General features: G+C 33.3%; 5 protein-coding genes across 5 annotated transcripts; 2 read left to right on the forward strand and 3 right to left on the reverse strand.

The window, feature by feature from the left end:
* The first annotated feature begins 13,043 nt into the window (after positions 1 to 13,043).
* Positions 13,044 to 23,712, forward strand: LOC139855996 (exocyst complex component SEC5B-like). The gene is made up of 21 exons (XM_071845238.1): positions 13,044 to 13,571; positions 16,084 to 16,232; positions 17,252 to 17,337; positions 17,633 to 17,827; positions 17,980 to 18,107; positions 18,206 to 18,364; positions 18,519 to 18,623; positions 18,750 to 18,824; positions 19,011 to 19,148; positions 19,265 to 19,447; positions 19,536 to 19,619; positions 19,774 to 19,900; positions 20,175 to 20,385; positions 20,575 to 20,690; positions 20,775 to 21,012; positions 21,258 to 21,351; positions 21,465 to 21,542; positions 21,632 to 21,688; positions 22,041 to 22,190; positions 22,624 to 22,833; positions 23,335 to 23,712. Exons 1-21 carry the CDS (start codon positions 13,182 to 13,184, stop codon positions 23,557 to 23,559), a joined length of 3,198 nt encoding a protein of 1,065 aa, XP_071701339.1. The 5' UTR covers positions 13,044 to 13,181; the 3' UTR covers positions 23,560 to 23,712.
* A 144-nt stretch (positions 23,713 to 23,856) lies between these two features.
* On the reverse strand, positions 23,857 to 25,915 carry LOC139855667 (sm-like protein LSM3B). The gene is made up of 3 exons (XM_071844912.1): positions 25,730 to 25,915; positions 24,859 to 24,954; positions 23,857 to 24,206 (listed from the first exon to the last, which is right to left on the reverse strand). Exons 1-3 carry the CDS (start codon positions 25,844 to 25,846, stop codon positions 24,126 to 24,128), a joined length of 294 nt encoding a protein of 97 aa, XP_071701013.1. The 5' UTR covers positions 25,847 to 25,915; the 3' UTR covers positions 23,857 to 24,125.
* A 4,411-nt stretch (positions 25,916 to 30,326) lies between these two features.
* Positions 30,327 to 33,523, forward strand: LOC139851639 (26S proteasome regulatory subunit 6A homolog A-like). Its single transcript, XM_071840733.1, has 10 exons — positions 30,327 to 30,527; positions 30,633 to 30,749; positions 31,065 to 31,172; positions 31,351 to 31,542; positions 31,626 to 31,817; positions 31,920 to 32,038; positions 32,153 to 32,240; positions 32,665 to 32,784; positions 32,878 to 33,018; positions 33,277 to 33,523. The coding sequence occupies exons 1-10, from the start codon at positions 30,411 to 30,413 to the stop codon at positions 33,352 to 33,354; spliced, it is 1,272 nt and encodes a 423-aa protein (XP_071696834.1). The 5' UTR covers positions 30,327 to 30,410; the 3' UTR covers positions 33,355 to 33,523.
* Positions 33,524 to 34,056: 533 nt separating this feature from the next.
* LOC139853542 (nicotianamine synthase-like) lies at positions 34,057 to 35,031 on the reverse strand. Its single transcript, XM_071842930.1, has one exon. It carries the CDS (start codon positions 35,029 to 35,031, stop codon positions 34,057 to 34,059), a length of 975 nt encoding a protein of 324 aa, XP_071699031.1.
* Positions 35,032 to 37,298: 2,267 nt separating this feature from the next.
* Positions 37,299 to 44,099, reverse strand: LOC139852650 (E3 ubiquitin-protein ligase RFI2). The gene is made up of 6 exons (XM_071841963.1): positions 43,786 to 44,099; positions 42,568 to 42,737; positions 41,928 to 41,977; positions 41,295 to 41,320; positions 40,824 to 41,184; positions 37,299 to 38,041 (listed from the first exon to the last, which is right to left on the reverse strand). The coding sequence occupies exons 1-6, from the start codon at positions 43,925 to 43,927 to the stop codon at positions 37,579 to 37,581; spliced, it is 1,212 nt and encodes a 403-aa protein (XP_071698064.1). The 5' UTR covers positions 43,928 to 44,099; the 3' UTR covers positions 37,299 to 37,578.
* Between the last annotated feature and the right edge of the window lie 27,990 nt (positions 44,100 to 72,089).

Below are 72,089 nucleotides of genomic sequence, written 5' to 3' on the forward strand. Positions count from 1 at the left end.
ATGGAAAACCAAATCACACAACTCTCCTATGAGTGTGTTAAAGCAGGTCTCTGAGAATTTTTTTTCTCACAGGTAAGTATGTACAGTTTTTATTTTTTTTATTTATTATTTTTAACATTTTGATAATAAACGCTGAATCGTTCGCTATAAAGTATTAAATTGGTATTCAATAAAATTAGGTATGCGAAATCGAAATTATTGATATCATACAAAAATTTATTACATCACTGCGAAATTTACCGTTTATTCTTAAGGTATAAATATCTTTAATCAATCAATCCAAAATATTTCAGAAATTCATCAGGAGTAAAACTAGGTAATATAGGCGAAATTACTTTACCCAAAAGATGGGCGTATATTTTTGATAATATTTGATTGATTAAAGTGGGATAAAAGACCAAAAAGATTTTTAATTTTATTTTTACCTTATTTTTAATTAATATATAAATATTAATTTATTAATGTAAATTTTTAAAATTAATATATTTAAGTTTTTAAATATTTTAAAAATTAATATTTTCAATATAAATTTGTAAAATTAATGTATAAAAATATTAATGATATTTATATGAATTTTTAAATTTTATGCATTTTAAATTTAAGTTTGGTGTGAATATAAAAACAAAAATGTACTTTATTTCATTAAGTTAAAAATTTGATACCTAAAATTAGTTGTGAGTTGAAGACTAGGTCGTTGAACCGAAATTGCTTTACCCAAGGGAGGGACGAGAAATTTTGTTATCATCTTATTGATCTAAAGTATGCCAAAAACATTAAAAAAAACCCAAAAATCTTTGCTTTTAAAATGAAGCTTAAAAAGTGACAAATTTTAAAATTTTGTCGAGAGACAGACTAGGACAGCGATCCGAAATGCCCTCATTCTTAAAAGAAACAAATTTTTAAAATTTATTAATTTATGTTTTATTAGTCAAAGGTTTTAAAAAAAAAAAAATTATACCCCATGCGATCGCATGGGGTTTGGCCTTCAAAACCATGCGGTCGCATGGCCTTGAAAATCTGGTCAGAAACAAAAAAAGCAGCGAGCTGCTGTTGCTCCTCACAATTCACACACATATACACGAGCATACACACATATAATCACCAAAAATCACCAATTTTCAACCAAATTCAACGAAATTACTTGCAATAATCCGCTACAATCATGTCTTTTCTCAGATGGGGAAGAAAAAAGGTAAAGATTTCACTCCTAAACTCATAAAATTCCTAATTTTTGTGATAATTACAAATATTTGTCCTAATTTGATTTTGTTAATTTCTAGTGTAATTAGAGTTAAATTGTTAGTATATTATGCATGTATAACCTAGATTGATGCTATTTAACATGATTTGAAGCCAAAAACTTCAAAATTTTTAGAAATCTAGGGTTTGTGTTCTTGAGCAATTAGGGGCTTTTTGATATAAATAGGTTATGGCCGATTTTTGTCATGAATTATTGCTAAATTAAGTAGTGTAACTTGTTTAGGTAGCTAAATGATCCAAATTTTGATCCTAAACATGATTTTTGAGAATTAAAGTGGACTTTTTAGGCCTAAAATTCATGAACTTGATTAAATTGATGTAAATGCCATTTGAAACTTGTTTAATTGCTAGAAATTGTTATTTTAACACGTTATTTGAGTTGAATGCTTATGAACTTTGTAAACATTTTCATATATGCTTATTTGAAAAAGTGTAGAATTGATAAAAATATGAAAATGAGTATGAGTTTAATATGGATTAAACATGTTATTGTAATTGTTTCAAGTTGTTATTTTGCTAACACTAATGCATATTTGGATGCACAAATTTTGTGTTTAATGTGTTTTGCAGAAATATACCGAATCTGGCGGTGCATCATCATCATCCAGACAACCTGAAAACGAACCACAGCCAGAAATGCAATATGAGCCACAATATGAACCAGGACCTGAACAGGAACAACAACAAGAACAACAATATCATAATGATCAACACATACCATATTATGATCCACAACAAGAATATGTTAATGCCCACGTATAATTTCTGATTCATCTAATAATAGAACACCCAACGATTCATGAAGAGGTTTTGCATCCCAATTTGAGATTTGATCGAAGTTGGAGAGATTACCCGACGTACTAAAGTAACAAATTTAAACTGGTAACGAAAAATGTAGAAGTACCGAGGGTAATCGATTGGGAGCCTTTGGAAAGGGTCCAACTAGCTAACTCAGTTAGGCAGCATCTGATCCAAAGGTATGGGAACTCTTCTTTTCCCGATTGGGAACGTTTATTTACCACTCGTAGGCCTGTATATAAAGAGTGGTGTGTTGAGCTTATGAGTACTATATCACTTGATACGGATGTAGTTAGGTTAGACGATAGGAATTTCCTTAGATTTTTACTTGGCCGTAGGATGTATAGGATGTCCATGCTGGACATGGCCAGAGCTTTACAGATTTATACTCCTGGTGAATTACTACTACCTGATTGTACAAGTTTGATTTATCATGGTGAAAGGGTAGATAAGAATTTTGACGCTGACCCCATCTGGAGGCGTATGTCAAATTATAATGTTTTTACGCGGGGAGGAAGACACTCCTATTTAGATATTAACAAAGTAGAGCTTCGTATTATACATAGATTTTTAGCTAATTCGATTTCACAAAGAGGTAACAACAAGGAGAAAATGACCTTACACGATTTATTTTACCTTAAGTGTATTCGAAACACTAGAAGCTTTGTTAATATCCCATACTGTGTTGGTTTTTATCTGTCCAAAATGGTGGAAGGAATACAGGAAGGGGGAATAATAGGAGGGGGTATTTTTGTTACTCTCATTGGAGAGTATTTAGGTGTAGATAGGGATCAAGGGGGTCCACTAATGGTGTGTAGGGAACAGGTTGAGACTTTAGGATTGCGGGTCTATCAAGGTGCAAAGGTATTAAAGAGCAGACACAATTAGGCAGTACCATATGAGGGTCGTCATCCACAGGTAGAGAGAGTTTTAGATGAGGAAATGGAGGAAGTGGATGACATTAAGGAGGATGTTACTGACGTTTACCAGCGTATAGATGAGGTAGAAATGACAAACGAGGCTAGACATAGTCAGTACGAGTAGTGGCACGTCGAGAATGTGTACGAGCATTCCAGGCAACGACAGCATGATAGATGGCACTATCATCAGCATCAGATCATGAGCCAGTTATCACCTTAGGTACCAAATAACTACGTACCGACCCGACCTGCTTACTATCCGCCACACCAGCCCGATATGCGACCACCATTTACTCTCTACGACCCTAACCAGGCCTATCAGTATACCTATAACCAACTGTGGAACCCGACCGACGACATGAACTGAAACCCCTATCCAGATTGATATAGTTCCGTTGGTGATTTCTATGATTTTTATCTTTTTATTATTGTTTAAACATATAATATTGTGATACTTTTATGTAAGTTTTAACATTTTTATTATGTTGTACTAATATTTCATATTTGATTTGAAAGTGGGATGTTAAGTGTAACATCCCGCCTTTTTCCGTTTACTTTCCGTTTAACTATTTAAATTCCGTTATATGATTATGACATCCCTCGTTAATTCGCGTTTTAAAAATATCTCGTTTAGGTAATTCACGCACCCGCAACCGAACTCGAGGGACTAGTTTCGCCAAAGAGCCAAAGAGGTGACTAACTTGTGACTAGTCACCCCACCACCTATCTTTTTCATTTTCATTTTCCTTTTCTTCTTCTACTTCCACATTTTCTTTCAATTCTCCATTTTGAAGAATCATCATCTAAATCCAAGCTAGCGGGTGTCTTGCAAAACAAATTACATATTTGGAATCCTTGCAACTTCTTCTTCGATTTCATACCGACTTCATTACATTTGGGTAACTTTCTAAAATCACTAGATTTAGTGTTCTTGATGTTTTTAACTTATAAAGTTGTTAATTAGTGTCTATGGCTCAAGTCTAACATGAATATATGATTTGTATGTTCAATTTTGTTATTTGAAGTAACTAGCATGAACATAAACTTTGGTGTGTTTGATTTGGTGATTTGGTTGATTGAATGATGTTAAACGCCATAAATGCATGTATTAAATGTGTTCCTAACATCACTAGCTTCAATTTCATGTGTAGGTTGCTTGAGAAAACTCCATAAACTTGATTAGTGATTTTGGTGAATTTGGGTTAGGGTTTGATAAGCTTGAAATGAATATTTGATGCATTGAATGCCATGAATTATTGTTAGTAAGTAATTAGTTGTATTGTATGCTCGATTACCTACAAAACGGCATGTTGTATGTATGCATTAAATGCCCGAATCATAAATGTGCACTTATCAAATTTGAGTATTAAATGTGTGCATTAATTGATCATTTACTTTGGAAAGCCGATTGTTACAAATAATGTTTTTGGTTGGTGAAATGTATTTAGTTGTGTTCTTTGTCAAATTACCTTTCTAACGATATAAGATACGAGTTCTAAGTATTAGCGGTTTGCGAGTTATGCTTGAAAGTGTTTTGAATTGAGACTTGGACATTTGAGACTGACCAGGTACCAGCTCCCGTGTATTGTCGCGGCGCGGCAATCCTGGGTCGCGGCGCGGCCTAAGCCGTGTTCAGGTTCTGACCAACATGTCAATTATATGAAAAATGTTTGGCACCCTATGGACCTCCGATTCACATGAGACTTGTTCTAACATGTTTATATATGAATAAAAACCTCAGAAAAATAGTTCGGGACCCGACCCGAACGTGTTGACTTTTTCGTTGACTTTGACCGACCAAAGTTTGACTTTTGTTCAAACTTAACCAAATGATTATGTAACCTTCCTAACTTGTTTCTATACTTGTATCTTGCATGAAACTTGACAATTTGATTCACATGCTACATAATCGAGTCGTAACGAGCCATAGGACTAATTGAACATCTTTGACCTATCGGGTTTACCGTTATTGATACGACCTATTTTTTTAGGTCAAGACTAGCACTATCCTTCGCACACGTTACTTTGTGAAGTACTTTTCATACGTGCACTCAAGGTGAGATCATAGTCCCATCTTTCGAACAACTTTTATGCTTTAAACTATGGGATGAGAAACATATACGTATCATACTTTTACACTTTGAACACAAGTACGAAAACGAACATTCCACGTACGAGTTTGAACGAAAATCCTCAATTCAATTATTATTAGTTACACTTGCAGGGTGTAAACGTGAACTTATATTATGTGATCACATGGGCTTGACGAGCCTCATTCGGACGGTTCGCTACCGTTAGCGGATGAAATATATTTTCAGGTCTAGTGTATGTTCTAACACTACGCAAAGGGTGCAAAACAGTTAAGTTTGATAATTGGATGCCCGCGAAACAAATAACAACTTTGGAATGCAAATGATTTAGATAATCATATTATATAATCTTGTGGTTCAAATGCAACGTTTACTAAAACACCTATGATTTCACCAACGTTTTCGTTGACAGTTTTCTATATGTTTTCTCAGGTCCTTGAAAGCTACTTGATACATGCTTCGGCACTCTTTTTGATACTTGCTTGGATGTCGAGTATACATGCATAGTTGGAGCGTCTTTTGACTACTTTAAATTGTGTCGCATAGGTTTCATTCGTACGTTAAACATTGTAATGTAACTAGTCTTTTGAACTACATTTGTAAACTTGAAACATCCTTTTTCTTATGAAATGAATGCGACATATTTTGGTCAAACGTCATGATAAAGACTTATGACCACGCAACGGGACCTAAGTAGTCGGCGCCGTCAACATGATTTGGTCGGGTCGCTACATTAAGTCCCATTTCAAATTATCATGCATGTTATTATTTGTATGTATGTATATTGTCAATTGTACACAACAGGGTAAAACAGCGAACTTTCAAAGACTGGCATTAAGTTCATCAAAAGCTACTATTTTTGACGACAAAATGAAAAACAAATATGATGTAACAACAAGACGGAATGAACAAATGATGTGCACCATTTATCATTCAACAAACAAACGCCAATATGTTTGGAAACTTTGGTAAAATTTAATCATTTTTCTACGCTAATCACCCTCAATAATTTAAATTGTACTGATTTCTTGTAAATGAGGGCATTGCAAGATCTTAAGTGTGGGAAGGGGTTAAATTCTTTCGAATTTTTAAAATTTTAAATTTAAACACTTGGTTACCATTAAAAATACTAGTAACGCAATAGTTGTATTAGAATCTAGTGCTCTCTGATAATAAAGAACAGCCCTAGTCTTATATACTGACTACCCAATTCTAGTAAAAATTTTCAAAATTTTCAACTAAATGAATTCAAAATCATGTTTATACATATTTATGAACGATAAAACTAGGTGTTAACACCGAAATTATTGTTACCTCAAAAAGCACATAAATTGAGAAACAACCCAAAATGTTAGAATTCATTTAAAATGGAATAGAGGAAAATAAAAAGGCAAAGAAAGAAAAATTAAAGCCAAGTGTGAAAAAAAAATTACCAAGTTATTTAGAACATATGTCACATATTTTTGTACAAATAATTGAAGATACTTTTGTTTTGGACGATATTAATCAGTTTTACCCAGTTTATTGTAATATAAATGAAATTTAAAAGGACCTAAAGTCTTCCGAGAGAAAAATACACGCGCTTCTTGATATAGGTCAGGAAGTTGTCGTCCAGACCAGTTGTAGAGTCTACGAAAACCTTGAAAAGTTTTCTCGAAAATCAGCTGGAAATTCACGGACCTCAGCATTAAACAGGGTCGCCAAGTGGTCAGACTTATCCTAACCATGAGAGGATCTGTCTCGTACAATGGGGGGCACCGTGCAAATTAGCTTATAAGACTAATGAATCAGATCCCCAGAAAAGGATAATCTCCTTAAAAGATCAAAAATCAACTTTTAAACCTGATATTACTCAATCCTTGAGATTGACCTTAAAGATTGAGAATTACAAACTCATGGAATTCGATGATATCTAAACTCGAGCTTGAACGAGAAAATATTTTGATCAAATTACAAACTGATTTGTTTTCTGAAAACCCATTTTTAATGCGTTCATTACCATTGAACGTAAAATCCTAGGAATTCACCTGGAATTCATTAGGTCACATGAACCAAATCGGGTGTCAACCGTAAGAACGGTGGTTGCATAGCATGGTCAAAGACAGGACCTTGTGCCAGACTGAAAAACTATAGGGCGATCTTTACTATTGCTCCTACAAAGGATAGTAATTGCATCTGACACGATATAGACCATAATCAAAAGCATGTCACGGGACATTGCCTTAACAGTTGCTTGTTCAACGCTTTCCTTTACAACCGGACAGTAGTTTACCGAAAGGTAATATACGGAGCAAGTAAACTGGACGTGTTGCTTTCCCAATACAAGGTTAACAAGTGGGTGACACAAAACCATAAGTTTTAAGCTAAAATTTTCAAATCTGAAATCCACAAAACCCACAAACATTTTGCAAACACCGGTGAAGGGTTATTCCGGAAAACTTATCTAGGGTAAAAGCTAGATTGAATTTTCAAAAGATCAAATGTTTACATAAAGATCCAATTTCCTAAAGGATCTAAATTTTTATAGTCATGTGGGACTGTAAACCACAACGTTACTATCATTGTTCATACCGCCAAATTGAAATCACTGATGTACAAAGTGTGAAGAATAAAGAAGTGATTCTAGTATTTTTATTTTAAGACTATATTGCTTGAGGACAAGCAACGCTCAAGTGTGGGAATATTTGATAATGCTAAAAACGAACATATATTTCGTAGCATTATCCTTCAAGAAAGACAAGCTTTTGGTTGCAATTGTTCTATTTACAAGTGATATTCGTTTAAATATTAAAAGGTGAAGACAAAAGACAGATTCGACGATTTGAAGACGCAAACGACCAAAAAGCTAAAAAGTACAAAGTACAATCAAAGTGGTTCAATTTATTGATGAGAAACGTCTAAAAATTACAAGAGTACGAGCCGCAAAACGCAAAGTACAAGATATTAAATTGAACGAAAGGACGTTCAAAAATCCGAAACCGGGACATGAACCAACTTTCAACGTGCGACGCAACGGAGCAAAAATTACAAGTCAACTATGCACATAAATATAATATAATATATAAATAATTCTTAAAATTATATATATATTAAATATATTTAATAAAACCGTCGGCAACAAGAAAACAAAGTTATGTGAGCTGGACAGAGGGGCCATGCGATTGCATGGCTTCTGTGCTATATCCCCATGCGATCGCATGGTGAGCAGTAATTCGAATTTAGCCTATAAAAAGTCGGGTTCTGATCGAGCAAAAACACATCTTTTTCTAATCTCTCTCTCACGATATATATATATATATATATATATATATATATATATATATATATATATATATATATATAATTTTAATTTAAGATTAATAATAATAAGGTTATGTTAGCGAATGTTATAAGGGTGTAAGTCGAAATTCTGTCCGTGTAACGCTACGCTATTAATACTCATTGTAAGTTATGTTCAACCTTTTTAAATTAATGTTTCGTAGCTAAGTTATTATTATGCTTATTTAAATTAAAGTAATCATGATGTTGGACTAAATATTAAAGACGGGGTTATTGGGCTTTGTACCATAATTGGGGGTTTGGACAAAAGACCGACATTTGTGGAAATTGGACTATGGACTATTAATGGGCTTTATATTTGTTTAATTGAATGATAGTTCGTTAATTTAATATAGAGATTTACAATTGGATGTACCTATAAATAACCATATACACTCGATCGGACACGATGGGCGGGATATTTATAAGTACTAATAATCGTTCGTTTAACCGGACACGGGAATGGATTAATAGTTAATGGACTCATTAAAAGGGGGGTGGATTACATACAAGGACACTTGGTGTAATTGATAATAAAGTATTAAAACCTTGGATTGCACACAGTCGATAACCTGGTGTAATCATTAACAATGTATTAAACCTTATTACAGTTTAAGTCCCCAATTAGTTGGAATATTTGACTTCGGATATAAGGATAATTTGACGAGGACACTCGCACTTTATATTTATGACTGATGGACTGTTATGGACAAAAACCAGATGGACATATCGAATAATCCAGGACAAAGGACAATTAACCCATGACAATAAACTAAAATCAACACGTCAAACATCATGATTACAGAAGTTTAAATAAGCATAATTCCTTTATTTCATATTTCATCGCACTTTTATTTACTGTCATTTTATTTATTGCATTTTTATTTATCGCATTTTTTTAATTATCGTACTTTTTAATTATCGCAATTTTATTTACCGTCATTTTATTTATCACACTCTAATTTATCGCATTTTAATTATCGTCATTTACTTTACGCTTTAAATTAAGTTATATTTATTTTTAATATTTTACATTAGGTTTTAATTGTGACTAAAGACATAAAATCGACAAACCGGTCATTAAACGGTAAAAACCCCCCTTTATAATAATAATAATAATAATAATAATAATAATACTTTTATATATATATTTATACAAATTTAATTTAAAAATATAGCGTTAAACTTGGCTAGCTCCCTGTGGAACGAACCGGACTTACTAAAAACTACACAATTGTACGATTAGGTACACTGCCTATAAGTGTTGTAGCAAGGTTTAGGTATATTCCATTCAATAAATAAATAAATAACTTGTGTAAAATTGTATCGTATTTAATAGTATTTTGCAATAAAAATAAAGCTATTTCGTACCCCTCTGCTTTAACATCAATATAAAAAAAGTGTCGATGGTCGTTCGAGTGTGGAATCCGTGAATGAAGACAGAAATACCATTCATCCATGTTCAATAAGGAGTTGTGGTTCTCCTAATAATATGACGAGGAGTGAGAGATCGTTTGCGAAGGTCGTTTCAGGGGGCATGGATAGTCCGGCTAACCATACAAAACAAGTTCGGTTTTGGAATCATAATCATGTTTCTGCCAATCAAACTAAGATAAAATAGGAGGTAAGATTCGTGTGTTTAATTTACCCGAATCGGTGAGCAATCACAATTTCGTGTTTTCGTGATTCTAAAATGAGTGTCAAAATTTCAGGGGAGGTTCTAAATTAAGAGTCGTTCGGAGGAGATAACAACGATCACTGTTCCGTTTCGACAGGTGAATCTCCTGAAGTCGCATATTACGTCGGCACGAAGGATGGGGAAACTCAAGAGTCCGGCGACATGGATGCAAGTTCTAATTTCGTGAACTCCAAAGGCGACGATGTTGTGGCTGGCAGGCATGAAAATGCTCATGAGTTTCAAGAAACCTCGTTGGATGCAAATGTACAAAAGTCATTGATATGGCCGAAACGGACGGTTTTATTTGTGCGGTGTCGTTAAGTCGCAACACGTCAGAATCAGCTACCAAGAGGGGGTACTGTTTTAAATATATATTTAGCGGGGCCTAAATCGTAGTACTCCTTATTATGAGTAAGGGAAGTATGACCTAGAGTCGTATTTTTAAGATATCAGTAGAATCGAACCTATATTTAAAGATTAAGATAGTTATGAAGGAGTAGCGGTTACCTAATTTTTGGGTTTTTCTAGTTTATAAGACAGATAAAGTAAATGCAATAAAATTCATAATTCATACAAGGTTAAAAAAAAGTGCATACAATGATTTCATCAGTTATTCTGCCGAGATTATGGAATGCTGGCTCATGAATAGGTAGAGGCCTTGTATTCATTACACTGGTCCTAAACACCCATGTCGTAAGACATGTCACTGGGTAATGCGATAGGCTTGAAGATTCTGAATAGACAGCAACGTCCCTTACCTCCGACGCCCGTGCAGTCTAACTACAGGCATACACGTTCAGACGGCTCATCCAATTGAGCGACTCGGTTGGGTGATGTATTAACATTCCACAAAGGTATAATCTTTCTTAAGCATAATAGAGTACAGGGTTTACCATATCCGAGGGACGTGATGTGTTTCAATGCTTTCGTTAATGATTGGTTTTAAAAGATAGTTAGGCCCTTAAAAAGAGTTCAACCATAAAGAACACCATGGCCAAGTCAGGTTGACTTCCATGAACACGTTCGGTTATCTTAATGGTCCAATCCTTTGTGTTTAAACAAACAGTTCCTTAATTAACCAAGAATCCCTCAAGCGGGGTGCAATGCTTGAGACCGCGTTATGGTGCAGTGTACTAATCAACACTGACCGTGTTCCATGGCCTTACTTAGCAGAGGTACAGCATACAACTACCGTTGTGCTTCAGCATGCACGTACGAAGTTTATATGCTTGGTGACTACACTAGCATGGTCTGGGACCGAAAATGTACTAAGGATCTAGTCAGATGTTTCACTACGAAAGAGTCCTCAGTCGGAATCCAAAGCTTGATAGACTTACTACAACTGGTGTGCCTCAGTCGATCTTACGTTGTATCCGATAGACTTCTCTTACCAAGGGGTGACACAGATAGTGTACTCTGAATCGGGGCTTGCGACTTCCCATAAACAGAGCCAATAACTACGTTCTATTAGTTGGAAAAGTGATTGAGTTTAAAGCATAATCGAAAAGCATTTTAACAACATACACAAACCATAGCATTATTTCGGCATTATAATTGGTTATATCATAGCATACTAAAGATAACTACTCGCTAATCATGGCAACAACATCACAGAACATAATGATAGAAGACATTAAATAAAGATAAAGGATAGAAGTACCAGTAGATTAAACGAGTTCCGAATACAAAAGTGACAACTTCAAACTCCAGACCGCTCCTAATACAATCTTCGGCATTCTTCTCCGGGCACTAGGTTTCCCGAACGGAGTCGAAGACCTTGAAAGTATGACTAATATTGTACAAGAGAGAGAAAGAAGTGAATTGAAGTGTGTGTTGGAATGAATGACAAAGACCCTTTAAATAAGCTTGAATTTTTGCCTGCAAACGGCTGGCAGGCCGTTTGCAGGGGCTGTTTGCCAGGCCAGTCCGTTTGCAGGGGTCGTTTAACTTGGGCGTATGGCAGGCCGTTTGCAAGCCAGACAAGCCGTTTGGCAGGCCGTTTGGCTTGCTGATTCGCTGGATCGTAACTTGATTTCTTGTCTTTCACCGTTTTCGCTCTAGAATCTTCGTTTTAGCTCCGATTCTCTTGATTCTTTTTGCACCGTCTTTGTAATTACTTGCTCTTCAATTCTAACTGACGAAGTGGGTATTTTTTCGATAAAGTTCGAATCTTTCTTGTTTTTGGGCCTTAATACCGGGGTGAAAACGTGACTTTTTAGCCGATATCAGTCATTTAATGAGCCAGAAAACTCTTCGAGTTATAATGCAAAAGATGGGCCTGACTTTACATTCTGAAAAATCTCCTGGTAGGCCATTCAATCATGTTAGGCTAAACTTGAATCCCGAGTTTTGTGATGTTAACTCAAATGGGCGTGACTCCAAGAAATCAATTTATGTTGGATTTATTTTTAGCTCAGTTTCTTGTTTTCGAAACAAAAGGAGGAAAATCCGTCCCTTTATCAAACATCATTTTACTTATTACATCTTAGAGAGAACACATTTAAAACGTAGAAGATGTCTGATGAACGAAGATGGTATGAACATGCTTATCTCGTTGATTTGATGAAAGAATTGGAGGAGAGCGAGGATGAAACTGACAATGAATATTCATCTTCGAATACGAACTCGGGTACGTAGAAGTTTGTGTTTGGATCTTGGTGGGTGTTCATGAGTATTTGTATTTGTTTGTGTCGCTTTCGTGTTTCATGGTTGTGTGTTGTCTTTTAAAGTGTAGCTTCATTTTAAAATCCGTGACAGTGGGATGTGTTGAGTTTGTTTTGTAGGTTGTATTTTTTCGTGGCCGCGTTTCTTTTTAGCTTCTTGTTAAATGTATCCCGTTATTCTATATATAAATTTGATTGCCTTTAAAAAAAAAGATTAATTATGTTTTTTTGTCAAAAAAATATAAATACAAGAAAAAATTTAAAGTATATATAAAAAAAACATACATCTTTGACTTGAAACAAAGTCAAACCTCTGTCAAATTCCACCTCTTACCAAAAAGTGAGATCCATATCTTCTTTCTTTCTTTCTCCATTATTTCTCACTTCATTTAATTCAATCATCATCAAGATCATCATCTTTATCATCTTCAGCTCAATTCAAAAACCCTAAATAATGAGTGACAGCGATGATGATGAACTGTTACAAATGGCATTAAAAGAACAATCACAACGAGATTTGAATTACACTCGACCTTCTCAATCTCGATCCGCTAAAACTGTAGTCAATTTCGTTCAACCACCGTCAAATCACCGCTCTGCTAAAAACCCTAATTCTGTGCATACTTCAAAACCTCAACATCGTCGGAATGCTACTGAAGACGATGATGATTCTGAAGTGGAGATGTTGAGTATATCGTCTGGAGATGAAGATTCGGTCAGTGATCAGAGAATCGGGTCCAGAAATCGAGTCAAAACGTCGGGTAAAGGCGGCGATCGGAAGAATGATGACAAAGTGTGGGATGGGGATGAACCTGATTCTTGGAAACGAGTTGATGAAGCTGAGGTATTAATGATTTAATATATATATATATATATATATATATATATATATATATATGTTGGTGATTTACTTGAAAGCAAGAGTGAGCTAGTTATACTTAACAACGGGTTCGGATATTGTGGAATGCACGTCCGTAAGAGTTGGTTAGACATTGTCGCGAATATAGCGGGGTCAAGGGGTTGCACCCCGTTGCGGGGTCCAAGGGGCAGCGCCCCTGGCCTTGTGAGCGGGCAGGGGTCGAGGGGTCAATGCCCCGAAACCTCAACCGAAAAGGCACTATACTTTATATTGAAAAGTTGTCATACAACCGGTTTTCCCGCCAAAAGACGTGACTGTTAGTTAACAGTTTTTCCCGCCAAATTGAAGGGTCGCATCCCTTCATTTCAATTGCTAAATTAATATATCCGTTTTTGGTATATTTGCTTCCATCACAAATTAACAGAAACACACAGAATTCTTTAATACACTTACATTTGTTTTTTTTTTTGCCTGGTATCAAATCTCGTTCTTGTCTTATCCCAATTAGGATTTTTGTGATACCCGAGGCTTGTAGGGCCGAAATATTTAATCGAGAAAGTGATCACCCGATTCAAGAACTAATCAAATTATCAAGGTTGGAAAATTCGCTATTTGGGGATTAATCGGTCGGGACTTTGGAAGGATTAATCAGCAATCCGGGGATTAATCGGAGATTAATCATATTGTACTGTATACATTTAAAATTAAATTTTAAAAATTATATGTGTAACTATAGAAAAAAAATCATAAATATGAAGATAACTTTTAACATAATTGTCTAAAATTCTTCATTTTGCTTCAAAATTATAAAATTCTAGTTTAAATTTAAATTCATGTTAAAATGTTAACCATTTTTTACTTTGAACGACTTTGATTACAAAATTCGATTTTGATCCACCAATTGACGTTGACCGTTTAAATAAACGGATTTTTGGAAATTGGAACGGATTGCTCCTAAAAATGATTAATCGAGGATTAATCGGCGAGTAATCGGGTTTTTTACAACACTGCAAATTATCATTTACAACCCTGTTTTCTAACAGTATATGCTGTAATTATGCAATTTTATTAGTTTAGTACGGATATCTAGAAAACGTTACGTTGTTTAATATTTAGTAATTTAGAGAGGTATGTTCAATAACATAATGTTAAGTGGAGACCTAAGTTCAATCCCAACAAATTACAACTTTGGGGCTACTATTTGGGCTTGCTGCTCAGTTGGTTATGGAGGGAGGAAGTTTGGGATAGTAGTCACTAGTCAGGTTTTCCAATTTGGGTTGACACTTTGGTTAGTGGGCTGTGTAGTTGGTGTGAACATTGCCTTTTACAAATTGAATTTGTTCTTGGAGCTGGTTGTGCGGACCGGGATGCTTTAAGATTGCTGGTTATTAATGATTTTGTATATCGTGCAGAGAAATATGTGTTTAAGAAGTGGAAAATGCTCACTTAAATGGAGAACATGCTGTAGGTCTTAGGCTGTGATAGTATACTAGTATAGTTGTGATTGTTTTGCTTATGGCTTTGAATCAATTAATTTTAGATAAGCTTATTCGAGTGTAAGTAGAAGATAGTTTGGTTCTGTAAGTTTTTAACCTGTTTAAGTACCCCATCAACTATGGCCTGGGTGGGTGATTAAATAGGGTTCATCGTTTCAGATTGCAAGTTTGTTTCAACTGCTAGAAGTTATAAGTTTTTTTATTATAGAAGGAAGGGGAAATATTATCATTCCCATGTTTTGGTCTCTGTCAGTCTTCAAGGAACATTTAACGGTGCGTTTGTTTGCCTCTTTCTTAATGAAATGATTCAGCGCTGAATGCTGAACCATTTAGCAATGACATATGGTGCTGAATGGTTCAGAATTCAGTGCTGAACCATTCAGAGTTGGAATACTCCTCTAACCATTAAGCACCTAATTTTTCTGTAATATCCTTCTCAAATCATATATAGAACGTTTAACCAACAAGTATATTGTATTTTTTATTCGTGTAACACGTTAATAACGTAATTTTACGTTATTAACCATTCAGAGTTGGAATACTCCTCTAACCATTAAGCACCTAATTTTTCTGTAATATCCTTCTCAAATCATATATAGACTCTCAAATCATATATAGAACGTTTAACCAACAAGTATATTGTATTTTTTATTCGTGTAACACGTTAATAACGTAATTTTACTCAATTCATATCGTTCATTTAAAATGATTATCACAACTTAATTTCATTTAGGATAAACTCAACCTCACACCAGGCGTCCTGCTTTAACTTCCCCAGCCCCAACCGATCCACCATCTCCGTGGACGCTATGTTATCCGAACTCTCAACGTCAATGATCATCTTTGCGCTGTCCAATTCAGGCATAGATTCGGAATACTCCCAATAGCTTGGTGTATTGTGATCTAACTCATGATTGATGCTACTCTATGAGCTCTGAAACCTGTTTTTTATCTGATTTTGGAAAATAATTAACTTGTGTAATGCTTTCATGTTGTGTCAGCTTGGTAGAAGGGTGCGTGAGATGAGGGAGACAAGAACAGCTCCTATAACTCAAAAGTTTGAGAAGAAAGCTTCAGTTGTTGTAAAGGGGCTCAATAATCTACAGTCTTTCTCCCGTTCCATGGAATCTGTAGATCCTCTAGGACTTGGGTATTTTTTTCGGTTATTGTTATTAATTATTATTTTAAATTATATAAGTTACTCTTATAATATAGAAAAAGTTCAATAAAATTGTATTGTTTGAAAATGGAGGAAGCAATAGGATTGCTCCATTTCAAACACCCATTTCTACCTGTCTTTTTTTAGAAAAAAATATCTCGCAAACCGTATGTTTATAAATTGTAAAAGTTACACCGTTAGAATCAACGTTTTCGTGTGTTTAATTAGAGATCTCATGTTGCTCCTGTTTTGTACTGTGATCATTCTTTTATTTTTTAATAAAATTTACCCGGGTAACCCTTTACCCAACACATTAGAGATCTCACATTGTATGCTTTAAACAAAAATTGTCTCTAATTTGTAATGGGTGTTTAACATTGATTAAAAATGGAATTTTAATTTAAAGTAACTAACTATGATCACATTACTGAGTATAAGTTTAAAACTTACGTGAAATACTTATAATTGACAAATTAAAGTTGGAACTAGACGTGATTAATATATACTCGTATTCGTTTACCAATTTCAAATTTCTATCATATATTACACGTGCTTATACACAAAATCACATGTAATATATGTAGTGTGTTTTTCGAGGTCCGTAAAATAACAACTGTCAAAAGTATAGCATGTGAGATCACTAATGGAAGATACAAAGAGGCTGATTCCAATTTTTTTTTTTCATAATATTTAGTCATACCCTTTATGAGATACTTAATGTAAAAAATTCGAGTGGAACTTGAGTTTTGAATGAAATTGAGCAATCCAATTAATTCTTCCATTCCTATTTTTTTTTACCTTTCTTCATTGAACCCCCCTCTCTTCTTAAATAATAATTTGTTAATAATAATAATTTTTTATCTGTTATTTATTATCATCAATTTGTACATGTATCATTTAAGTAATGACCTTATGTTGTTATTTGTTAGAAATGCAGATGGACATTCAGTTCATGAAATTTTTAACCACTTACAGTAATTCATGCTAATTATGGTTGATTTTGATTGCAGTGTTATAGACAACAGAACACTGAGGTTGGTCAATGAATACACAAGTTCTCCATCGACGTCTGAGAAAATAGATACTGATGTTCGAGGTACTCGCAACTAGATTCTGATGTTTCACTTCTTCATTAAATGATCTTACTTGTTGAATGACAGTAAAGATAATTACTATATTGTATCAGATAAAGTGCATTTGCTTCACTTAAGTGTAATTGAAACACAAGTCATTCGAATCATAACCTAAATTTGGAATGCAGCATGAACTATTGTGTGACCTTCATAAATATATTGCCATAGAAATGCAATAAATTATTTCAGTAAATGGTCAGAAGTGGTCGTTGGTATATTTTATGGTCTTGTAGTAACAAAAGTTAAATGACAACACAGATAAATTGATGTATTACTCTGAGAGATTTGATCCAAAGTTATTCCTATGTCGAGTGCACCAAGATACGTCTGCTGCAGACTTGGAGGCTGGTGCTTTGGCTTTAAAAACGGATCTCAAAGGCCGAACCCAACAGAGAAAACAATTGGTCAAAGAAAATTTTGACTGCTTTGTTTCTTGCAAAACAACAATCGATGGTATGTTATGATCACTTAGGTCATGCATTAGCTTCCTATACAAACTGTTTCTTATTGTTAGCAGTCATTTTTTGTTATTAAATTTATAGGATTTATTATTTATCATATATATGTAGTAATACTGATACTAATTAGCATCATGTATTTTACAGATATCGAGTCAAAACTGAGAAGAATAGAAGATGATCCTGAAGGGTGTGGAACCACTCAATTGTATAGTTCCATTCAAGGAGTTTCTTCAGTTGCTAATCGAGCTTTTGCACCCTTACTTGAACGACAGGTTGAAACTGTTGAATATTTTTTGTGAAGGTTGAGAACAGTATCATCGTTTGAATTTCGACTTGATGTATTGTTTCATTATTTTGTACGAAATGTTAGGCTCAAGCAGAGAAGATTAGGTCGGTTCAAGGAATGCTTCAGAGATTTCGTACGTTATTCAACTTACCAAGTGCACTTCGAGGCAACATTAGTAAGGGAGACTATGATCTGGCTGTTAGAGAGTACAGGAAAGCAAAGTCAATTGTCCTCCCTTCTCATGTACAATAACCGAGCTTAAATATCTTTATAAATATTAGAGTTTATATACACGCGCGCGCTTACACACACACATATTATTCGTTTGTAACTCTCTTTAAAGGATATGTACTTTGTTATTTTAATTTATATTTATATTTATTTCTTTATTATACAGGTTGGAATTTTGAAACGTGTCCTTGAGGAGGTTGAAAAGGTAATGCTAGAGTTCAAAGGCATGCTTTACCGATCTATGGAAGACCCCAATATAGACTTAACAAATGTAAGGTCAATAAGTACCCATGCAGTACTTGTTACTCTATGGGTCAAGTTATTTAAGTAAATGATTTCAATTTTCAGGATTTTTATGTCAAGTTTTATTTTTTTTAATCTTTACAATGTTCTGTAGCTTGAAAATGTTGTGAGGCTTTTATTGGAGCTGGAACCTGAGTCAGATCCTGTACGTCATTATCTAAAAATACAGGTGAGAAACTTATGTAACTCTTTTGTTCAAGTGTTCGTTAGTAGTCTTTAGGAACAATTCTCGTATGCCATCATGCATACTCTGATATTCATATGCAGTGTTAAACACGCCTATATACGTATAGATACCTATATTCCAGACACGCTTAAACGCCTTATTTTGGTGCTCTTTTTTGGTGTAAATCAGAATCATAGGATCAGAGGTTCGCTTGAGAAGTGCACATTTGATCATGAAACAAGGATAGAGAACTTGCAAAATGAGTTACATGAGAAAGCACTATCGGATGAAAACTGGAGGAAAATCCAGCATGACCTAAACGAATCTGTGAGCAACAATTTTTTTTTTTTTTTTTTTTTTTTTTTTTTTCACTTTTATGTCGATATATTATTTATCTTTTCGCCACCTTATGGTCCTAAAGTTTTTATATATATTTTACTCAGGGTGCTGCTGATGTGTCTCTCGCTTTTATGAATGGTTCATCGAAGGAACCAATAGATTCAGGCTCCAAAGAACTTGATGCTCTTCGAGGAAGATACATACGAAGATTAACTTCTGTAATTATTCATCACATACCAGCCTTCTGGAAGGTTGCACTTTCTGTTTCAAACGGTAAATTTGCAAAGGTAAATTATCTTTTATCTTGTTGGGTAGATAAGTATTTTTTTTATGCTAATATCTTATTCGTTAAGTTTCCCATAACTCTTTTGATAGGTGGGAGACGTAAAAAGTTCGAGTCACTCGCTCGATGAAGTGTCTGGAATGATCCAGAGTACTTTATCTGCTTATGAATCCAAGGTACATTTTCTTCAGAGATTTCATTAGATCATGTTATGAATATTTCGCTTATGCTGTTCGAGGAAATATATACTATCTTGTATCTTCATCCATTAAAGTTTTGGTGTTGATGATAGGTTAATATAAATATATAATTATCCCCTTAATTTTTTAGGTGCACAACACGTTTCTTGATCTTGAAGAGTCGAATATTCTTCTCCCATACATGAGTGATGCAATAACTGATATATCTAAAGCATGTGAAACTTTTGAATCAAAAGAAGCAGCACCTTCAGTTGCAGGTATGTTGACTAGGGGTGTCAAATATCGGTGCGGACCAACAAAACTGAAGAACTGAACCGAACTGGCACCTTCTATATTCAGTTCGGTGGTACCGGCTATATTCAGTTCGGTTCTCAGTCTAACAGTTTTTGGAAACCAATCTCATTGGTTCTCAGTTTTGGATATATGTAGAAATCGTCCTTGATTTGGTTTGATATGGTCCGAAACCGAATCAGTTTTTTTTTTTTTTTTTACAATTAAATGTTCAAATTTTAAAAATTTTGTGATTACCAGTTGCAGCTCTGCGGACACTTCAGTATGAGATCACGAAAGCTTACATACAGAGGCTTAGTTCATGGATGAGGGCTTCTACTGAAGAGATAGCTAAAAATGAATCGTGGGTCCCAGTGTCTGTTCTTGAAAGAAACAGATCTTCATACACAATATCTTACTTGCCTCTAGCATTCCGTTCGATTATAACTACAGCAATGGATCAGATAGATAAGTAAGTTTTAATATCTTAGTATACATACGTACACTATACGTTGCCTTTCAGACTTTTTTTTTTTTATCGTTCTTCACCTCATAAATTATATAAAAGGATAAACATTTAGGAAAAAACATATATTATTTATTATGTTACTACAAACGTACAAAGAATCGAGGGTTTTGCATAATTTTTGCTTTTTTTAAGGATGATCCAGTCATTAGGTGTTGAAGCAAGAAAGTCGGAAGATGCTTTTATACTATTTCAAGAAACTCAAGAATCTGTTAGGGTTTCATTTTTCAACTGTTTGCTTGATTTTGCAGGTACGTAGAGGCCCACTTACTCATTTCTATGTGCTTGTTTGTATTCTGTTGACTCATGATACATCCATTTGATGCAATGATTAGGTCACTTGGAGCAAATTGGAAGCAAGCTGAATCAGAATATATCAAATAATAAAGAATATTCATCGTTCCAAAATGGATATTCCCATGACTTAGAAGAAAGTTCGTTCGATCCTGTTCCTGGAAGTATTACTCATCCACATCAAAAGCTGTTGATGGTCTTGAGTAACCTTGGATTTTGCAAAGATGATCTTTCTCATGAAATGCATAATAAATACAAACACATCTGGATGCAGTCTAGGTACGTCGATTATAGATAATTGTGTTACCGAGTATTATTTTCCACTTGTCGAAGATTGCAATTAATATTGTAGGCTGTTATTTTCTTTTATATACTTTATTCAATCACCCTCAATATATGAACGAATTTTACTTCTTCATTATGCTTAGCCTCCATCCAAGGTCGTTATTTGGATTAGGTGTTTTTGTATTGCAAATAATCTCAGATTTTAAAATCAGATGATAAGAAATTTTGAATTCTTGCAGGGCAAAAGATGAGGAGAACGATGACGTGGATGATCTGGTTAGGTCTTTCTCTGGTCTCGAAGAAAAAGTCCTTGCACAGTATACTATTGCAAAGGTAATTGTCTCTTGCAGTAAAAAAAATAGTATCCCGAGTATTAAGAGATGTGTGTTTACATAATTTTAGTGTGGTTATATTTTTTACTTATTTGTTTCTGCTTAATGCACCAGGCGAATCACATTAGAACAGCTGCTGTAAATTATTTGTTAGATTCAGGAGTACAATGGGGAAGTGCACCTGCAGTGAAAGTGAGGAATTCATGAGTTGTATTTACTATTTAGTCCCTGTGTATACTTTATTACGTTAGCTTTACGTATATATAATCGGTTTTTTGCAGGGTGTCAGAGATGCTTCTGTGGAGTTGTTGCACACTCTTGTAGCCGTGCATGCAGAGGTATGCTTCAAATGGGTCAAAAGTCACCCAAACCCAAAGTGTACCTGATTTGCTTGAAACCTCTTAAATCATATCTTTCAAAAAAAAAAAAAAAAAAAAAAAAAAAAAAAAAAAAAAATTAAGGATATTAGTTGGATAATATGTACTCAGCTTCTTAACTCTAGTCATCTAATAAAGTTTTGACAAAAAGGGTTTATGGTGAACCAAACCTCCATTTTGCCACCTCTAACTTATATTGCAGGGTATTATGGGTATTTATCTGCAAATGTCTAAACTTTATTGTTGCATTTGGAATGGTTTCTGCAGTATTTTCTTATGATTGATTGTAGATGCACTTGATCCTTGATTACAGGTATCTGCTGGCTGTAAACCTTTACTTGACAAGATACTTCGAATTCTTGTTGAAGGCCTAATTGACACATTACTTAGCCTTTTTGATGAACATAAAGACACTGATATAAGGATATTGGGCGCAAATGGTTTCTGCCAGCTCATGCTTGAGGTGAAGTATATGATTCTAAAAATTAACTTGTACCTGCCACCAAGTCCATTATAAAACATATGATTTTATATAAATCAACTGATCATTAATTTCCTCCATTCTACAGAAATACGAAAATTGTTTTATAGATAATTAATTTAACAAAGCAATTACCTTCCTGCCGACAATATAATAACAGTAAAAATGTACATTGTACGAGACGAGTACTACTTAGATAGTTCTATCCTTTTGTGAATGCTGCGTTCATGTAAATAATTATATTGAAATGTAAAAAAAATTGTACCATGTACACCCAAAGACAGGAATGTTGAAATATGTAAGGGACATCTTAAACAAAAAATGTTGCAATTTACATGGATGAGAAAGGATATAGGTTTGCCTTTTATTATGTTCACTTGATTCAGAAGTAATCTATAATAAATGTATTTTGCAGCTTGAATACTTCGAAACGATATTAAACAAGTACTTCACTCCTGATGTGAGTGAATCTCTTAAGTCATTACAAGGGGTAATATTGGAAAAAGCCACTGAGTTCTCGTCTGAAGCCAATGATACTCCAAAGCACCGACGCCGTGCAACACGTGGAAGTGATGATCTGATTGGAGATGACAAGCAAGGAACTGTATCACCTGATGAGCTTATTGTAAGTGTCATTTTTAGTGCACTTTTTTGGGCCTAAAAATCATCATTAACCTTGTTAATGTTAGATTTGAGTATGATAAAATGGGCCAAATCGGACGGTTTGGGTAACAAGCAAACATGAGTATCTTTAAGTATGGGTTAAAATTAAGGGGTTGGCTCGGGTCGGGTTTTTCTCCATTAACAATGGTTACAATTAATTGCTACTTCCAATGTAATTACAAAAACAATATGAAAATAAAAATCCAAATAATTTTTAATAAAGTAGTCTAGGATCTTACAAGTGTTATAAAGACGCTTTGGACGACTTTCGACTTGTTTAACCAGCTCACCTCGTACGACCCATCTTTTTTAGCTAAAATAATTTACACGGTCCCTTTCAGATACAATACAACCCAAATCACCTGTTCATAAATGGGTCGAAACTGCAACATCTAGTAGATACTGGCAAAACTTTACCTCGCATTGTTTGTACTTAAACTGTTCATGTCTGTTATGCTCTTAGGCCCTTGCGCAACAGTGTAGCATTGATCTACTACAGTCCGAGCTAAAGAGAACTCAGATGAACACGGCATGTTTTGTGGAATCACTTCCGTTGGATTCTGGTCTCGCAGCAGTTAAAACATCAGCTCATGGTTCATTTAGAGGACGAACGGATTCTCCAAACATAAGTTTTGGAGTCAAACAAGGTGTCGGGTCCCCGAGTTTTTCAAGGTCAAAAAGGAGATGATTTCTTTTTACTTGTTGATCTATGTATGTTTAAATAATAAGGTGTACTGCAATTGTGTGCATCTATTTCTCCTACTTGTTACAAGTAGCAGTCTTTAAAACTTATACAGTGTAATTTATGTATATTTGACATTAATATCATTTTTGTTGTACATACCAATACCACATGATGATGCAGTGTAATCATGAAGGCAATAACAATGTTATTAACATTATTAGCATGATGATGATTATCTGCAAAGCACGTATAGTGCCTTTTGTTTGGTGGTATTATGAGAATTGGATTCAACAAAAGAAATCAAGAAACAGCACAATTATAGATATGAAAAACATGTCTAGTAGAACACAAATCAACTAGTCAACACAAAGTTCTCTTTTCTCTTTCGATGCACAAGAACAATCAATTACAGTCACTAGACACCCCTAGAATATGATAACTTAAAATTCTGACTTCTAACAAATTCAAAGATACAGATTTATGGTGTAGGCAAAGCGAGGAGTTGAACATGTAAGGCTGGGTTGATATCACGGGAGTAAATATATGTGACACCATTTTAGATTAGGACCTTAAGCAGTTCGTAGTGGAGGAGAAACCAAAATGACACCATCTCCTCTAACGAAAAGGAACGGAACTGTTCTCCTCGTGCTCTGCAATCAGAATCCAATAAAAGATTTCAACAAAATATACTAACGAAAATAATAGTAGCAATGAATCCAACAAAATTCAATTAAAAACCAAAGCAAATTCTTGGAAACACAATCACAGAAGAATGGTTCTTGCTACTACCATAAGTGAATAAGAGATAATTGTAAGAATTTTGTTCAGTCCCAAAATTAACCATTTTCAGGTTGTGTTTGAAGCCTTAATGTAGATGCATGAAAAGAAATTAAAAGCAACTAACGAGTACATCCTTTTAGATTAAAAAAAAAAAACTTCCTAGTACAAGAGACTGAGAGAGCTTAGATAACAATTTTTTGTCACTTAGCATGAAAAACTTTAATGTATGCTTTTTATCTCCATTAAAGAGGGGAGCCTTCAATAAAATATTGAACATATTGCCTGTTATGAGTAATCTAAGTTGTGGATTCTCACCACATAGCAGCGAGAGAAAAACAATTTCGATTTGAACTAGAAGCTGGTTAGCCAGCAAAAGATAGTCAAAAGTATATGAAAAATGCTCATAAACTTTAAAAGCTCATAATAATTGCATACGCTAGTTACAAGACACGAGACATATTCAGAGAAAACAAAGAAAGACGAGAGAAATCCTTCAAATATTACATTGAACTGACAACGTACCCGGACAATCTCTTCATATGTTTCATCATCAATCTCAACAGTTGTTACAATCTCTTCAACATCCCCAAGAATCATGTTCAAATGCTGATCGTAAGCCTGAAAATTCCGCACCATCAGTCGAAAGATAGATACATAAAGTTAAAAACAATTTATTATAGGTAAGGAGTTGACAAACTTCTACAGAAATTGTCTGTTTTGGTGACAGATCAGTTATACATTCCCACTGAAGGCAAAAGCAGTGTACTACCAAAGCTAAAAAAGTTTTTTCAGCCCTCAACATATGAAAATAGTATGAAAATGTTCAAGGAGAAAAGTATAATAGCTTGAAGGAGATAAAGGCAATTTTTCAGCAAGTTTTACCATTTATATAACCTATCTCCACCAATATACCATCCCTATTTTCTTGATTTGTCGTAATACCAGACAATGTATCAAATTGAGTACATAGGTGTGCATACAAAGCTAAAGTTTGTCAAATATTTTTTAATACTTTATAAGCACACTCAAAACAAGGTTTTAATTCTAAAGCACACTAAATTACTTGAACCCAACTATTCATTACAAACAATAGAATCTCAATTCTCAAATTAGTTTCATATATACAGCAAATAGCTTTACTAAAATTACATTATTATAATACAAAAAGCTAACAAATTTCTACGATAATCGAAAAGTTAGGGTTTTATAATCAAAACTTCAGAACAGACACAGCACGAAAAAGAATGATTAAACCAAACCAGCTTCATAGTACAATCAATTAATAGTGAAGAATTAAAAACCCTAAGATGATAATCACGAAAAAAAAAAAAGTTAAACCTAATTAACTTGCAACAAAATACTAGAAATTGAAGTGAAGAAAGAGTATATATACATGAAGCTTGCCACGAAGCTCACGATCTGAACGAAGTTTAACGTAAATACGTTCATCAAGACTGAGTCTAATGAGATCCAAAGGCTCCTTCACTGCGCTCTCTTCTTCGCTCGCCATTATAATTATCAATTTAAATTTAATAAAGTGTGTGTTTTTGGAGGTGTATTCAAAACCTTTTTATTTATGATTTATGATTTATGATTTATTTATGATAAACCTAAAAATTACGGTATTTATCTTCAGTTAAAGTTCAGTTTAGTGTTTGTATACTTTTGATGTAAAAATTTAGGTTAATTACATTTTACGTCCCTACAGAAAGGTTATACTACGTAGCTCAATCCTTTTTGTGGTATGGAAACATTTAGATTAGTCCTACTGATAAATCGTTAACCCGTGTTAAAAGATCATTTACCCTTCGTATAGTGTTTCTCCATGAGATTTCAAAACTTGTTAGAGCGCTCCCATAGTGTCCCGACAATCATGCTTGAAATGGTAACCTCGTATGATGGGTGATATTGGCACGCTTCTTTTTAAAACTGCGGGATCAAATAATGATATCAACGCACTTAATCAATCCGATTTGTTTAGCAACTTATTACGTGGTGAAGCCCCTTAGCTCCACCAGGTACGTTTACGGCTAATTGGTATACGTTTAACAAGAGTTATTATTTGGCAGATAGAATTTACCCGGAATGGTTAACATTAGTGAAATCGTTCAAAAATCCGATAGACCCAAAACAATCAAAATTCAAAAAGTATCAAGAATTGGCAAGAAAATATACTGAACGAACATTTAGAATACTACAAGCCCGATGGACCATTGTTCAACATCCGGCAAAACCATATTATATCAAAAAAAATTAGAAGAATTATGTTAACATTTGTGATATTAAATGATATGATATCCGAGGACAACAGCCGTACATTTTGTGGACTCGAGGAGAATTATCGTCCAGTTTAACGTACACGAGAAACAATTTAAGAAAGGGTTTATGCGCATCTTCGACTACTACGAGATATGCTTGTGGGCATTCATCGACTACTACGAGATATGCTCGTGGAACACGTGTGGAGTCTTCCACCTAATTATCGTATTCGACATAATCCGACAACTCCAAACAACCAAGATGAAACAGGGCCTTCACACATTCCCGATGACGAAGATGAAGAAGATCAAGTTGAAGAATAGTTTTTTATATAATTTTAGTACAATTTTAAAATTTAATGTAATTATATTTTCAGTGTATTTTTTAATTTAATTTACTTCAATTTTATTGTTGTTTGAATTTAAATTTAATAAAAATGTAATTTTAAAGTTTAAATTAAAACATTGAGGAAGTATATGTCATTGTTGGTAGTGTTTAGTCTTATGTTAGTTGACTTAGTCCTATGAAGTGGCGATGATGTGACAGCTAGTTATAGAGAGGAAGTATGTCACCATTGAGAGCATTCTTAGAGTTTTTACATGTGATTTTTAGCATCATTGTTCTGGAAGGTGATCCTCACACACAAATTTTCAATTAATACACACTGACTTACTATTATACTCTTATTTATACACTTAACTATAATAATATAAGTTAAATTTACTAGATTAATCCATGGGTATAATTATAAGTATGATAAAAAAAAAAGTGTGTGTGGATTATCGTTTTTAACTATACATTACTAAATAAATGTGCTTTGATGTATTACGCAGATAAAAAAAAAGTGTGTGTGGATTATCGTTTTTAACTATACATTACTAAATAAATGTGCTTTGATGTATTACGCAGTATATAATACAGTATAATATACAAGTATAATATACAATATTTTAAAATAAATATATAGTGGTGTATAAGTTTGTAATTTTGTAGCTCGGGTGCTCTCTCTGCACACGGGTCACTTTCGCTTTCGACTGGGCCGATCTCCTTATTGATTGGCGCCTTGTATTGTAAACACTCGATTTTGAGTTTTATATATATTATGCCTTGCTTTTCAAAAAAAAAAATATATATATATAGTGGTGTATCGTTAATAAGTGACGGTGTCTTTTAAATTTAAGAGTCCTTTTTTTAAAAGTTATATATTTGTATGTGAAATGATCAGAAGATCTGACGTTAACATTAACCGAGGGGCATTTGTTAATTGATATAAAGATATATTTACAATTTAAGTTTATAATATATTATTGTTAGTAATCTATTGCATGTTTTTTTTTCTTGCAAAAAAACTAGAACTTTATAAATAATATGAGGACATTCATGGAACAGAGGAAGTCACGAAACAAGAACAACACAAAGACATCAAAGGCCAAACAAACGAAAAACTAAGACATCATACAAAACTCCACAAACAAACCAAAAAGAGGATCTAAAACCAAAAGCTACTACCTAAATGACACAACAAGAGACGGGAGAACGCCACGGGCAACCGAACGTTCACGATAACATCACATTCCCTCTACATTAAATTTCCTCATCTCCTCCCCACTAATCTATTTTTTATTTATTTTTTGTTCTCCTCCCCACTAATCTATTTTTTATTTATTTTTTGTTCTCCTCCCCACTAATCTATTGCATGTAGTATATATGATTAAAATAAATGCAAATATATTTATTAAAAGATTATATATCACGCACCAAAGAATTTGTATGTGAAATGACCAAAACACTCAAAATTCAGGGACATTTCTCAATTGATATAAAGACAAATTTATAATTTAAATTTATAAGGCAATGTTGACATCGAATGCTCTCATATGTCACCCACACACGTGTTTGGAGAAAACCTAATTCGCGACGAAGTTGGCAGTACCATCGAAGGTTGGGAACCCCCCATAGACCTTCTCAAATCGCACTGATGTTTGCAATACCATCAAATGTTGGAAACTCTCTGCTTAAAGTGAGAATCGAACATGGGTTGGTAGTACCTCAAGTTGAATTCGAACACAATATCACTCAAGCCAAACTTCGGTGAGATTTAGTTACTATTTACGATGACAATATTGTAATTGCCCTAAACTTCGGGGGTAACTTCGTAATCTTTTTATTTTAAATACATTTTTTACCATTATATTTTAACTACTTCTTTATATTTTTTCCGCCTTCGTTTTTCATTTCTTTATTTTTTAAACATTCAACTAACTAATCATTAATCGATTTTTAAACGTTCAACAAATCAACTATCAACCTTTTTTCTAACCGTTCAATTAAACGATCGTTAACCGACTAAATTGTTTACACTTCCTTCTTCACCTTCATTTTTCATTCATTTATTTTTTAAACGTTCAATAAACCAACCGTTAATCATTTTTAACGTTTAATTAACCGATCATTAATCGACTAAAATCACCCCGCAGCAAAGCACACATTTTTTTTTGCCCTCGTTAATACAATTTACTTTTACTCTGTATGATATTAAAATTAAATTGCATAAATATAAAATTAATTAAAATACAACTTTTAGTTTTTCACTAGTATCACTCAAGGTTGGAGATCTCGGATCCCGGAGAGATCTCGTTTAGATATTTTTGGAGAGATCTCGGCATCTCGGGGAGATTTCGGACGTTGACTTACATTGACTTTTTAGTTTTTATAATATATGTGTGTGTGTGTGTGTGTGTGTGTATTTTTTACATTTATACAAGATTTTACAAGAAAATTCAAAAAATGGGAGAGAAAATCTGAAAAATTACGAGATTTTATGAGAAAATTCGAGATATGAGCGATAAAATTCGAGAAATCATGGCTTTGATCAAGTTTGACCCCGTTGACCAAGAAATCTCGGGAGATGAACATCTCGTCTCGACGGCCTTTCAAAAACGAGATCTCGGAGAGAAATAAGGAGATTACAACACTGGTGTCACTACTATCACTTACGTTATTTCTTCACATTATACCACATTATTCTAGTTATTGAAATTGTAATAAACAATTCGAACGTCTACGTCTAATGTAATTTGAAATCAACAATTATATAAATATAGTAAGAGGCATAGCTGTTACTGTTCCCTTGAAGTAAAGTGTCCTTTTAAAAAAAAAATTGAGGGTAATTTGATCATTTTACATCAACCTCAAGGGTTTTCTTCTTTCATAATTCATATCTTTGATGATTTCATTTTTGTAGCCATTGATTCTGGCGGTGGGTATCCCTATCAGTTACTTGTTCATTTGTTTTTAACAAAATCAGCAGAAATAATCATATTTACTAATATCTGCTTTAATCGGTTTTCAGTTTTCTAATTATGATCGATTTTCAGTGTCTCGATTATACTCGATTTTCAAGCTTTGATGTTTTCCACTTTATTATTCTATAAATAACTTAAAATACGTAATAAATTTGAAAATAAGGTTACATCTAGTGGTATCTACATTATTTATCATGGACAAAATTAAACCTATTTATAAGATTTTCCCATTAAGAACACATTCTAATTTTGAATTTCATTCAAAGAAATCCGTATTTATACCACGATAGGATCAAATAGCCCAATGGGCCGGACCGGGCCGGGTCAGGCCAAACAAAATCTAACAAATGACCGACCCGACCTGAAATACACAAAATGATCCGAAGTTATGTATCTTTCTTCCTCTCCAAGACGGAAACCTTCTCTCATATTAGGCCAGACTTATAAATAAAAAAAAGTAATCAAAGGTAATCAAATTTTATTCTTCCCTGTGAAAACATCAAACAAAAAATGGCGACACCGATGGCTGAAGATCCAAGCTTTGAAGACGATCAGCTAGCTTCCATGTCTATTGAAGATATACAAAGAGCTTCTCGTCTTCTCGATAACGAGATTCGTATCCTCAAGGTTAACTTAATCACAGATCTAATTTTAATTTTATATTTATCAATAAGTAAAATTATAAACTGAAGCTTGCTGTTCTTATAATTTGTGGTGGAATGGAATGAGCAGGAAGAATTGCAAAGGACTAACCTTGAATCGGATTCATTTAAAGAAAAAATTAAGGAGAATCAGGAGAAGATTAAATTGAACAAGCAACTTCCTTATTTGGTTGGAAACATTGTTGAGGTATTTATAGTACTAATTATCTTTGGTTATGATTATCATTAGTATTCTGATTTTGTTGAATTTGTTATGATTGGTTCATGTTGTTGCAAAACCCTAAATTTTGTTGTATAATTTTTATGTGCTTGATTTGGTATAGTGATCAAGCTTGTTTACTTTTGTGTGTGTGTATTAAGAATTTTATGTGTGCTACATCACATGTGAGTCATTGTGTTTGCTTTTGTTCGTTTTGGTAACCTATTTAGGTAAATTTGCTATTTTGAAACAAGATGTGTAAAAATTATATTTTATAAACTAATGTATAATTGGGTGCTTCAGATTTTGGAGATGAACCCCGAGGATGAAGCTGAGGAAGATGGTGCTAATATCGATCTTGACTCACAAAGGAAGGGTAAATGTGTTGTGCTAAAAACATCTACGCGTCAGGTAACCTGCAGTACTTTTTTGATTATTAGTCAAGTAGGGCAATTAGTGTTTACATGTCAATTTAACCCGACCCATGCTGATAATGACCCGTCTCAGTCTGAACCTCTTATGACACGTTACTCAACTTACCTGGCCTACCCATTTTACCACCTTTAACTAGTCTGCTTTTATCATGCAGACAATTTTCTTGCCAGTGGTTGGCCTTGTGGATCCAGATAAGCTGAAACCTGGTGATTTGGTTGGTGTGAACAAGGACAGTTACTTGATATTAGACACATTGCCGTCTGAATACGATTCTCGAGTTAAGGCCATGGAGGTCGATGAAAAACCAACTGAAGATTACAATGACATTGGAGGACTTGAAAAACAGGCAAGCTTTATATCTTTATACAATAACTACATTCCTTCCTGCGCTGCTGAGCTAACCATTATCTTATTTGTGCTATTTGACAGATTCAAGAGCTAGTTGAGGCTATAGTTTTGCCAATGACTCATAAAGAGCAGTTCCAAAAGTTAGGGGTTCGCCCACCGAAAGGAGTGCTTTTGTATGGCCCACCAGGAACTGGGAAAACCCTAATGGCCCGTGCATGTGCTGCACAAACAAATGCCACTTTTTTGAAGCTTGCAGGACCCCAGCTTGTTCAGGTATGCTTTGGTTTGTGCTAATGCTTGGATGAATTTTTTGCTTTTCTAATTTGGTAATGCTAATGATTATGTGATGGATCGGCTAATGTTTGATTTTGGTAGATGTTTATTGGTGATGGTGCAAAACTTGTTCGTGATGCTTTTCAACTTGCCAAAGAGAAATCCCCTTGTATTATCTTTATCGACGAGATTGATGCCATCGGTACAAAACGGTTTGATAGGTACGTATAACACTTTTATCTCTGCACTAGTATATTCCCTATCAATGCCACTAAATCAATTGTATATGTCATGCTCGTTCGTACACCTTAGTTACAAGTTTTGTGTGAGTGCAGTGAAGTTAGTGGGGATAGGGAAGTGCAACGAACTATGTTGGAACTACTTAATCAATTGGATGGTTTCAGCAGTGATGAGCGAATCAAGGTACCGTTTTCAATATCAATGTTAATTTTAAAAGTAAAGGTGGCAACTTTGATCCATTTGAGTTATGATTTGCCTCTAAACGGATTAAAATTAATATATAAATCAAAATTGAAAAAGTAGTTTGATTGAAAACAAGTCGAAAGTTAGCCCAAGTGTATTTTTAGTACAGAAGACCTTCTTAAGCATCCTGTTCAAAGAATCAAAAGCAATATAACTGTTTTAATCGTATTTGACACATTAATCATTTTTTAAATTAATTATCTTTTCCTTGCTGACCCAGAGCAAATAAAATCCTGATATGACTTGCTACCTGACATACTTTATGTATAGTTTGTTGCTACTAAAAGGTCAATGAATCCGGCTGTTGATGATAAGACGTTTTAAATATGACTCTGCAACTTAGAGAACTAATATAAAATTGCAGGTAATAGCAGCAACAAATCGTGCTGATATTTTGGACCCTGCACTGATGCGTTCTGGTCGTTTGGATCGTAAGATTGAGTTTCCTCATCCTACCGAAGAAGCAAGAGCCCGGATCATGCAGGTATACCTTTACAAAACTAGGTGTCAGTCCTATATGCATTAGTTTATCTTTATCATGTTTTTTGAATTTTAACATTCATTCTGTAATATGCAGATACACTCTCGTAAGATGAATGTCCACCCAGATGTTAACTTTGAAGAGCTGGCTCGGTCTACAGATGATTTCAATGGCGCACAATTGAAAGCTGTCTGTGTGGAAGCAGGCATGTTAGCTCTTCGACGTGACGCCACAGAGGTACTAGTACAAATAACTTGTTAATTACTGTAATAAATACTAAAGGTTATGTATATTGTTCCTGAAATATATAAGAGTAGATGTTTTGCTAGACTGAAACCAGGTCTGCTTACTATGTTAAAATTTTCCATTGGCCAACTTTTTACCTGGTTGACCTGTTCCTTCTATTTAATATTCTATTTAATTCGGCCTGTTTGACTTTAAAAAACGACATCCACGCTATCGAGTGAAATCTGAAGATAGATTTTGTTGTTGTAGGTAAACCATGAGGACTTTAACGAAGGAATCATCCAAGTTCAGGCTAAGAAGAAAGCAAGCTTAAATTACTATGCTTAGAATGTGATTTTGGATGTTTCTGTTGTGTTTTTTTTAAGATTGTACGCTTTCTTTCCTCACTTCCATGTCTGTCTTAGCTACTATTGTATTGATAATTCAACAGTTGGAGGTTGATACGTTGAACATGATTTTCTTACGACGTCAAATGTTTGAAAGTCACTAGCATATATTTTCAGTGGAACTTCTGTTTGCCTTCGGATATAATTGGCGAGGTTCAAATTAGTCATTGTCCTGGTTTACGAATATATGGGTCTGAGTCTGACTTGTACCAATATACCAAAAAACTACCCTAAAAATATATTAACTAGCATATTACCAAAAGCTAAAACTTTTGTTAACGTTTTTCAAGATGAAAAGGTATAGTTTTAACTTTTAACCACTTATATAGGGGTGGTTCTAGTGTTGGATGCTTTAGAACCTTCAAATGGATCGAGCTTCGACTTATTGAATATCTGCAGGAAGAGAAGCTAAGCTAATGTTCATTTTGTATCTCCTTTAGCATCATACAAGTGTTAGTAATACATAGGGATATCACATTGAACACCACATACGTGATCCTTTATTTCTTAAATTTTGGTAACATAATAGGAAGTTAAGACAAAAAACATTTAGTCACACACCCTTCAGCTACGCATATGGTTATTCAAGTTTATAACAGATATCAGCAATAGTGTAATTAATACAACTCTTGACGGCATGTATTTACTCATTAATCATTTTCCATTGGCCAAGGGGATTGTTGAAAGCTTGGAAATCACAATACTTGCAACTTGATGCCATGATAGACCCAATCCCCAAATCACGCCGATTATTAGTGCGATCAACGTTCACCGACTCTGTAAATTTACGCGAGATCACAACAGAATTTACAACATCATCATCAGGATGGAAAATGGAGAGCACATCAAACCCTTTAAGGACACAAGGGTCCACCACAGGATAAAGAAAAGCACGAGCACCATGCGCACTCCTTAGCATAAGGATGGCACCAGGCGCCATGTACTTACCCAAATGTTCGATAACTTTAACTTTGTCATCAATATCCATCCCCACAAGTGCAGCCAAGAAAACCACATCATACTCCTTCAATTCATCGGTCACATCCATTATATCCGTAGTGTGGAAACTCATTCTTTTGGACAAATTAGGATCAGACGAAACTAGACGAGAGGCCATCGAATTTGCGAAAGAGTCAATGTCATAGTTGTCAAAAGTTGTCTCCTTTAGATGATTAGAAGCCAAGACAATGGAAGTGAGAGGTAAGGGGCCCGACCCCACAAATGCGACGCGCTTGGGAGATTGTGCTGACGTGGAATAGTGTTGATTGAGGATGTTGTACTCCAAACGGCTAAGATTAAGGTAATTGGAGTAGTAAGGAAACACGTTGAGATGACGAAGAGGCTTTTCAAAAGTACCTAAAATTGTGGAGAAATGCGCTTCAAGATGGCCCTCGGCCTCACCACAAAGTCTAATGAGCTTAGACCTTATCTCTTGAATGTTGGGTGGAAGAGTGGCTATGTTGATCGTAGAATGTGGGATACATGTGTGGACAAGTTCAGTGAAGAGTGTGTCGACTTCTTTCGAGGGTTTGAGCGTTTCAAGCTTCGAAATTTTGTCATAGATCTCGCAGACTTTCTGTATTAAAGTGATCTCTTCTTGCACTTGGATTGATTCCATGTCTAAAATTGGAACTTTTTAGCTCGAAACAACTGTTCCTGTAAATTTATAAAAAGAGTTGAAGTATTTGTTTGTTACAACTTATAGAAGGCTAAGAACCAAGATTGTGTTTGTGATTAATCGTCAAGCGATCTGCTTCTAACTTATAGGAATGTGTAGGACCCTTGAAGAAGTGATGAACTAACTCCTTGCTTGTTTTTTTATTTTACTTTACTACGTATTTTGTAATATTTAATTAATTTAATTATAATTATTTAAAAATCCATTGAACAATATTATTGGAACCTCAAGTGAACCAAAGGCCGCAAAGCTATATACAAATCAATATTAAACTCGACAACGTATGGATAAGTTTTTTTAATCCTAAATGTCACATAATAACCGAATTAAATATAAATATTTGCCTTGTAAGACCAATAGATGCTCCAAATTCGTATGCTTTCATACTTGCCTTGTTCACACTCGATACATTCTATTACTAGGTATTATGTAAAACTTGGCTATGATAAATAAATATCTGTTAATAGTGAAATGCTTTATGTATCTTTCAATAGGGAATTAGGGATAATGATGATGGTTATCGTGCCATAGTACTTATTGTAGTCGTATTAAAACTTTTTATATTTTAGATAAAAGATTTGAAGGGTATATGACTATGACATGAATAAATTATATTTTACAATACTTCACAGAGGTATTATAAAGTGGATAACCTCAAGATATACCACTGTAAACAAAGAGTAATACATTCATGACCGAACCCAAAGTATTTGCGGCCCTCGCACATCGCCTCACATAATACCACTAAATGACAAAAAAAAAATCGAACCTTTTTTACTAGCTTTTGGGTCCACAACACTACTACGGCGAGACATTGACGAGATATCGCCGCAAATGTACTATTCTATCTTCTATGTATTTACTTTTAGTCAAAGGTTGAAAATGTTCTGCCAATTTTAATTGTGGCGAGACACTGACGAGATATTGCCACAATTCTTTTTGTTTACTCGAGAAATTCGTAATTAAGTATAGGTTATTTATTAGCGACGAGTTCCGCCGCAAAAAACTAACTCGAGAAAAGGCGTATGGGTTATTTATTAGCTACGCAGATCACCGCAATAGTTGCCACGCAGGGGCGGAGCTACTATATCATGTGTTAGCACGGGATACCACTGATATACGCGATGTAGTGGAAATTTTTTTAAGGTTATTAACCAATGACATCAGTGGATAGTGTAATTTTTATTATGACACCATTGAAATAAACCATTTAGTAGAAAAAATTTGGATTATTAACCAGTGACTACTGAATACCATTTTTAGATCCGTCACTGTTGCCACGAAAGGGTTTTTGATTTCCTTTTTCTTTTTTTCAAGAAAGAGTGGCCCCACGCAAACTTGCCGCAATTGTTCGTGGCAAAGAACTTAAAACGTCGAACCTTTGGAATCATCTTATTTGCGACGTGCTGCAAAAGACAATAGCGGCGAGAAACGAGCCTCGTTCGCGAGTTTTCTCGACACAAAATAGTGTTTAAATCAATTTATTCCACAAAATTTATCTTTCACCTAAGAAAATCACAAACAATGCTGGTCATCTGTAATGATATAGGTAAAGTACTTTACGTATGTATGTATATATATCGCATGTTGCATGCCGTGTAATTGAAAATTTTCTTTGGCTTTCTATACTAGAGATGCTAAAAAATCATTATGCTTTCTCATTTCTCGTGTTCACACCTGCATGTTATTGGGTGTTTAATTAATTTTTGAATAGTTTGATTTGGATACTAAAAAAAAAAAAATTCATGTACGCTTAGTTAAATGCTTTAGTATTTTCTTGTGTTGCTTGCTGCAGCGGATAACATTCATTCAAAGTTGGGTTCGAGTCCAACGCCGATAATAAGTTAATGAGCTAGTGCACCGGCTGTTACACCAAAGACCCGAGCTAGTTATGGCTTATATATGGGATTACTCGTTTCGTCAAAGAGTACATTCAGAGAATACTTTCGATTTTCCAGCACAAAAGAAGATATAGTGATCAAATGCTACTGATCATGAGAATTACGGTGTTTGTAAAGTTCGAGATACTTTAAGATGCTGGAAACCGACAGTATACTCGAGTGGTTTTCTGACTTGACCATAAAATTCAAGTTTAATTCAAGTTTCTTAAAATTTTTGAAGACAAAAAAAGTTATCAGTAAAATATTTACTCCATATACCCAGCCTAAAATTATAATGCATGCTAAAGCAAAACTAGTTTATGAATATTAGGCAAATTTGTATCTCTTTCAACACAAATAAGGTTATTTCATATCTCCAAGACAAGGAAGGAAGCTCAAGTTTGGTCCATTACACAACCCAATCAACAACGCAACATATACGGACTCATTTCAAGGCCATTAATAAACAGTATCAAGCCTTTGCAAACACCAGAAGCAAATTAAGCCTCCAACTGTTTGTCCAACACTTACATGCTTAAAGACTTCACCAAATAAGTTTAAGTTTCTCATCATAAAATTTGTTCATAAAACAACAGCCGCAATAAACTTAAGACCAATAATGACCTTGAGAAGGGGTCCTTTCTGAACCATGCCTCTGTCTAAACATAGCACCAGAGCCGCCGCCGCCGCCACCCTGACCCTGATGAAAACTCCACCCTGGCCCTGAGTGTGGATCTCTTTCATATGTATGGTGATATTGATTTGGCATCGAGCTTTCTGCTTCTTGAAACCCACTTCTAGCAGTTGATGAACCTGATGATGGGTGCCGGAGATAGATGCCGCCGCCAGCGTTACGAAACACCTCTGTAGGTGAGCCCACCGGACCCATTTGGGCCTGACTGTTGGATCTCCGTGATCCAGATACCATAGGGGTGCGCAAGCCCGGTAAACTGCTAGGTTGTTGAAAATAGGCCTGAAGGGCTTGATTCCGCTCACGTGCCCGTGCAGCACTTCCAGGATGAGGATGAACCATTGATGTGCCAAGTGAGGTGGGACCTCTAGCTGTAGAACTGCACAAAGTAAACAAAACATCATATACAGGGAGAACATCGAATGAACATGCATGATTAACTATGAAATATATTTATAAGTCTAATTCTAGAATCCATGTCAACACTAGAATCAGGTTAAGTGAGAGGTAGAGACAGATAAATTGTAAAGATGGGTCGGATTTACTTCCAATAATTTCATTTTCTTTAGGTAGCCTTGCTTTTCCAACAAAAACATGGCCTATTTGCTTTCTACTTAATGATATGTTTCTATACAGCTCTTAATTCAGTAAGTAAAATGGCTGTTTCTTTGTCACTTAATTTGAAATTTGATGTGTTTCTAGGAGACCTAGAATGATTTCTAGGAGACATAGAATCAGACACCCCTACCCCTACCTATTTAAAGGCAAATGAAAATAGAACTTAATACCGAAAAAAAGTAAACAACCCCATAGACTTGGTAATCATAATCAATAACAGTTTGTAAAAAGCAAACAAAAACAAAACAAAACAAAAAAAAAAAAAATTATGGGTCAACACAACCAAAAAAAATCATGATAACAGTTTTTGCACATTTAAACCTTTTATCAATCCCCAAATGACTAGATAATAAACCCAAAATGTACTCAACAGTCAACACTTACGGGAAATATTGCCCCTTCTAGTGAGGGACTTGTGTAGTCTACAAGATGATGCCCGAGGCTGTGTATATTTGATTATAAACACCCAAGTATTAGAATTATATAATGTAAACAAAAAAACGGTATAATCTATATGGAGCCTACCCAAGTATTATAACTTGTTTTATTAAGTCAATCATCTATCAGGAGCAGTTTATAGGCCACCAAAGTATGTATTTGGTTTCATGTCTACGAATTCAATAAGATACACTCCGGAAATTTGTAACTGAGAAAAGAGTCCCATTGAAATTGAAAATTAATATGATACGAATTCAATAAGATGCACTCCGGAAATTTGTAACCGAGAAAAGAGTCCCATTGAAATTGAAAATTAATATAATATAATAAGTTCTAATTTGCAAGTGCAATACCTGTTATGCCGCTCTATAAAGTTGCAATCAAAAAATTACACTCTTTATGGTTAAACATAGATATTGCAATATGTAACAATCATTTTTTCCTAGGGTTATAAATGAACAAAGCTACTTGCGAGCTACTCGAGCTCGAATCGTTCAAAGTTCGATTCGAGCCGAGCCTAAACGAGCTCGAGCCCGAGCTTGAACTCTATTTAAAGCTCGTTTAGTAAACGAGCTCGAGCTTCATATCTCGAGCTCGAACAAGCTCGCGAGCCTAAACGAGCTTTTCATTTATTATATACATCAAAATATCAAATAATTTAATTTTAATAATATAATATATATGATTATAATAATTGCTATTGTAACAATAATAGTAGGAAGAATAAATGTAAATCTTATTATATATGGATAAAATTACAAAAACAATAAAAAAGAAATATAGTAAATTTCAATTATATAAAGAAAAATATGATTATACATTAACGAGTCGAGCTTGAGCCGAGCTCGAGCTTGTAATATATCAGACGAGCCGAGCTGGAGCTTAATATATTAGGCTAGAACCGAGCCGAGCTCGAGCTCGAGCTCGAGCTCGAGCTCAAGCTTTATGAAAATTAAACGAGCCAAGCTCGAGCATGACAATGTTCGGGCTCGGCTCGACTCGTTTACAGCCCTAATTTTTTCGAGGGCAGGACCCTAAAGATGTAGCCTATGAGATGGGATTGAACTTGTCTCAAACCATCAAGCTACCCTTTGTTATAAACTTATAATATGCATCAATATATTTTGTGAAGAGAGTAGATCGTCTTCTAATAGATTCTCGTCATGTTTTTGCTTCGAATTGGTAAAAATGGGAATCAAATGCATATTCAGGTAGCCTATAAATTAGTTTTATATATTGCTGGCCTTCTAGAAACAAGTTAGATACTTGGGTAGCCTCCACATTTGAACCCCAAAACATAATTAAGAGATAGCATGTATGCATGCAGCAAAAGTGGCCTGGGCAGGCAGATAGACGTATACTTATATCCCTATACTAAGGATCCATATGATTCTCGTGGATCCACACAGATATACAAAAATTGAGTTAATGATTCATGGATTTTTATTTGAGACATCTATACATATCTTTCTGAAAAAATATGACAATTGCAAGTCAGGACCTTGAAAGTTCGAGTCGGTTGAGACGGGTCGAGATGGACGTTGACCGACGTTGACTTATAAATATAAATATTTCATTCATAAATATTTTAAACATAAAAATTGTAAAAAGAAAAAAAAAAATAAAAGACTCGGAAATAAGATGATGTGGCGTTAGTTTAAATAAGATATACGCCTATACGGGAGTAGGTTTTTTATAATGTTTCTATAATAATGTATTTATTAATTTATCTTTAATGGATTTTCGTTACCACTAGAACAATGTCAAACAAAAAGTCGACTTTTGACCGACTATGACCCGACTTTTGACCATTGCCCGACTTATTAAACGTTTTTCTTCGAATCGGGACGGGCTCGGGACGGGCTGGTCACCAAACCGCCGCAACCACGGACAGTTGAATTCGGCTTGATCCTTTTAGTGAATGAGCCATGTTTTACAGAAATACACCTTGTGTAACTAGTCAAAGGTTCGGGTTAAAGCCGGTCATCCTCTGGCATATGACAAACCTAAACAGGTCAGGTGGGGTTGCCCAAAATCGTGTTGATGAGAATGTAAGTATAACATGAAAAATGATTACTGCAAAACAGCCAAGTACGGTGCTTTACCTTTGGCCAACGACAAATTGATGCACATAAGAGCCTGGTCTTGGCATATCAGGATTAGGCCTTCGGGGCATGATAGATGGCATCGAGGGTTGCTCAGTACGGTTTCCTGAAGTTGAAAAAAGGGTGTGATAACGGACATCCATGGTGGGTAAACCATAAGAATTTGGCATGTCACTTGATGCTGATTGGCTGTTCCATTGATTATTGTAGGTTGAACCCTCAGCTACACTTGCACTTGAATTTGAGGATGACGATGAGGGGTGAACCGGTTGAACATAGGCGACATATGGACATAGGTGAGTGGCAGATGTTACGGCTGTATGTTCAGTAAAGACTGCATGCTGTCCAAGAAGATCATGATCTACACAAAATAAAAGAAACAAAGATAATGGAAAATGATGAAGTTTTCATTTCTAATCAAATCTGGAAAAAAGTTGAGACTAAAGTGGTATAAACGGAATAAAATCTTACACGCAGTTGTTGGAAATTCTGCTTCACTGTTAAGGAAGAAAAAATTGAAATAATACGACGTTAGTGTCGCATAAATGTGTATGATTAGGAGTAAAAGACAGCAAAATATCTATGTAAAAAAAAGAAACATAAAAAGCGCGAGCTTATGAATCAAGGAGGAACGAAATCAAAAGAACCAGATATGATATCATAAACACATACAAAAAAAAAAAAAAAGATTTAACATTGCACTGAAATTGGCTTTAAAACACCTAGACTGTCATCAACGTGTCAAGTTGCAGACGAATAGTCCCTATTACTTTTTATAACAGTACCACATCAATTGAAAAAAGTCGACGCAAGATTGCTTTTTTATGATGGGGCTGCCATTGTTTAATTAATTACTTTATTACTGTAATAATTAATGCAATAAAATAACATTAACATTAGTACATTACTCATCCAAATATATACAATACTAAGACACCAAGTTATAGATATTGACAGGCATTCGCTATTACAAGCATGTCACAAGTCTTCCATGTTAAGATGCTTTGTCAAACAAAAGCACATGTAACTGATTTGTACTTCAAATTTTAGAAGACGGATAATAATGATATAAAGATGTGATAAGATATGGGTAAATAAGCTTACTCAAAAGAAGCAGAAAGCCTGGTAAATCCACCAAAGGGGCACCACATCGACTGCAAAAAAGAAAGGGTAATTAAAAATGGCAACATCCGAACAACAAAACAAGCATTAACATTAATATGTATGAAGGTAGGCATTAGCAGATATAGAGTAGTATTCAACTCAACATCTTAGTAATCCTAACAAATGGGTAGCACAACTACAAACAACCTTCTGACATCAGATAATCATAGTAACAACTAATAGTTAAATTCCAACCAGATTATTCACGACAACAATAACGTGATTATTCATCAACAGAACAAAAAAAAGATTTCCTTTAAATAAAGATGAGTATATCAAAGAAATTGTATTAACAAAACAATGACAACAGGTAGTCATAAAGTAACCTGTCAACCGCCCTAAATATACATAATCTATATTATAATTAATGTATTAGATAGATGAACAACTTATGATTCTGGTTACACATTGCTTAGGCGGTCAAGTGATGGATATATAGTACGAGTCTCGATTACCTCGCTTTGTTTACACTTTTTAGTATATTTATCACTAGTAGAATAGCTTTACATGTATATATAGAATTGTTGAAAATAGACACCAACATATACACATAACTTTCTTTTTTTGTTTGACATCTTACCGCGTCAGAATAGCTTAAATCATAGAGATCTTCATCATGAGCCCAGTCATCCACACTGAACTCAGGATATGATCGGCAACCATTCGCATAAAGCCACTGACCTTTCTCAATCTTCCTACAGTTGGGGCATTGCATCACACCCTTCGCATTAAATGCAGACCCAATGCAATCTGCAGCCAACACAAGCAAAATCACATAAATGAGTTCCACAAATTCTACACAATTATTACAAGCATGTCACAGAAACCCCTAAAAACATGTCTTCGATAATAGTGCAAATAAATAATTCAAAACTTAAGCATTGGGGCTTGCAAAGCATCTATACCTTCTTATGTATCCAATAACTTTTAGCTAGAATTTCCGATTTTAACCGTTAACTTTACATCAGTTACAGCACGTGTTTAACATTTTAACTGTGATTTTTGTAATTCCCACCACATTCGTAATATAAAGGTATATGCTAACTTTCTATTAATAAGTCTTTTGCAACAGCAGTGAGTGTGCTATGGTTTTCTTATTTACCAACGTAGGAGACACATTAGAACTCAATGAATTTAGCAAAAGCAATTTAAGTTGACAATGTTCAAACTTAAAACTGATGAACTCCAAGAAAAAACATACGGAGTATTATTTACTGATGAACCAACCTAGGCAGGGTAATAAAAACCTATAAGAGTGATTTATAACTTCCATCAATCATTCAACTATTGCCAATATGGAACTTCACAAATAATTAACGGATTTCAATAAGCATACAATGATCTCAGATGTGCAAAGAGAACATGATCTCAGAAAATGTGTTATCGCATCAACCTGATACAAAATCTTGCAACGACCAGTAGACTCCACAAATATTAATACCAAATGGACTTGTTCAATTGAATAAGGGTTTAATGAAAACAGCCAAAATAAAAAATCAATACTTGACCTACAAAATACATTATTCAGTTTAAAAACAGAAACTTTGCTCAAAATCAAGGGATTTTCAAGTGTTTGATACAAATTGAGCACATCTGCAAATTAACTCATCATAACACATTTAACTAATCAATCACTAGCAGCAATACCCCATTAATCCATGCTTTAAACCATATAACCACCAACAATTAGTTAAATTCACAGTAAGGTAACTAATTCCTACACATCAATTTTCAATTACAATCAATTCAAATCAATTAACTAATCAATCAATTAACAACAACAAAACAATATACTAACCTAGATGAAATTCATGACCACATTGAAGCTTCGCCCACGACCGATCTCCATTATCGATCACAACCTCAAGACAAACTGAACACGATATCGAAACAGCAGCTTTACCTACATCATCTACAGGATCTGCATCTTCTAACCCCATATATCCTCAAAAACACAAATAACCACCTATCCCTAAATTTATTCAATTTCAATTATTATACAAATTTACAATTACAATTACACCTTCCTCCACACCCAAAATCTCCTTAAATACCTTGATTTCGCAACGAAAGTTTTACGGAAATCACAAATCCCCAATATCAGCGTTCTGTATATATAGTAGATATAGATAGATATCTATATCTATATAAGTATCAATTAATTAATTGATGAAAAATGAATATCGGAACCGATTAAAGTTCGCAAATGTTCGGGTTTGAAAGTTGTTGAAGCTGAAATTTAACAATTGAAAGTGCCGATTGTGAGAAATGTAAATAAATAAAAATAAAAATGAAAATGATACGATTTTGTGTATGAAATGAAATGAAATGAAGGCTCAAGCTTTGTTATTTTCTCTCTCATATTCTTTACGTCTGGATTATTTTACAGCCGTTGGATTTGGTTCATACCGGATAATTTTACCGCTGATCGTTGTAATAATTAATTTGGACGGTCAGGATTTACGTGACGTGATATGGATTTAAAATGAGATGATCTTACACGTTTCGTACGTACCACCCGTGATCTCCCCTTTACCATTTTATTTTTCACTACCCCTGTAATTTGTGAGCACAACAACTAAATTTGACCCTTTTATTATGGAAAGTGATATATGTACAAACCCAAAATTATTGTTATGTACACAACTATCATGTTTTACAGTATTGTACAATACAGCACTGTAAAACATGATGGTTGTATACATAACAATTTTAGGTTGTGTACATATCATTACCCTTTTATTATTGTCTTGTTTCGATAAAAATATAATATATAATATAATATACTAATTATATAATAATAAGTAATAAAATTTTTTTTTTGCGAAAAAACGAAGACTTTTATAACGAAAACACTTTCACGCCCCAAATACTAAAAGATACAAAGGAAAATCGGCAAACCTCGAAACTATACATCTAAGGAAGCAAACTAAACGAACTAAACTCGAGGCTTCCCGAACCCAAACAAAACGAATAAGGTACTAAACAATCATGAAACAAACACTAAACTAACTGAACCGTCCAACACAATAGCTAACAACAAATCACATTCGAAGAAGAAAACCATTTGTATTAATAAGATGCACTAGTCTATTTTTAGACAACTTTCTTACGCCTATTCAATTAAGAATAGAAGCTAAAAGAAAAGAAAAGAAAAAGAAAAAAAACATTTATAATAATGTTGAAGAAATATTTGTGCAAATATAATATAGAAAATAAATAAATGAGAAAATAAGGAACAAAAATAAAAGAATAAAAAAGAGGGTGGGCTATGGGAAATGAGAAAAATTAAAGATAAAAGAAAGGGGGATGATTCTCACACACTGTTTTTTGATCCTCACACACCCTTTTACCCTATTATTAGGGAGGAGTTCAAGTAAATTGGTGTGTGAGAATCAAAAAACAGTGTGTGAGAATCATCCCCCTAAAAGAAAAGGGAAAAAACATTTAAAATAATTTTAAAGGAATATTTGTGCATATGTAATTTTATAAAATAAATAAATGAGAAATAAGAAATAAGGAATGATAAGCTATGGAAAAAGGAAAAAGAATTGAATGATCGAGGGATTCGAACCCTTGTCTTTTGGCTGCCATACACACACAAACATTACTCCGAAGCTGCAATTAATTTTAATTTGCTAGATTTTGATTTCAACCGCGAGAACCGCCTTCAAGGGCCAATAAATTTGCTAGATTATTAGGGTAATTAGAGTTTATATTTTATATAAATTATCATTTTAAAAACTATATGTTCATTAAGGTGAAACTTTACAAAACCATCTTTTATTTACATAATATATAAAACTTATAACAATAATAATAATAATAATTTACCGGATGTTCTTAAACATGAACATCTAAAACTTTTCATTGATATTTAAATTTATGAGGTTTTTTTAAAGCAAACTTATACACACATTACACGAGTATTTACAATAATCCACGAATATACCTAAAGGAGGACTTAGACTCTCAACTAGGGATGGCAATGGGCGAGAAAAAACCCGTGACCCGCGGGTACTCGATCCGCAATGGGCGGGTAAAATCATTAAATTTTACCCGCGGGCACGGGTACGGGTAAAAATTTATACCCGCCGACGGGTCGCGGGCTGGTCGCGGGTATATACTACCCGTCGCGGGTAAAACCCGAATGAGACTTTTCTTAATTTTTCCACGAATTAATACTTACAATTATTAAATTTAAAGACTATCTTACTAGTATTTGAATAATGATTAAAAATATAATATTATATACAAGTAAAAACCTTAATTTTCACGTTATTATACATATAGCTTGTACATATGGTTTTATAATTAATAAAATCATTTGAATTTTCTTATAAAAAGTTGTATATTATTATTACCCGCGGGTCACGGGTATCAACGGGTCACGGGCATGGGTGAAAAGTTTTTACCCGTGGACGAGTAACGGGTCTCAACTTGCAAAAAAAAAAACCCGACGGGCGGGTCGCGGGTATATAGAACCCGTGCCCATTTCCCGCGGGCGCCATCCCTACTCTCAACCTCATGGTTAATAGGATCACCATGATACCACTAGATCAATGACATTTATTAAATATGAATTATCATTACCCTTTTAATACTTAGATAAAATAAATAAACATTGTAATGTGTATAATACATATTTATTTGAACAAAAAAATAAACGAACCAAATGGAAGGATTCATTTAAAGAATGAAATCCCCCAAATCCGTACACATAACAACAAACTATTGAGTACAACTAAACAACTAACCTAACATGAACTCACAATTAAAAAGGAAAGACAAGCATTGACAATAAACACACAAGATAAAATAAAACCAACCCAACTAATGTAAGAGGGTACTCAATCAAACGAAAAACGAAAGATTAGGAGCCATCTACGGGTAAAGATTCGTCTAAAAGTAAAATACGTACTTTTAATAGTTAAATAAATATTATACTATGGGTACCTAAAAATACTTTCCATTTGTTGTACTATTTCAGAGCTATTTTGATGGAAAAAAAAAAAAAAAAAACTAATGGATGAATTATCATGCTGAGTATATAAAGATTTATGATATTTGTCTTGGATCTAGCTAATGTTCAAGCAATATATTTATATAGCAATGACAATTTCAGGTTTTCTATAGTATTTAGTATTTAATAATAAATAATAACTAAGCATCCTTTTTTAGACAAATGCACTATGCAACTAGCCAACTAGAGCATTAACTTCCAAAAAGTAAACAACAAACTCTATAAAAATTTTAGGTCTCATGATCCTCACCTTTGGGCCCGTATCTATTTCTTATGTAATACTCCATACTAAATGAATAAATAAATAAGTATGTGAAAACTTGTTGAACGAATTATAATGTTAGACACAAACGTATACCTGATTATCGAGCGAAAATCAAGAAACAAGTTTTAATCGAATAAACTTTTCTTGTGCAATCGAATAAATCAAACATATTAGCTATGTAATGGATTAGCTCGACGCATAGAGTTGTTAATTTGTATTGTGAATGATTCGAGACAAAAAACTTAGAGTTAATATGATATGGTTTGCTAAAGGTGCGTAACATTTAAATGAAACTCGTACCCTTTATTTATATAATGTCAGTTCTCATTCGTGCGAAAGACTTACGAAGGTCTTACACTTTCATGCGATGACAGGTCATCTATAATATTCAACCGATTTAACTATATCGTGCGACAGAGTCTTCATTCGTGCGAAAGTCTATGACATTGTCTTGTCAGTTTAACGCAGTGTTGTAAAAAACGGAAAAAATGGGGGTGTAGACGGGGGTGTAGACGGATTTTGGAGTGCCCCGTCCCGTTTATACATAAAATGTTTGAAAAAACGGAAATCGGCCAAAAAACGGTCAAAAGACGGTCAAACACGGTCCGAGACGGGAAAAAACGGGTTTTTCTGATTTTTTTTCAAGTTTTTTTTTTAAAAAATAAAAAAAATAAACGCTGTGCTATTACTTAGGGTTTCTTTTTTTATGTTTGAAATGTTGAAGTATTTAAACATGTGTGAAATACTTATGTTTGGAATAATGTAATGTACAATATATATATAATATATAACATTTTTATTTAAAAGTCAACGTTAGTCAACATCCGTCTAGACCTCCGTCTCGACCCTTTTAGGACCCGACCGTCTCGACCCCGTCTCGCATCTTTTGCAACCTTGGTTTAACGTACTTTAGATTTAATATTTTCAATCTCGATACGAGCAAGGGACTTACACAATATGCACTAACAAAATTCATTATTATCATTTTTATTTGTTTTTTAGAATGACAAACTCACGCACCATATATAATTTTACACGAATAATATCCAAAACAGAACTCGAACCCATGACCTCGAGGTCAGAAAGACTCTTTGGTACCGCTAGGCCAAATGCCCTTCGTTATCTTTTTTTTTTTTTTTTGTACCAACGAACTAGTCTCTCTACATGATCCAACTCGAACAAGATTTCAATTGTGTGTATTTAACTTCAATTTTGCTTATTGTGTATATTTAACTTCCATTTTAGATTTATTATTTGCACTTTTAGTTTTGATACGTTGTGTGTACATGTTATTACTTGTAATCATATATTGAAGTGACATCCATTTATACATGTGACAGTGACTTCTTATACAATCATCACATTATCAAAATTACTAGTTACCGGTTACACGAGTCATCAAAAACAAAAGTAGATCAAATCTGAAAGTTCGATACCCACCCACCATAGACAAATTATAGTTGATCGAGCAGGCACTATTCAAATTGTGTCCAAGTTAGATGCACTTTAGAATACTAATCCATTGTATCTACTGTATTACACAACATTGAAGCAAACAACACATGACCCATTTTTGGTTGTTTATTTTTGGAGTTATAACATGATTAGGATTAACTTTAAAAGGCTCTAAAATGCACTATGCCACTATCTGGTCACTTATTTTATGCATAAGATATAGATGGTGTTGTCTATCATGCCTTGAAGGGATGTATAAAATAATTTTGCTTTCTAAACACGTTTTAGTACTTAAGAATAAAAAGGTTACATGACCAACCCACCTCCGAATCTTTGCTTTCAGATTTTCATAACAAGTAGTAGCCATAATTAAGCAAAGAACATATTAACAAGACAAATATTGTAATTGTAAATAAGAAAGCAATACTCCGTAATATATACTTATACAGTATCCACCAAAATAGTAAGGCAATTTCTGAGCCAAAATTCCATGTGCAAGATTTCCAGTTTTGATAACACTATGCTACCAGGAAGCGAAATGCAAATAAACATTATGCAACGATAGAACAATTTTTAATAAATTGTAAAAAATTTACAAGGTAGGGGCCTGACATCCTTGCAAGAGGTCTCAGGTTCAAATCTTGAAGTGGCCAGGGAAGGGTTGTAAATAACCAGTGAGTATTCCTGATGGGCCAAAATACATTTTATAATTATTATTTAAATTATTTTTCATACCCAATTTCTAATAAGATTTTACCACATCATCCTTCAAATATTTAACACAAAACATTACATTTTGGGTCACAGTTAAAAACTCACATTTTCACCAAAAAGGGCACAATTTGTCTGTGATGTCACAGACGGGGTTAGGAATAGTCTAATAGATACGTGTATGTTGTTACAACAAATATAAATTTAGTCGGGCCAAGTGTCAATCCATCTACCATCTTCAACCCATTTGACCCAAGGTTCCAAAATTCAATTTGTTTGACCTATTAGACTTAACATACAACCCAAATCGACCCGTTGTAGTCTTGTAGAGTAAGGGCACCATTAACCAGGCGTCAAAACCGAAACGAAACGCCCCCCAAATATGATGTGGCATGTGAGTTGGCAAGAAATTTGACGCTCTGACGCCCTTAACCCTGACGCTACCCAAAATCTTCACACACTCAAATTTAACACTCACCACTATTTAACTTCATTGTCACATCACAGTTAAAAATCAGCTTTTTCATCTGACTAAATGTCACCGCTAAAAGTAATGGTGGTCTAAGACCACCATTAACCCTGACTGTGACGTCAAAGGCATGTGATGTACTTTTTGGTGATGTGGCAAGGTTAAGAAGTTAAGTTTTTTAAAGGGGAGTGTCAAATTTGAGTGTTAAATTTGTGATGGGTGATGTGGTAAAATATTATTGGTAGTTGGGTATAAAATATATTAATTAATAATATATAAAAATTAAATGGTGAAATCTGATTGGTTCAAAAAATTCTGACACCTACTTTTTTTCCGTCGAATTGGTGACTGAAGCCCCAAAAGCGTCACAAGTGACGCTCGTTAGAGGCGGCGGAGCCAGAGAATTGTCAAGTGAGATGCCACATAAATATTAGGGGCGTTAGTTTTGTGGGGTGATGCCCCGTTAATGGTGGTCTAAACGGCTTATATGCTAATATCCCTATTTCCAAAGCACAATAGTAACAAATCACATAATGTAATTTTTTGCATCTTAATTCCACGGACTAAATGTCCCTATAGATATATCCCAATAAAGCTAATATTTGTGTAACTAAATGCATGTTGAATTATGGCCATGTACATAGTACAAAGTGACGATTCGAGGATCTAAACTCAGTGGGTCCCAAAAAATAAAAATTCAAGTACTAATTATATTTGATACATATTTTAATGATTGTTTACCTTAAAAAAAAACTACAAAATCGAAATATATATTGAGTCCGGCTAGTTAAATTTAGTAGTATGCTATACAATTTAAAGGAAAAGCTATAAGTGTGAACAATATATGGGGTCCTGTGGTTAAATTTAGTGGTGTCATATACATTTTAAAGAGTATTTTCTACACAAAATTTTTAAACTAGTGGTTTCCCGTGACCCATGGGCTAAAGACTAAACTCGCCACTGATAGTACATACAATAGACTCTTTTTCTACAAGGTGGCTATTATTTTGTGACAACTCTAGATTCAAAACTCGATATAAATAGTGTACATTTTTTCTACGTTGATCATTTGCATTGTCAAGAAAATTATACATAAAGTTGACAGAGAACCAATCAGGTGAGTGGATTCACTCTAAGTATGGTAATTACCCGAATTCTAAAAGCTCAAAACAATTCTCAGGATAAAACATAACATAACTATCCCAAAGATATAACTCAAAAGATCAACAATAACATAAGACTTCTTTCCGTAAGGCATGAAGTGGCTACTACTCAATCTGAATGTGAAATATATCATTCAAAGTTCTCCATCAACAACAACAACAAAACTCAATTTCACAAAAGTGGGTCATGAGTGAGGTAAGATGTAGACAATATTTCTCATATCCTAGAAGAGTGAGTTAAGATGTAGACAATTTTTCTCATATCCTAGAATAAAAGAGAAGTTATTTATCCACCCAGAATGAAACGCCCCAAGAGTAGAGAAAGTCATACCTCTCAATGTTCTATGGATAAATAGATTGCTTTCAAATGGATCTACGGCCAATAGGTAGGTTAAAAAAAAAGTATGAGACGCCATGAAAATGGTTAATAAAATATCTGAGTTTTAAACCTGCATGAAGTTCAATTTAGGTTCTAAGCGACAGTCAAGTCGCCAATAAATCGACGTTTGCTGTTGACTCAATAAATAAAGCCATGTGTGGAGAAAATAACAGCGTGGGCTTGAATAAAATGTTGCCAATCATTATTTTCTATTTAGGGTATGTTTGGCATGAAGCTTTTTAGAGCTTTTTGGAGCTTTTAGCGTTTAGCTTTTATGAAAAAACTTCTATTAAATAAAAAGCTTCGTATGGCTAAAGGAGCTTCAAGCTTTTTGTGAAAAATAAAAAGCTCCATTTAGCTCTATTACTAAACGCTTTTGCATCAAGCGTTTGATTCTTGAAGAGAGCTTTTGGCCATTTAATTACTTAAACACCCTGCTAACTTATATATTAAAAATACATGTAACCCACTATTACTCTTTTCATGTTATATTGAGCAGTATTCTACTACTCCTTTTTACACAACCCAATATTCTTTTTTCATGTTAACCATTATAAACATGCCACTGTATTTATCTTATTGATAGTTGATAGGATATATGGATATATTGATTTATTTGATTTTTAACAACTTGGAGTTACATTAAGATTATTTTATAACAACTTGGATTTATTTGATTTATCTTATTTTTTAACAACTTGGATTTATTTGATTTATTTGATATTTAAGTATTTTTTTCTAGTGTCCATTTTTGTCATTTTACTTATTTTATAACAGCTCCAGCTACTTTGTCAAACAATTAGATACATTTAAAAAGCTTCAGCTAAATGCTTTCAGCTAAACTCTTGCAACTAAACACCTGCAGCTAAACGCTTGCAGCTTCCAGCTAGTTTTGCCAAACATACCCTTAGTAATGTGATGACCCGGGAATTTCCGACCAAATTTAAACTTAATCTTATATGATTTCGACACGATAAGCAAAGTCTATTAAACCGAGTCTCAAAATGTTGGAACTATTTTTCAGGAATGCATTTGACCTTGACTATTCCCGACGATTCACGAACAATTGTTTGTAAATAAATATGTAAAGATATGTTATGTAAATGTAAGTATATATAATAATCGGAAATAACAAAATATAATTTAAATTATATATGTAAAAGAAAATACAAAATAATTATATTATAATTTAAAATGAATATATATGATTTCTATGAATAATTATTATTACATCTATATAGTAATATATTAAAATTTAAAAATAATAAATAAATGTTATCATATAATACATATGATTACTAAATATTACATCATTAATAATATATAATACAAGTTAAAATATGGTTGTTATATTAATATTATTACTTTCATTATCATTATAATATCAATATTAGTATTAATATCAGTATTATTAATAATATTATATATATATATATATATATATATATATATATATGAAATTTGATACATTCAATTTGTTACATTATTGTTAATACCATTATCATTGTTAATAACATTAATATTATAATTAGTAATAAAATTTTAAATTTTAGTTATTATGATCAGAATATTAGTTAGCTCTTATTATAATATAATACATATAGTTATACTACATAAGCTATAATAAGTAAATACTAATATATTAAATATAGTTTTTACAATAATATTATTATTATTGTTAAATATTAATACTAGTGTTATTAATGTCCTTATTTTAAAAATATATTATATAGATATAAAATTGGATATATATATATATATATATATATATATATATATATATATATATATATATATATAGATATCATTATTATTAATACTATTATCAATACTAATATAATTAGCATTATCATTATAATTATCATTAATAATATTATTATTATAAATTTCACTAAAACTATTACAATTGTAACTCATTATTATTATTACTCTTATTAATATTATTATTATTATTAATATTATTATAATTTGTATTATTAATTATTAATATAATTATGAATATTAATTATTAATAATTATTTATATATAATATCTTATAAACGGATTTAAAAGCAGAACCTAAATCTTGTATCAATCAAACTGTAGATGCTTTTGTTTATATCCTCATGATCGTACCAATCAATTTCATAATGGGACAATTTCATTTACATATCACTATCTTCATTATATCTATTTATTTATTTTTTTATCTCCTGCACGTCATTTTTTTTTTGTTAATAAATTCTATATAACAAGTGACCAATTCAAGTGTTAGGATAATTCATTCCATCTTTCATCCTCACTATCACTTGCTATTCCCCTTTACAGTCTCTAATTAAATCAAATTCAATTGAAAATGCAGAAAATAGCTCGTATCCCCTGTTCTTGTTTTATTTTTCAAAAATTTCGATTTCTTAATTCATTTAAAAATCTATCAATGCAGTTCCATTCTAAATCTTTAATTTAAACTTTCTGGAAAGTTTTAAAGCCCAATTTCTTGTATCGGGTAGGAATTTTGGAGTCAAAGTTTACGTTTCAAAAGTCAACCGAATTGTTTTTGAGGAAATTGGAACTCGTTTTGATAATTCTGATAAAATTGATAATTTGGAAAGTTTTTAAAGAGGATTTGAAACCTATTTCATGTAGAAATTTGGAGCTCAAACTGTCTAGAATTCAAAATCATAGTTTGGGTTGTTCTTCATGATTTTTTTCGCTGCTACTGCAATTTATGTTATTTTTTTTCTTTTATTTTCTTTACTGATAATCCCCACAAGTCTTTCCTGGATTGTTTGAGGATTTTAAAACAAAATAATTAGTATTGTTAGATTGGTTAAATTTTAGTCGACGTTCTGTCTGAAGATGATGAACACAAATATGATAATACGGTTTACATTTAAACTAAAGGGATTTTAATCAGAAAGATTGAATTGGTTCAGTGGTTGTGTAGGTGTTTATCTGATCGGGAGGTCAAGTGGTCGATCCTGGTCACTGCTATATATTTTTTTTTGGAAAACCATTTAAAGGTAGTTTTATTTACTACATTTATTATTATTATTATTATTATTACTATTATTATTATTATTATTATTATATTTGTTGGTAGTATTATTATTATTGTTGTTGTCATGATTATTATTAGTAATTATAAATATTATTAATTACACTAAGATTAATACTATAATTGTTATTATTATTATTACAAATATTATTATCATTATCATTACTAAAATTATCATTAATATTTTTACTATTATCATTATTAATATAAGTATTACTGTTATTATTAGTATGATTAAGATTTCGAATTAATGTTATAGCAACTTAAATTATTAGCTTAGAAATTAAACACGAAAATTATAATTACCATTATTATTAGTATATGTATTATAAATACAACTAGGATTATTATAATTATTGTTATTATTAACATTATTATTCTTACTAATAATATTATTAAGTTGTATTATTATTGTATTATTACAAATATTATCATTATGTAATTACTAACAATCATTATCATAACAATCATCAATAGTAAAATTAATACTTTTACGATATCATTATTATTATCATTAATAGAATTAATAATATTATTATCTTTATTAGTAATGTTAAGTATTATATTATTATCATTTTACCATTATTAATATTATACTAGTATTATTATAATAACTATATTTTAACAAACAAACTATATATATATATATATATATATATATATATATATATATATATATATATATATATATATATATATATATATATATATTTAAAACATATAACATAACGAAGATTAATATTTTTATATAACAAAATGATATAATAAATATTATATAACCAAAACTTTTAATATGTTAATACTATAATATTGAAATATAGACATAAAAATTATTAATATAACATTTATATCACTAGTAACATATAAATCTGCTCGATTACGATTATGTGTATTAACATATATATGAATAATATAGGTTCGTGAATCCGAGGCCAACCCTGCATTGTTCAATGTCGTCATATGTATTTTTACTACAAAATACAGTATAGTGAGTTTCATTTGCTCCCTTTTTAAATGCTTTTGCTATATATATTTTTGGGACTGAGAATACAAGCGCTGCTTTTATAAATGTTTTACGAAATAGACACAAGTACTTAAAATTACATTCTATGGTTGGATTATTAACCGAATATCGCCCTTCAAGTCTGGCAACCTAAGAATTTAGGGAAATGGCCCCTGATTGACGCGAATTCTAAAGATAGATCTATGGACCTTGACAAGTCCCATTCGGGGTACGAATGCTTTAGTACTTCGAGATTATTATTATACAGACGAGAGGTTCTGTTTGGGGATATTCTATGCATTAAGTTAACGTCGGTTACCAGGTGTTCAATCCATATGAATGATATTTTTGTCTCTATGCATGGGACGCTTATTTATGAGAACTGGAACTGAAAACCTTGTGGTCTATTAAGATGATGGAAATGATTATTTATGTTAAACTAATAAACTCACCAACCTTTTGGTTGACACTTTAAAGCATGTTTATTCTCAGGTACGAAAGAAATCTTCCGCTGTGCATTTGCTCATATTAGAGATATTACTTGGAGTCATTCATGACATATTTCAAAAGACGTTGCATTCGAGTCGTCGAGTTCATCAAGATTATTATTAAGTCAATTATAGTTGGATGTATTATGAAATGGCATGCATGTCGTCAACTTTTGATATAAAGAAAGTTTGTCTTTCGAAAAACGAATGCAATATTTGTAAAATGTATCATATAGAGGTCATGAACCTCGCGATGAAATCAACTATTGCGAATCGTTTATAATCGATATGGACTTCGTCCAGATGGATTAGGAGCGGTCCCTTCAAGTAACACTCACATAAGTTGGATAAATAGTTAGATATATGATATCAAACAAGAAATGTGGGGTTCGTGCGCTGCTGCTTGTAAAGTGCTAGCGGTTTAACTTAAAAAAAAAGTTAAAAAATATTATATATTTTAAACCGTGTAATAGCGAGTGTATGTGTTCATGTATCCGGGAAAAAAAATTAAAATGATGAATAGTGGGAAATAATTTTTTTTTTACTATTGATGAATATGGGTCGGCCAATATAGTATACTATTGATGAATAGGGGTCGGCCAATATAGTATATATAAAGTGAAAGTGAAAAAAAAAGTGAAAGTGTAAAAAAAAAGTGAATGGTTGTCAGCCACTATTGATGAATAGTGACCGACCAATAGGAGAGGAGCATTAATAATAATAAAAAAGGTGAATAGTTGTCGGCCACTGTTGATGAATAGTGACCGGCGAATAGGATGGGAGCGTTCGATTTCATTATTAGTATATATAGTAATAGTAATATAACAAGCATTCCAAGTAGCCTTTGTTTCTTGGTATAGAAATCCATTTATATGGTGTGCAAGAATAGAATCTATCTGAGGATTTTTTTTTATTTATTTATTTTTTTTTTTTGAAAGTTCATACAACAAGAATGGACGCTGGGAATGTAAAAGAAGGAAAAGAAAACGGTGACATGTCTTTTTTTTTTTTTTTTTTTTTGTGATATTGCATGATAGGTTGATTGAGAGGGCTGTACAAAGACAGTGGCTCAAAGCGGCCGACTAGATCTAAAGATCATACCTAAGCTCTGATACCATGTCCGACTTGTAAGTTTCTCATGTTTTATTCATTCCCACAAATGGAATATATATATATATATATATATATATATATATATATGTGTGTGTGTGTGTGTGTGTGTGTGTGTGTGTGTGTGTGTGTGTGTGTGTGTGGGGGGGGGAGATGATCCAGTGAGAACTTTTTTATTGTTAGAACTCTAGGAATTCAAAAATACACTGAAATTCGAGCAAAAAAAGTGGCGGGCGAGCAAAAAACACGAAATTCGAGCAAAAAACACTGACGAACAAATTTTTTTACTTTTTTTTGTTCGAATTACAAAAATGTAGAACACATGTTTGTTCGAATTTTATTTTTTTTGTTCGACTATCACGTGTTCTACATTTTTTTGTTCGAATTTCAAAAATGTAGAACACAAATTTTTTCGAATTTCATTTTTTTTTTGCTCGAATTTCACATTTTTGTTCGCCCGCCCTTTTTTTTGTTCGAATATCACATTTTTTGTTCGCCCGCCCACTTTTTTATTCGAATTTCAGTGTATTTTTGAGTTCTCAAGGTTCTCAGGGTCAAAAAGTTCTCATTTGATCTCTTTACTATATATATATATATAATATATATATATATATATATATATATATATATATATACACACACACACACATAGATATGTATGAGCGTATCATCTATACAAAGAAACTATCCTTTGCCTTGAATATAGAGATTCGACATCTCATATTATGAATGTGTGATACATATTTCAACGCATGAGTGATACACATTCAATAAATACGGAGTATAATATAATACAAATATCATTTCACAATTTTGCCCTCCAAACATTATGAGAGCCTTTTAGCTTGTACTGCTCACACTCCTAAATCTTCACACCACTGAATCTCCAAATTTTTGCTTGTTATGTAGTGTCAGTACCACCTAAAATCTCGGCACATTAGAATGTGTAACCCGCTTGCTGTTCCATTCAACTACATGATTCGAAAAATGAGAAAGAAATCAAAAGTCGAGTTTGCTGGGTCGTATTCATTAAAAGACCAGTGAATATATGAACTCCTTTTTCCAAACCTGCTCCTTGCTTCTGATAGATGACTTTCTAACCGGCTTTAGACTATTACTTGAGAAAGTGTCACATACGTGACGTATGAAGGAGGTAAGATGTAGACAATCATTCCCTTATCCTAGAATAATGACAAGTCATTTGTTCATCCAAAAGTAGTGAACGTTCGCTCTCTCAATGATCTATGGATAAAGAGATTGCTTCTGAATAAACCTCCGACCAATAAGTAGGTTAAAAAAGTGGGAGACGCCATGAAAATGGTAGAATCAAATTTTCATTGGCTTTAAACCTTCATGAAGTTCAATTTTGGTTCAAGCGTCAGTTAAGTCGTCAATAAATCGACGTCTGCTGTTGACTTAATTAATAGAGTCATCATATATGAATTACATTAATACATTTAAATATGATTGGAAGTTGAATGTGAAAAAATAAATTAATAATATAAATATATCCGTGTTAATTTCTGATTGGTTAAAATAATGAAACTCCTGCATCATCCTCCGTTGCTCATGTGACTAATGCTAAAAGATTTCATTCATATCGCCTCACTAACTCCGGATTAATGGCGTTAGAAGCGTTACGCTTGTCATCTCACTATGCCAACTAGATATTTACGGCTTTACTAACCCTTAAAAAACGCGGCAATGTAAATGATCTTAACTGTATCATGTGAACTTATTAATTTTGACGTCGTAAGTTCAAGTCTCTGGGCGCGTTTGTTGTTAAAGGAAAAAAGAAAAGTTCACCTGATCCTACGTCTGGATAAAAATACTCGTAAATCTCGAGTAACCTAAACATCACGTTTACCGTTTTAGTTGGGTTAGTTATGGGTTTAATTTTACCAGGGTTTGTGTCTTATTGCAATTTGTTAATAGGCTCAATACGGCCCATTTGTAGGTGGCTTCAAACTAAAAAACACAAATTCGTCACTGTTCGCGCATGTGTGAATCTCTCCTAGATTGTTCATACTATTATCTTTGAATCTCTCCTAGATTGTTCAAACTATTATCTTTGAATATGTACTTTTCTGTACATATCTTTGAATCTCGCCTGTTAACGCTCTGTATTTTCCGTTAAATTTTTAAATATCTAATTTCTTAAATACCATTACAGAATTTACAGTATTAAATTAATCTACTTTCTAAATTTAGAAGTGGCTGCAAACATTTAAATACAGTTAAGCCGTTCTTTGAACTGTTTTGATATTTTTTCTTTGTAGTTTTCTAATACAGTTAAGCCGTTCTAAATTTAGAAGTGGCTTGTATGAAAGTTAACACAGGATCTAAAGAGTTTAGCAGGCCAATCTGTCCCTACCCTTGTTTACCTGATTCTAAAATGGTCTGATCTGACCTTCACCTGTTCTAATTTGTTGTCCAACTTGATCATCTACTTGTTTCTGTAGCTCTATAATCTTTGATTTCATGTGTTAGTTGACATATTATAGATATGATAATGTCATCTTATGTGTACTTGAGTTGTCACAAGATGTATTTTTGGTCTAACTTTAACGGTTGGTACCAAATTTTGTCTTTTGTCGAGTTGAAAATTGGTGATGTTTCATAATATTTGCACACACATAAGTATGCCCCTTACTTTGTTATTTGAAATCTAACTTATGGTTCTATTCTAGTAATTGAGTTAGGACTAATGGACTATTGATTACTGCAATATTATTTGTGAGTTCTTATTTGATACAGTTATAAGCCTAGATTAAAATTTCTTTAGCAGAATTTTAATATTCTTAGTAACATTAATGACAATCATTGTTATTGCTGTGTTACTAATTATGCTACCTATTTCATCAACTAGACCATTAAACATAAATTATCCCAATTTATTGTTAGCAATGGGGGTTGTAACACCTTCGTGCCTGAAACGATAATGACTCCGGATTGATCTTTGAATCGTGTGAACACTTTCCTAATCGAATATTTCGACCCTATTAGCCACGGGTTACACGAAGTTTCAATTGGGATAAGACAAAGACAAGATTGTCGTCTTGGCTAAAAGATAACAATCAAACAATTGCAGAGATGTATCTTCTAATTGTTTGAAATTGAAAGTGTGTAAAAGGATCAAAATTCTGGAACCCTTTTTCAAATACACAAAGAGTGTATTTATAATGGGTCAAAAGGTTTGATGAAGAGTCACAACCTTTGATTCATACCCACTAATGACTTGGAAGTTAATATTAATGTATTTAGACTTAAAATAGTCTAAAAACACAGAAAAACTGCAAATAAATGCCCTGGAACAACCCTAAAACGTTTGGGGTTCAAATGTGCCTTTTGGGTTGAAAAGGCACCTTTTCAGCGAATTCAGTGTTAAGCCGCGCCGAGGATCCAGGAGCCGCGCCGCGGGCTAACAAAGCAAAACACTTCCAAATATGCAAAACTCTTGACCTTGAAATCATGCCTTAAGCCGCGCCGCGGGTCCAGGAGCCGCGCCGCAGCTTAAAGCTACTGCACACCAAAATTTTGTTTAAGCTTATTTTCAAGTGTGTTTAGCCTTTTCAAGTCGCGTTTCGCATTCTTTCAAGTCGCGTTTCGCATTCCTTAAGTTCCAAACATTATTTCTAAGTCCAAAATAATACCTCAAACCACCTCACGTTTTACGAACGTGTACTCCACACTCTCCGAATTCGTGTAACGTATCAATGGTTCGAAAAACACTTTCAACTTAGTAATCCAATCAACTAAAATGACGTTGGATCATGCTAAAATCACCAACAATTCCCCCCATTTTGGCATGATCCTTGATTACTAAAATACCAACAATTAGAAACTAATGCATAAGTGTAAATGTCACATGGATTGAATTTACACATAATATATTACACGTGCAAGAATTCGAAAATCAGGGTGCTCTAAACATTTGAACCCATCAATTCATTTGAAAACATGACGATAATATACACATTAGTTCCATACTTTCTACAATTAACCCGACACTATTATAAGCCTTGTGTCCCAATCCTCTCATGAACATATCAAAAGCTAAGTCCCAAGCTTTCTTGAGGCGGCTTAAACTCATGTTCACATAGGTAGTTTCTTTTACTCTTGCTCCCGTGATGCAATTTTTCAAGACAACTATTAAGAAGTATTTAACTTCAACCTTCTTTATCTTACGGGTCCGAACACATACTTTGGGATCATATATTAAATGTGTTCCAATCTTCAGATAGTAGGCTTTCCTCATTATATTCAAGCTCCTAGCGTTGTACTATAAGGGAATTGGGTATCCCACTATGGAAGATCTAAATGGACTTCAATCCCACAACATTAGCCAACTTGTGCGCACTACCGGCTAATGCTTTTATCAAGCGATTTAGTCAAAATTTGTTGTGACCCAACAAAATTCACAAACATCACTTCATTCGTGATGAACTTCGCAAAACACTATTTGTCTAAGGCATAATTGTCTAGACTTTCACTTGTTCAAATACATGCCTTAGTCAAGGACATCCCATCACTAGGGATCACCATAAACTTTCATCTCATTCATTATGACTTCAATCAATTTCCCTTTTACAATCCTTTAAAACAAGGATTTACCAAGTCCTTAATTTACCATAAGAAACTTGTGAGTACTCAAATCAATTGATTTGATTAGTCCTTGCATATGTCCACCTTTCACGAGTACTCAATGTAAACTTATAATTTATACACCCTTGATAATGTATCCCCATTATCCTTGTGTACACATTTATTACCCTTACATTAAGCATGAGATTACAATTATAAACATATCCTAGTCAATCCACTTCTAAAACCAAGAAGTAATGACAAGTTTATAATATCCATAATCTCAACATCAACCTTTTTGATCCAAGATACCCCATCTATACCAAGTGTTAATTCCACCAACTTGTAGATTTAGTATCCTCTTTATCAATAGCAAACTCAATATACTTTCAATATGCCTTAAGGATTTCACATTGTGAATTAAACCATAGTCCATGGTTGGCTTTTACAAGTATGTTAGTACTAAAGCCCTATCACAATAAATTTCATTAGACCATGCTTAATCTAACATCATGCTAAATTGGTCACTAGATGTAATCACATACATCATACCACCAATTTCTATAGCATACCGGTATTTTCAAACAATTAAGCTACATCTCATCCTTGTTCCATATTAAACATATTAGTTTCACTAATTTGTACTATCTTAATAAACATCAAAAGATTTATGGACATATCTCACAAATGAATAAATATTTCATGATTATTTATTGTTACTTCACAACCATACAATGTTGTCTTGTAACTTCTCCAACGGATTATTACCACCCGTTAAATTCGCATAACAATTGTCATCAATTAATCCATTGTCTTACCAACAATCACAATTGTTAATAACAGGGGTTTCCATGTCAATATTCAAAGAATATGTAAACAATTTCTTTTATTGACATCACATCCATGTTTAATATTATTCAAGTAATTCTTTTCTAAAAAGTAGGTTATGCATGGTTTCACTAACCATTAATCATACATAGAAAAGAAACTACTCCGTATATGGGTTGTTTATATTATGATAATTATCAATTGACACTCACATAAAAATCAATGTTCATTTCTCCAATATCGAAAGGGAGAAAACTAGACTCAACAAGTTTGGTTAAGTTTTATTAAAATTCTGATCCAATAACCGTCATCCCCCCTCACTCACGCATGGGGAGAAATGCCAAATTCATTTAAAGGCAATATAGCATGAAAGTTAAAAAAAACCTTTAATCATGAAATGGTGGATCTCAATTTGCATTTACATTACATAAAACTGCAAATTCTAACCATACCACTGACCACACATACTAATAACCGTACATGTGGCTTTTCACCAACTTGACTTTAATTTCTCATTGACTTTGTTAAATTAATGCAGTGTCATATCATGAAACCATAAAACTCACGGTCATCACATATATAATCATCATCACCATCGCAATACTAATGCAGTGAAATGATTCATCATAATAATAAAAAAAACCTATTAAACACATGTAGGATCCACCGACTTTCCAACGAAAATTGATGCCCACCAAACACGTATGTATCCATTAATTAAATGATGAAAACTTTTATAAGCAAATCTTTCTAATATCGAATTATCACAATTGAATCATTTACTCAAAATATCAATTAATGGATATGCATCAGTGGATCCTTAAACATGCACAATTGACACATTCCTACTATAAATCAGTAACATCACCATCAGCCCGTAGTATGATATTGTCCGCTTTGGACACAAGCCGATCACCGACGGGCTACCCGCTCACGAGTACAACCCCGGATCGCACTTCTACCTCACGGATTTGCTTCTCGGGTAAACACCCTCAAAACGCGTCATACCAGAAGAGGTATCCACACCCTTATAAGGAGTGCTTTGTTTTCCTCTCCCACCGATGTGGAACGAGTCTGTTACAACTCTCCCCCCCCTTCGGGACACTGCGTCCCCGCAGTGCACATCGATGCGGGCCCCAGCTCTGATACCATAAGTAACATCACCATCAGCCCGTAGTATGATATTGTCCGCTTTGGACACAAGCCGATCACCGACGGGCTACCCGCGCACGAGTACAACCCCGGATCGCACTTCTACCTCACGGATTTGCTTCTCGGGTAAACACCCTCAAAACGCGTCATACCAGAAGAGGTATCCACACCCTTATAAGGAGTGCTTTGTTTTCCTCTCCCACCGATGTGGAACGAGTCTGTTACAAAATCATTATAGAAAATGAATAGAGAATGTGTACTTCTAATTATGATTGAAACCAATATGAGATCCTTCACTTGAATCTTCAATCCATCAACATGATGATCAAATCCCTTATGCACATCCAAAATGAATCCCATAAGACCATAAAAATTCTGCCTTCAACACAATTCAATTCCTTCACATTTCACACCAAAATGGAAGTCATTTCTATCACCATTTCTCCGGGCATAGTAATCACAAATATTCGATTAGAATGTTAGCAATGGGGGTTGTAACACCTTCGTGCCTGAAACTGTAATGACTCCAGATTGATCTTTGAATCGTGTGAACACTTTCCTAATCGAATATTTCGACCCTATTAGCCACGGGTTACACGAAGTTTCGATTGGGATAAGACAAAGACAAGATTGTCGTCTTGGCTAAAAGATAACAATCAAACAATTGCAGAGATGTATCTTCTAATTGTTTGAAATTGAAAGTGTGTAAAAGGATCAAAATTCTGGAACCCTTTTCCAAATACACAAAGAGTGTATTTATAATGGGTCAAAAGGTTTGATGAAGAGTCACAACCTTTGATTCATACCCACTAATGACTTGGAAGTTAATATTAATGTATTTAGACTTAAAATAGTCTAAAAACACAGAAAAACCGCAAATAAATGCCCTGGAACAACCCCAAAACGTTTGGGGTTCAAATGTGCCTTTTGGGTTGAAAAGGCACATTTTCAGCGAATTCAGTGTTAAGCCACGCCGCGGGTTCAGGAGCCGCGCCTCGGGCTAACAAAGCAAAACACTTCCAAATATGCCAAAATTCTCGACCTTGAAATCATGCCTTAAGCCGCGCCGCGGGTCCAGGAGCCGCGCCGCGGCTTAAAGCTACTGCACACCAAAATTTTGTTTAAGCTTATTTTCAAGTGTGTTTAGCCTTTCAAGTCGCGTTTTGCATTTTTTCAAGTCGCGTTTCGCATTCCTTAAGTTCCAATTCGCATTCCTTAAGTTCCAAACATTATTTCCAATAATACTTCAAACCACCTCACGTTTTACGAACGTGTACTCCACACTCTTCGAATTCGTGTAACGTATCAATGGTTCGAAAAACACTTTCAACTTAGTAATTCAATCAACTAAAATGACGTTGGATCATGCTAAAATCACCAACATTTATGAATATATGATTGTTAATTATTATCTTAATCAGGTATGGTGATTCCACCACCAGTCAAGGCTTAAAGAATCACAAAGTATCTACAACCATATCTCTTAAAGATGCACTTCTCAAACAATTATGTAAGTGCTCTGGTGATTCATACACCGACTGCAACCGTTGTGTCTGCTGTAAGCTCACAGGAGAAGGATCTTCGAGAAGCCTGGAAACAAGCACAACAAAGCACCAGAAATGTTGCAGCCACTTCCAAAATCGGGAAACTTTTAGGTGAACGGTTGCTACTTAAAAACATCCCGGCCGTATCGGTTGTCCTCGAAATAGATCAAAGGTATCATGGTAAAGTAAGAGCAGTAATAGATTTTAATGACCCGTTCATATCGATTATAAATGATTCACAATAGTTGATTACATCGCGAGGTATTTGACCTCTAAATGATACATTTTACAAACATTGCATTCATTTTTAAAAGACAAACTTTCATCATATCGAAAGTTGACGGCATGCATACCATTTCAGAATATATCCAACTATAAATGACTTAATAATATTCTTGATGAACTCAATGGCTCGAATGCAACGTCTTTTGAAATATGCCATGAATGACTCCAAGTAATATCTCTAAAATGAGCAAATGCACAACGAAAGATTTCTTTCATACCTGAGAATAAACATGCTTTCAAGTGTCAACCAAAAGGTTGGTGAGTTCATAGGTTTATCATAAGCAATAAAATTCATCATTTTGATAGACCACAAGATTTAAATATAGTACACCTATCTCGTATACAAAACCATTTTTCATAATGCTTGGCAGAGTAGGTTCGTATCCTTTTCTCCCCCGTAGGTTGCCTCGCGATTTTTAATAACCGTACACATCTCGTGTACAAAATATAATACACATAACCTGTGTATAAAAATTATTCTCTCGATACATAACATTCAATTTGATTTCATTGCTCAACATGGTAACCGACCTTAACATATAATGCGCATCAATAATATCCCCAAAACAGAACATCTCGTCTGTATAAATATATAAACTTCGAAGTACTAAACACCACGCCCACTAGCTCTTCCGTCTAGTGAACATTCTGGGTGGGGGTGTTAAACCTGGTAGCTACCTTTAGGATTCACGTAAATTAGGGGCCATACCCGTTTCCTAATTCTTAGGTTATCAAGCTATAATAATCAGGAGAAAATATTCACATCAATTAGTGGCAATTATAACGTCCAATTAATTCCAATATCATATTCAACAGAACCTCTCGTCTGTATAATAATTCATTCGAGGAATGTTTTGCTTGTGTCTATCTCGTCAAATATTTATAAAAGTATCTCATGTATTCTTAGTCCAAAAATATAGATTTTCAAAAGCATTTAATAGAACAGTTATAAAAACAGCGCATGTATTCTCAGTCCCAAAAATGTAAAGAGTAAAAGGGAATCAAATGAACTCACTATACGATATTTTGTAGTAAAAATATGCATACGACGGAACTGAACAATGCAGGGTTGGCCTTGGATTCACGAACCTATATCATTTATATATATTAACACACATAATTGTAATCATACAAATTATATATATATATATATATATATATATATATATATATATATATATATATATATATATATATATATATATATATATATATATATATATATATATATATATATATGAATTTACTAGTTATATCATTTTTATATTAATAACCTATATGTTTCATATATTCGTTTTATATATTTAAAATAAATAAAAATATTACTTTTGTTATGTTATATGTATTAAATATATTTTTTTGTATATATATATATATATATATATATATATATATATATATATATATCGTTTGTTTGTTAAAATTATAATAATATTAAAATAATATTAGTAATGATAAAAATAATAATAATGATAATAGAGTTAGAAATGATACTTGTAATATTAATGATAAAAATAATAACTTAAATAAAAATGATACTTTTAATAAAAATGTTAATTTTAATAATAATAAATACTAATAATAATAACTATAAAATTAATGATTTTTCTAATAATAATAATGATACTAATATTTATATTTTTAACATTTGTAATAACATAATAATAATAATAATAATAATAATAATTATAATAATAATTACTGATAACAATAATAATAATAATAATAATAATAATAATAATAATAATAATAATAATAATAATAATAATAATAATAATAATAATAATAATAATAATAATAATAATAATAATAATAATAATAATAATAATGAGTAATAAGTAAACTACCTCAAAGAAGTAGTCCTAAAAAAATGCCCAAGTCCGGGTTTGAACCCGCGACCTCCCGCTAGCCCGATAACATTCTTAACCATTTGCTCTGTCTAATTTTTCTGAATTATATCTTAACTAAATCTATGTAACTCGTATTTCTGTTCCTTGTTCTTCTTCACCTTCATAAAACAAAACCCGGAACTATTCATCATCATCAACATCTTCACAAACTCGTCATCTCAGTTTCATTTCATCATCATCCAACCAACCGTAACCATCATCTTTATCATCGTCTTTATCACATCTTCATCTTAAATTCGTGATCAAGCATCGTAATCTTTATCAAGTAATCACGTCATCATCATCCATATCATCATCGTTTTCATTTGCCACGGTCATAATCATAATCATCGTTAATCTAGATAACACGTAGCCATCACCATCATCATTATCTATCATTATAAATTTTTGAATCATTCTAATCTCTCGCTATTCTTCGTCACTTTTATCATGTCCTAATTCACTAGAATATATATATATATATATATATATATATATATATATATATATATATATATATATATATATATATATATATATATATATATATATATATATATATATATATATTACTAACGTCCCTGGTCGGCCACCATGATGTAGTTCGACTTGCCTAAAAAAACTCTTTAATAATATCAAATACACTCAAGGTGGCAACTTTTAAAAGTTCACATATACCACCTACTTCATGTATTTAAAATGCACGCCAAAAAAAAAATTCGAAGCTTGATGAATGATTTAGTGATGGGTTTTGATTCGAGGTTTGATCGAAGGAAGAGAAAGAAAAAAAAATGCACGATAGTTAACATCATTTAAAAAAATGGTGGTGATTGTGTTGGTGTGAAACAACCCAACCCGTATTCCATACGATAATTTTTTTTTTATAATACACATTTACGCGCCAATTAAATATGCAAACCATTCCACAATTTCCATTTAAACGTACGCCAATTTAAATGTTTACAAAAAGGCACGAAGGCCATTAATTAAGTTTAATACAAGCTCGACCCACTACAATGATAGTTTATAATCCAAACGACACTCGAGCATGGTTTGGGGCTAAACTACCCAAAACGTTAGGCCAACTTCAAAAGCTATGCCAAAAGCACCCCCTGTCAACATAAACGGGAGACAACTAATCCAACCTTATGCCCTTACCCTTGTCCAAGCCAGAACCTATAAAATGATAAACAACGAGAGGGTAAGCAATGCTTAGTAAGTGCAACAATTATACACGCATATATATAACCTATCCATTTGTAATCACAACACCAAATACCTCATACGAACTTGTAACTCAAATAGCATGTCAACATACCCGTAACACTAACAAGTCGTACATTATCACACCACTTCATTAGCATATACTCAACTCAGTATATATATAATATGCTAAACAAAACAACAATCTCAATATGGTTAACCAATATCGCTATGGTGCTACCGGCTCGTGGTTCACACCATACGCTTTTGAGTCATACTCGTTTATAGTGCTACCGGCTCGTGGTTCACACTCGATGCTACCGGCACGTGGTTCACATCTTAGTTTATAGTGCTACCGGCTCATGGTTCACACTCGATGCTACCAGCTCGTGGTTCACATCCTAACCCACACATGTTATGGCACTACCGGCTCGGTGGTTCATACCATAACATTCACAAATAAATATGCTATATACACATACGTATAATTACTCCACTCACCTTGTCATAAGGATGATGATTTAGCACTTCCGAGCTTCAACGCAATGTACCTAAATCATTAAGTGCACATTCAATTTCACAACTAGTGGGATTAACCACAATACTCCCACTTGAGCATTTAATGACTCAATTTGCATTAAATGACTCAACTACATACAACCGCCCATAAATGCCCAAGACTCGACTTTAATCACTAAGGCTAGTGAATTAAAGTCTACTAACTTCAATTAACACAAAACTTAGGGTAATCCATACCCATTTCATCTAATTAGGTCAACTAGTACATTTTGACCCATTTTATATTACTTAGACTCACAATCAAGTCAAACTTACTCATTAACACTTCTTTCATTAATCTTAAAGTGCATTAGTGACTAACAACACCATTTGACACTTACAACCTCAAATCATAATGCCAAAACCCTAGATTGTGGCTATTAGGGTTTCATTACAACAACACAACCCAAATTCACCCATTTTACCCTCAAATGGGTCATACAAATCTCTAGTAACCAAAACCCTAGCCATTAACCAATTAAAACTTAAAACATAAAGTTAGAACTTACCAAGACTATCCTCTTGTAGCTAACAACAAGGAGAACAACCTTAATTCTTGCTCCTAGGTTTGATTCACAAATCTTCACCTTCAAATCTCAAGATTAAACTAAGTGGGTTTTGTGTTTTGGGAGAGAAAATGGAAAGAAAAGATAAAAGGAAAATGAATTAAATGGATATGTGGTGGAAATTTAATGCTCCCATCAGATCCACATGTCAATTTACCATTTTGCCCCTTAAAATCCCTTAAAAATGAGCTAAGTCCGGAATCTGTCCAGCAGAAATGTCGCGGCGCGACCCAATTCTCGCGGCGCGGCGTATAAAAGGAAAACAGACCCTTCTAAACTCAACTTCTGATCCAGATTTCCTTTGTTTGTCGCGTCGCGACCCAGATCGCCGCGGCGCGGCATTAGCCTAAGCCTGATGAAATGTCTCGTTCTTATTGATTAAAAACGTTCCATATTAATTGATTTCGTTGCGAGGTTTTGACCTCTATATGAGACGTTTTTCAAAGACTGCATTCATTTTAAAACAAACCATAACCTTTATTTCATCAATAAAGGTTTAAAAAGCTTTACGTAGATTATCAAATAATGATAATCTAAAATATCCTGTTTACACACGACCATTACATAATGGTTTACAATATAAATATGTTACAACAAAATAAGTTTCTTGAATGCAGTTTTTACACAATATCATACAAGCATGGACTCCAAATCTCGTCCTTATTTAAGTATGCGACAACGGAAGCTCTTAATAATCACCTGAGAATAAACATGCTTAAAACGTCAACAAAAATGTTGGTGAGTTATAGGTTTAACCTATATATATCAAATCATAATAATAGACCACAAGATTTCATATTTCAATACACATCCCATACATAGAGATAAAAATCATTCATATGGTGAACACCTGGTAACCGACATTAACAAGATGCATATATAAGAATATCTCCATCATTCTGGGACACCCTTCGGATATGATATAAATTTCAAAGTACTAAAGCATCCGGTACTTTGGATGGGGTTTGTTAGGCCCAATAGATCTATCTTTAGGATTCGCGTCAATTAGGGTGTCTGTTCCCTAATTCTTAGATTACCAGACTTAATAAAAAGGGGCATATTCGATTTCGATAATTCAACCATAGAATGTAGTTTCACGTACTTGTGTTTATTTTGTAAATCATTTATAAAACCTGCATGTATTCTCATCCCAAAAAATATTAGATTTTAAAAGTGGGACTATAACTCACTTTCACAGATTTTTACTTCGTCGGGAAGTAAGACTTGGCCACTGGTTGATTCACGAACCTATAACAATATATACATATATATCAAAGTATGTTCAAAATATATTTACAACACTTTTAATATATTTTGATGTTTTAAGTTTATTAAGTCAGTTGTCCTCGTTAGTAACCTACAACTAGTTGTCCACAGTTAGATGTACAGAAATAAATCGATAAATATTATCTTGAATCAATCCACGACCCAGTGTATACGTATCTCAGTATTGATCACAACTCAAACTATATATATTTTGGAATCAACCTCAACCCTGTATAGCTAACTCCAATATTCACATATAGAGTGTCTATGGTTGTTCCGAAATATATATAGATGTGTCGACATGATAGGTCGAAACATTGTATACGTGTCTATGGTATCTCAAGATTACATAATATACAATACAAGTTGATTAAGTTATGGTTGGAATAGATTTGTTACCAATTTTCACGTAGCTAAAATGAGAAAAATTATCCAATCTTGTTTTACCCATAACTTCTTCATTTTAAATCCGTTTTGAGTGAATCAAATTGCTATGGTTTCATATTGAACTCTATTTTATGAATCTAAACAGAAACTGTATAGGTTTATAGTCGGAAAAATAAGTTACAAGTCATTTTTGTAAAGGTAGTCATTTCAGTCGAAAGAACGACGTCTAGATGACCATTTTAGAAAACATACTTCCACTTTGAGTTTAACCATAATTTTTGGATATAGTTTCATGTTCATAATAAAAATCATTTTCTCAGAATAACAACTTTTAAATCAAAGTTTATCATAGTTTTTAATTAACTAACCCAAAACAGCCCGCGGTGTTACTACGACGGCGTAAATCCGGTTTTACGGTGTTTTTCGTGTTTCCAGGTTTTAAATCATTAAGTTAGCATATCATATAGATATAGAACATGTGTTTAGTTGATTTTAAAAGTCAAGTTAGAAGGATTAACTTTTGTTTGCGAACAAGTTTAGAATTAACTAAACTATGTTCTAGTGATTACAAGTTTAAGCCTTCGAATAAGATAGCTTTATATGTATGAATCGAATGATGTTATGAACATCATTACTACCTTAAGTTCCTTGGATAAACCTACTGGAAAAGAGAAAAATGGATCTAGCTTCAACGGATCCTTGGATGGCTCGAAGTTCTTGAAGCAGAATCATGACAC

This window comes from Rutidosis leptorrhynchoides, chromosome 6 (assembly GCF_046630445.1).
Source record: "Rutidosis leptorrhynchoides isolate AG116_Rl617_1_P2 chromosome 6, CSIRO_AGI_Rlap_v1, whole genome shotgun sequence".
NCBI lineage: Eukaryota > Viridiplantae > Streptophyta > Magnoliopsida > Asterales > Asteraceae > Rutidosis > Rutidosis leptorrhynchoides.

Coding starts and splice junctions, on each gene's coding strand:
- LOC139855996 (XM_071845238.1), top strand. CDS start 13,182: ATGAGTGACAGCGATGATGATGAACTGTTACAAATGGCATTAAAAGAA. Junction 17,828..17,979: donor TTGCAAAACAACAATCGATG/GTATGTTATGAT, acceptor TGTATTTTACAG/ATATCGAGTCAAAACTGAGA. Junction 18,624..18,749: donor CCAATATAGACTTAACAAAT/GTAAGGTCAATA, acceptor AATGTTCTGTAG/CTTGAAAATGTTGTGAGGCT.
- LOC139855667 (XM_071844912.1), bottom strand. CDS start 25,846: ATGGCGAGCGAAGAAGAGAGCGCAGTGAAGGAGCCTTTGGATCTCATT. Junction 24,955..25,729: donor AGCTTCGTGGCAAGCTTCAT/GTATATATACTC, acceptor CGGAATTTTCAG/GCTTACGATCAGCATTTGAA. Junction 24,207..24,858: donor CATATGAAGAGATTGTCCGG/GTACGTTGTCAG, acceptor TTCTGATTGCAG/AGCACGAGGAGAACAGTTCC.
- LOC139851639 (XM_071840733.1), top strand. CDS start 30,411: ATGGCGACACCGATGGCTGAAGATCCAAGCTTTGAAGACGATCAGCTA. Junction 30,750..31,064: donor TGGTTGGAAACATTGTTGAG/GTATTTATAGTA, acceptor TGGGTGCTTCAG/ATTTTGGAGATGAACCCCGA. Junction 32,785..32,877: donor CAAGAGCCCGGATCATGCAG/GTATACCTTTAC, acceptor TGTAATATGCAG/ATACACTCTCGTAAGATGAA.
- LOC139853542 (XM_071842930.1), bottom strand. CDS start 35,031: ATGGAATCAATCCAAGTGCAAGAAGAGATCACTTTAATACAGAAAGTC.
- LOC139852650 (XM_071841963.1), bottom strand. CDS start 43,927: ATGGGGTTAGAAGATGCAGATCCTGTAGATGATGTAGGTAAAGCTGCT. Junction 42,738..43,785: donor TGGTCATGAATTTCATCTAG/GTTAGTATATTG, acceptor TGTTGGCTGCAG/ATTGCATTGGGTCTGCATTT. Junction 41,185..41,294: donor AGAATTTCCAACAACTGCGT/GTAAGATTTTAT, acceptor TATTTTGTGTAG/ATCATGATCTTCTTGGACAG.